This window comes from Mauremys mutica, chromosome 13 (assembly GCF_020497125.1).
Source record: "Mauremys mutica isolate MM-2020 ecotype Southern chromosome 13, ASM2049712v1, whole genome shotgun sequence".
NCBI lineage: Eukaryota > Metazoa > Chordata > Testudines > Geoemydidae > Mauremys > Mauremys mutica.
This window is the reverse complement of record NC_059084.1, coordinates 47,460,241-47,530,629: the sequence shown is the minus strand read 5'-3', so window position 1 is coordinate 47,530,629 and position 70,389 is coordinate 47,460,241. Positions and strand designations below refer to the sequence as shown.

The 70,389-nt window shown below is 52.2% G+C and overlaps 1 protein-coding gene, 1 pseudogene and 6 gene segments (V, D, J or C); all 8 read left to right on the top strand.

Annotated features, from left to right (window-relative positions):
- The first annotated feature begins 2,190 nt into the window (after positions 1-2,190).
- LOC123347488 lies at positions 2,191-4,456 on the top strand. The segment is given in 4 exon segments: positions 2,191-2,236; positions 2,323-2,619; positions 4,205-4,314; positions 4,415-4,456. Coding segments are annotated over 4 exon segments (495 nt in total).
- A 928-nt stretch (positions 4,457-5,384) lies between these two features.
- Positions 5,385-6,676, top strand: LOC123347487. The segment is given in 3 exon segments: positions 5,385-5,449; positions 5,540-5,832; positions 6,620-6,676. Coding segments are annotated over 3 exon segments (396 nt in total).
- A 1,938-nt stretch (positions 6,677-8,614) lies between these two features.
- Positions 8,615-12,573, top strand: LOC123347486. The segment is given in 3 exon segments: positions 8,615-8,721; positions 8,807-9,111; positions 12,376-12,573. Coding segments are annotated over 3 exon segments (549 nt in total).
- Positions 12,574-16,193: 3,620 nt separating this feature from the next.
- Positions 16,194-18,410, top strand: LOC123348674 (annotated as a pseudogene).
- Positions 18,411-41,540: 23,130 nt separating this feature from the next.
- LOC123347485 lies at positions 41,541-42,140 on the top strand. The segment is given in 2 exon segments: positions 41,541-41,625; positions 41,716-42,140. Coding segments are annotated over 2 exon segments (471 nt in total).
- Positions 42,141-44,130: 1,990 nt separating this feature from the next.
- LOC123347484 lies at positions 44,131-44,612 on the top strand. The segment is given in 2 exon segments: positions 44,131-44,191; positions 44,299-44,612. Coding segments are annotated over 2 exon segments (375 nt in total).
- A 5,687-nt stretch (positions 44,613-50,299) lies between these two features.
- On the top strand, positions 50,300-55,638 carry LOC123347483. The gene is made up of 3 exons (XM_044984887.1): positions 50,300-50,392; positions 52,284-52,647; positions 55,322-55,638. The coding sequence occupies exons 1-3, from the start codon at positions 50,300-50,302 to the stop codon at positions 55,636-55,638; spliced, it is 774 nt and encodes a 257-aa protein (XP_044840822.1).
- A 12,492-nt stretch (positions 55,639-68,130) lies between these two features.
- Positions 68,131-68,685, top strand: LOC123347482. The segment is given in 2 exon segments: positions 68,131-68,249; positions 68,345-68,685. Coding segments are annotated over 2 exon segments (387 nt in total).
- Positions 68,686-70,389: the final 1,704 nt, after the last annotated feature.

The window sequence follows — 70,389 nt, the reverse complement described above, 5'->3', positions numbered from 1 at the left end:
TTCATCTCCTCAACATGCGATGAGATCCAGTACCTCCCATTCGGACCATACTGGAGCTCATGTGTGAATCCGGGAATGCGTGATCTCCTGTGATGGTGGACTGTGCTGATGGTGACCAAACAGGAAATGAAATTCAAAAGTTCCTGGGGCTTTTCCTGCTCACCTGGCTAGTGCATCGGAGTTGAGAGTGTTGTCCAGAGCGGTCACAAGGGAGCACTCTGGGATAGCTCCCGGAGGCCAATGATGTTGAATTGCGTCCACAATACCTTTAACCCGGAATTGCAATCTTGATTTAAGTGCTACTCCACCTGACGAGGTGGAGTACAAAAATTGGATTAAAGAGCCCTATAAAATCGAAAAAAAATGGTTTGGTCATGTGGATGGAATCATTTTTTTCGAATAAACTTGGCTAATTCCGAAATAACCGACTAGTGTAGACCAGGCCTGAGTCGGCCTTGTGTTCCATTCCTTGATTCCTGCGACACTGTCCCTGGTTTGAGGTGCAGAGTGGCTGGTGTTTAATAAATGTATTTTTAACCGCTGTCATCCCAGCTCCCCCCCTTTAGTGCAGAGCCTCCCGGCAAGCTGAGGGTTGTTCTGTCCCGCGCTAACCCCAGGGCGCCATTACGCTCTATCCCTATGCAGTTTGACCCGCTCAGGCTGCGATATGCGAAGCTAGAAGCCACTTCCAGACCCAGCTACTCACCATGACTCCGCGGGCACCCAACTCTCAGATCCGGCTGAGTCCCTGCCTCCCAACTCTTCCCAACCAACTACTCCCCTCGCCCTGCTGCTGCCACGGGGTCTCTAGCCCAGATCGACGCCCTCCTTGTCGAACTGTCTTCTGCCTGCAGTTTGTACCTGGTCTCCTTTTAATGGACGGGGGATGTGTTTGTTGTGGCCGGTTCCCTCACTGTTCCCTCTTCTCACCACTCCCACAGGGGCCCAGCCGCAGGTTGTTCTGACCCAGCCGGGTCCCGATGGGCCGCAGCCCGGAGACTCCACCCCGCTGAAATGTGCCAGGACTGGGTTTAATCCCAAGGAACTCGGGAAGGGGTTTGGGGTTGCTGCTGAGCTACCACAAACCTTCAGTCACAGCCTGTTCCTCCCCCCCCCCGAACCCTCCAGGAGCAATTCACACCCTCCAAGGACAGCCCCAGCTTCTAACGACACATGGCTGGGGAGCGACCAGAGGCACCGCCCTGTATTACCGTGTGAGGACAGAGGCACAGCGGTGAGCCATAAACCCAAGCCATAAACCCAGCCCTTCTCCCATTCACGCGTGGGGGCAGCAGTGACACACACACGGGGCAGGGTGAAAACACATCTGACACCAGTTCCAAACTCCACAGTTCCAGGGAAACTTCCCCCGTAGATGTACAAAGCCCCGAGCTGCAGCACAATCCTGCTTTTCTCACACACACCACTGGTCTCACTGCGATGAATGGGGACACGGGAGGCAGCGAAAACATTGGCGTTTGGCCCCGAGCCACGTGTCTGAACCTGCCAGGGAACATTTCCCTCTGGCCCCTGCACATTTCAGTGGAGCTGGTCACTGGACGGGGAGTTCAGTGCCAGTGTCCGCGGATGTCGCAGCCCAATGGAGCCCTGTGAACCGACCTCTTCTCACTCGCTGACCCCACAGGCCACCTGTCACACAGCCCCACTGCGTGTGGGCAAGGGATTCCAAAGCTGAGATTCACTGCATCGAATTAATAGTTTTACTCCTTTATGAGCCAGCTCCATTTCGTTCTTTCTTTTAGAACAAACAAACAATTTCCTCATTGTGTGGCAACCTACTACCGGAATCTCTCAGTCTCCTACCACCGAGCAAAGTGATTGAAATCGGGCCCTAAGCTTCAGTCAGGGAATCGAGCCCTTTCCAGGCATCTGTTTGTTTTTTCCTCGTCTAAAGTGTACTGAGCATCCCAGTGCGCTGTGCCTGGCGCTGCACACACGCACAGTCTGCGATAATCTGACTGCCTCCCTCTGAGCCCTACTGCAAGGAACAAATCACATCAGAGTTTGTGTCCCTTATAAGGAGCGCGATATGCAAACGAGAATGAGTTTCTTGTTTAAATCTGTCCCTCTCCCTGCCCAGGCTGCACCCGGAGAGACAATCCGCAGCCCCTGGCTCTGTGCAGTTACCAACCAGTCCCCTGAAAACTTTCCCCTCCAGCACCAGGGACAATGAGGCTTTGGCTCCATTTAGTTCTCCTTGTAGCAGCTCTGGAAGGTATTTTCTAACCTAAATGCACTGAAGAGGCAGACAAATAGTATGTTCGATATTTTTATATATTTCTATCGTCTCTTTATTCCCAGGTGTCCGGTCCCAGGTCCAGCTGGTGGAGTCCGGAGGGGATGTGAAAAAGCCCGGAGACTCTCTCCGCCTCTCCTGCAAAGCCTCCGGCTTCACCTTCAGCAGCTACAGTATGGACTGGGTCCGACAGGCTCCCGGGAAGGGGCTGGAGTGGGTCGCCTGGATTTATTCTGATGGGAGCTCACAATATTACGCAGACTCAGTGAAAGGCCGATTCACCATCTCCAGGGACAATCCCAAGAGTGAGCTGTATCTGCAAATGACCGGCCTGAAGCCCGAGGACACCGCCCGCTATTACTGTGCGGGAGAAACACAGTGAAAAGAAACTACGAGTGGCTAATACAAAAACCCAATCTGCAGACTCCCCCTTCTCCCATGCGCCGCGAGGGAGCAGCAGTTCCACACAGGACACAGCGCTGGGGACAGGCGTGAGCACAGACTCCACCCCTCCCGCCTCCCTGGGGAGGAGGGGGAATAAGAATCTGCTATCCTATTCTAACCTCATTACTGCCTGGCAATGTCACCCATTGCAGCACGAAATCCCGAGGGGCCTGCGGTGCAGGGGTCACTCGGCTCCTGAATAAATCCCACTCAGCTCAACTGGAACTGCGATTTTCAAAGCAGTCTCCTCACTTTAGTCACCCAACTCCCATCTGAAAATCACAGTCCAGACTCTCAGATGGTGTCAACGGGCGGAGCCAGGGATCCAGCCCATAATATATTTCCATCATTAACCATAGTAACCATGGAGCTACCAGTGCTGGCACTGAGGTGAATGGGGCCAGTCACGTGACTGGGGGGTCTAGATCAGAGCCCAGCAGGGGTCGCTGAAGGCGCTCAGGTGGCAGCAGAGCCCCGTTGGCGGTGGGTCAGGGGCAGGCGATCAGAGACCGTAGGGCAGGGCACTGCCCGGCCTCTGCTGGTCTCCTTTCGGGCCGAGAACCCATAACCGCCGAGTGATGAGGGGATAGTCTACACACAGTACGTTTTAAACCCAGGCTTTCAAAACCAACGTAACAAATATCTAGGGCAGAATACCGGGAGCTCTCGATTTTTTTTTCTGGGACAAAGCAGATAACAACAAACACCTTGACATTTGGGGGCAGGACATTCCCTGCAGACAAACCATGGAGTAGCCCAGAGGCGCTCCCTCCTGGCAAGGGTGGCAGTCGTGTCATGTGGGAGGGGGGGGGGTAGACCGAGCCTGCGCTATTCACGGCTTTAGAAAGAAGTAGCGGGGGCAGACCCGTAGGGTGAGGATTCCTTTAACCCTGCCCGGACTAAAATCCCTTTTAATTCTTATTTTTCCAATAAAAAATCTTGATCCGTCTCTCTGATCTACCCCCCGCCCCCCGAACAAAGGTTCAGATGATTCAGGGAAGCAGTTTGTGTGTCTCTTATAAAGCGGGGCACATGCAAATGAGGGAGACCGTTTCCTGTTTAAATCTGTCTCCCTCCCTCCCTACCCAGGCTGCATCCGGAGAGACAATCCGCTGCCCCTTGGGTCTGTGCAGTTACCAGCCAGTCCCCCTGAGGCGACAGCAGGCAGTCACTGGGCTGCTCAATTGCCTGCCGCTGTTTTCCGCGGGCACGTCGGCAGAAGGTCCTTCTTCGGCGGCCCGGCGGGAGCGGAATCGGAAGCTCCCGTGGGGATCTCACAAAATCCCCCCCCCGCCAATCCTGGGGCCCTAGGCAACAGCCTAGGGTCGCCTAATGGAAGCGCCGGCCCTGCATCTATAACGCGTCTTTATTCGCAGGAGTCTGGTCCCAGGTGCAGCTGGTGGAGTCCGGAGGGGATGTGAAAAAGCCCGGAGACTCTCTCCGCCTCTCGTGCAAAGCCTCCGGGTTCACTTTCATAGACTATTATGTGCGCTGGATGCTCAGGCGCCTGGCAGGGGCGGCTCTGTGTTCTTTGCCACTCCAAGCACGGCAGTCGGGCGGCCTTCGGTGGCCTTTCTCCGGTTGATTTGCCATCCCGCGACTTCGGGGAAGCCGTGGGACCGGCAGACCTCCGGCAGGCACGCTGCCGAAGGCAGCCTGACTCTCGCCCTCAGGGCGACTGGCAGAGCGCTCCCCCGCGGCTTGCCACCCCAGGATCCTGCTTGCTCGCTGGCGCCTGGAGCCGACCCTGAGTAAGGGTACAGGGAAGAAGCCTGGTAGGGCTTATTGGGATCCTGCAGAGAGAAGCAGCAGCCCCACAGGGGAGGTGTCCGGGATCTTTGGGGTCAGAGAGCGCAGGGCTGGTGGCCTTGTCCGGTGGCTGCTCGTTTGGGGTCCTCATTCCCCTTTCAATACCTCTCCTCTCGCGCTGATGCGCCCCAGCCCTGGCGCGCAAGAACAGAACCTGGAGCACGCAGCAAAACTCTGAAACCCGGGCTTTTCAGAAACAGTATCAGAAACACAGACAGGGATGTCCAGGGATGTCGGGGGCAGGGAGCTGAGGGGTCTCACCTTTCTCTTCTGAGACCCGGACAGCAACACACACCTGTCAGATACCGGTTCTTGCCTGTCCCTGTAAATGTGGGGAGGTGAGAGCGCCGAAAGCCTGGCAGAGCGGGGCTCCTTCCAGTCCCCGCGGCAAACCCTGGCAGCAATTAAAGACACTTCCCTGACTGCGAAGAGGAGAGTCGTGTCCGCTCCAGGGGTGTCAGGGGTGGGTCTGTAGACAGAGCATAGGCCACTTAGCTGCTGGGGCAACACCAAAGGGTGAGAGTCTGTTAAACCCTTGAGGAGTTCAAAGTTTTTTTCTCTAGGAACGAGTCTTGGGTCCCCAGACCAGGATGTGAGATCATAAGAACAGAAGAACCGCCAGACTGGGTCAGACCAAAGGTCCATCCAGCCCAGTGTCCTGTCTGACAGTGGCCAGTGCCAGGTGCCCCAGAGGGAATGAACAGACCAGTGAGTCCCTGGGAAGGAGTTTTAGCTGTTATAAGGAGGGGGATATGCAAATAAGGGTGAGAGTTTCCTGTTTAAATCTCTCTCTGCCGAGTCTGCACCCCGAGACAATCTGCAGCCCACTGGGTCTGTGCAGTTACCAACCGACCCAGCAGAGACCTTTCCGCTCCCCTCCCACGCCAGGGAAAATGCCTCTTTGGCTCCATTTCGTGTTCGTTGCAGCAGCTTTGGGAGGTATTTTCTCCCCTTGTATGGGTAGGGGAGTCAGCGGGATGGATTGTTGGCAATTCACACTGACATGATTATAACATGTGTTTATTCCAGGTGTCCGGTCACAAGTCCAGCTGCTGGAGTCCGGCGGGGATGTGAAAAAGCCCGGAGACTCCCTCAGACTGACCTGTACCACCTCGGGGTTCAGCATAGACAGCTACTGGATGAGCTGGGTCCGCCAGGCTCCCGGGCAGGGGCTGCAGTGGGTATCAGCAATTCTGGGATCAACCACCCATTACGGAGATTCCGTGAAAGGGCGATTCACCACCTCTACAGACAGCTCCAAGAAGCTGATCTACCTGCAACTGACCGGCCTGAAGCCCGAGGACACCGCCCGCTATTACTGTGCGAGAGACACAGTGAGGCGAAGCCGGGCTGAGCTCAGACACAAACCTCCCGTTGCGTTGCCGTCAGTAGGGGAAGTCCCGGCTGGTTTGTGACACTGACAGTCCGGGCGCTGGGCTCTCGCGGTTCCCTTCCCTGAAATGGTTAAAATGTTCTCGGCTCTGCAGCCACGTCCAGTGCCACAGACAGCAGCGATCCCGAGGCCGGCACCTCGGGACTGGGATGGGGGGACTGACACGCTGGGTCCCATAAACTGTTCTACGCCTCACAACACATTCTATAGAGCCCAGAAAATGCCAAACACTCCCCATGTGACCCCCCCCCATGTTCTGTGTGCAGGGAAAAACCGGGATAAGGAAAAACACGGACCAGGACAACTATCAACGAGCAGAGGCTACTCCCCCCAGACAGCCTGACCAGTGCCCTAGAGCTGTGTGGTGTTTGCTTAGAAGCCTGTTAAACAGCTTCCGTTCTTATCTGACTCCCTGCCTGATCCGCTGTCTCACCTCCCCTGGCCTCAGGCTGCACCGGTGCCAAAGCGCAGGGGCTGGAGGGAACGACCCCTCCCTTCCAGCCCTGCAGTTCTGTGATTCTGTGATCGATCCATGGATACTCCACCCCTCCCCCCTCTCTCAGCCTTTGCTCACAGAGCTGGGATCACACACTGCGGGGAGAGGCTCTTATGTTTACAGGTGCCCAGGGAAATTAATAACCCAACGCCCTCTTTAAATCCCGCCACGCCTCTGTCCCTGCATCTCCCCCGGTACAGAGACTCCGGCTTCTCCACAGTTCCTCATTGACTCCCCATCCTTGGACACGCTCATTTCTCCACCTCCAGGAAGATGAGATTCTGTTTCTACTAACTTGCTGTTTTATCAATTTTCCAAGGTAAACGTTTGCCTCCCTAAAGGTCACAGGATGTCACCTGTCTTACCACAGCCTCCAAAATAGTACTTCTTTGCTTTATTTCCCTCGGGTCTTTTAACAGAAACACCAGATAATGGTGAGCAGTTTATACAAAGATAAAACTTCTATAAAGCGCCCCCGCCCTCCCCTCTCCCACCCATCACACTCTCATAAGAACATAAGAACAGCTAGACCGGGTCAGACCAAAGGTCCATCTAGCCCAGTATCTGTCTACCGACAGTGGCCAATGCCAGGTGCCCCAGAGGGAGTGAACCTAACAGGCAATGATCAAGTGATCTCTCTCCTGCAATCCATCTCCATCCTCTGACGAACAGAGGCTAGGGACACCATTCTTTACCCATCCTGGCTAATAGCCATGTATGGACTTAGCCACCATGAATTTATCCAGTCCCCTTTTAAACATTGTTATAGTCCTAGCCTTCACAACCTCCTCAGGTAAGGAATTCCACAAGTTGACTGTGCGCTGCGTGAAGAAGAACTTCCTTTTATTTGTTTTCAACCTGCTGCCTATTAATTTCATTTGGTGACCCCTAGTTCTTGTATTATGAGAATAAGTAAATAACTTTTCCTTATCCACTTTCTCAACATCACTCATGATTTTATATACCTCTATCATAGCCCCCCTTAGTCTTCTCTTTTCCAAGCTGAAGAGTCCTAGCCTCTTTACTCTCTCCTCATATGGGACCCTCTCCAAACCCCTAATCATTTTAGTTGCCCTTTTCTGAACCTTTTCTAGTGCTAGAATATCTTTTTTGAGGTGAGGAGACCACATCTGTACACAGTATTCGAGATGGGGGTGTACCATGGATTTATATAAGGGCAATAATATATTCTCAGTCTTATTCTCTATCCCCTTTTTAATGATTCCTAACATTCTGTTTGGTTTTTTGACTGCTGCTGCACACTGCGTGGACATCTTCAGAGAACTGTCCACGATGACTCCAAGATCTTTTTCCTGACTCGTTGTAGCTAAATTAGCCCCCATCATATTGTATGTACAGTTGGGGTTATTTTTTCCAATGTGCATTACTTTACATTTATCCACATTAAATTTCATTTGCCATTTTGTTGCCCAATCACTTAGTTTTGTGAGATCTTTTTGAAGTTCTTCACAATCTGCTTTGGTCTTAACTATCTTGAGCAGTTTAGTATCTCTCGCTGCCCCTTGAGGGGTGGTAGAAGAATTCCTGAGATATTTAGCTGGTTTTTTATCATTTCATTGCAGCTCAGGCCAAACCCTTTACTTAAACCACCATGAAACAGGGAATGTAGGTAGAAGAGGTGAGAATCTATAGCAGGCCAACCCCCCCCCCCCGCCTAACAATCCCACGTTATTACAGCTCAACTACTCTCTGCATTTACCATTGAGCAGCCCCAGATCCGAGTGCACCGCTCTGCATTACGGTGCCAGATATGGACACCACGGGGCTCCAACCTGTGATAAATAGACAGAAAGAGATTTCTGCTTGTAACCGTGCTTAGTGGGTCACAACACAACCCAGAATTGGGGGTTATTCTTTGATCAGATATAGCAAACCAGCCACAAAATTAAACTCCTGTTTCACCGCAGGGGCTAACAAGAAAACATAAAGGCAGTTTCCTCAGGCATCTCAGTTCTGATGTCACCACCAAAAACAGGAGATTCAGAGATGAGTGGTTCTTTACAACCTGTCTCATCAAATCATAGGTTCTCCTGATCCCAAAGGACCTCCCAGGGTGGGGGAGTGTCTGGGGACATGTCCCCTTTTAGCCCGAGCCGCCCTCTGTCACCCCTTTTATCCTCGCTGAGTGAAACCCGCATGCAAATCCCGGTTCCTGTTTAAATACAACCCCCCGGTTCTAGGAGCCGCAGTCCCGCTCCGGCACTGAACTGCCCATTCCTGCCGGCTGGGCGCATTTTTGTCCTTGATTGCAAATAATGGCGTTTCTGGTGCTTTTCCTTTCCCTGCTGGCTGCCCCGGGATGTAAGTCACTGCGGCAGGGGAAGGTCAATCCACAGCGATGGGGGATGATTCGGGTAATTGATGCGATGTTTTCCTTTCCGCTCAGGTGTCCTGTCCCAAGTGCAGCTGGTCCAGTCTGGCCCAGGCGTGGTGAAGCCCGGAGAGACCCTCGCATTGACCTGCTCTATCACCGGTGACTCGGTCACTAGTAATTACTGGGAATGGGTCCGACAGGCTCCCGGGAAAGGGCTGGAGTGGGTGGGACAGATCGACTGGGCCAGCTCCAACTGGCGCATATACTACGGCCCGTCTTTCCAGAGCCGCGCAACCCTCAGTGCAGATTCCTCCAAGAACCAGTTCTCCCTGCAGCTCCGCTCGCTGACAGCTGCAGACACCAGCACCTATTACTGCGCCAGGAGAGACACAGTGACACAGAGCAGAGTGGGACTGGCACAAAAAGGGGAAGCGGATTCTGAAAAGCGAAACCAAGTGCACTAGTGTCCCCCGAACGAGTCAATAGAAAAACAAAGACTGGGCTGCGGAGAACATGGGCAGGTGAAGGGAAACAACTTTTACAGATAAAATGAAGCGGCAGCGTTGCCTGGTGGACAGGGCAGTGCACTGGGCCTCAGGACACCTGGGTTCCCTTCTGCCACTGACCTTCTGGGTGAGTTTTGACAAGTCATTTTCCTGCTCTGTGCCTCTGTTTCCCCTCCTACTATGTGTCTGTTTAGACTGAGATCTTTAGAGTGGGGAGTCTCCCTAACTGTATGTTTGGGACTTCTAGATACTACTAGAGAACCAGTCATTAGTACTAACAACAATTACAACATTTATTTTAAAGGCTCGGGCTCATTCATATCTTCTTTTCTTGCTGACAAAATATCTAGAAGATGAGATAATATCGTCTTACGTCACTGTCCCCTTTCTGCCTACCTAGCTCACACTGTTGTATCTTGTCCTAGGCTGAGATTGGGGCTCTTTGGGGGAGGGACCATCTTTGTAACCTGTTTTCTTACAGCCCCTAGTGTTGACTGGTTTTAGGATGGTTGGAGACCAGTCGAGCAATTCGTCTCCCTACCTGCCTCTATCATCGGGGTTTAAGATTGCCCAGAATAAAAAACCCAACAAGAGAGTGCAGGAGTAAAATGTTTATTAGACTAACAACAGTTCAACGAGGTAAGTAAACTGGGTATGCTATAGAGGACTCCCAAACACTGGTAAGTAAAGTAAAGTAAATAGGCAAAAGTGACACTATAACTATACTGCCTGTGACCCTAACGGTTTACTCCACCCCAAGACGGGTCCCAGGTAAGGGGTATGGTCTCTACCATATCTTGCAGTCACGGGTCGCTCTAGGTATTTTACCACCCCAAGCATGGCAGGCAGGCTGCCTTCGGCGGCTTGCCTGTGGGAGGTCCCCAGTTCTGCGGATTTGGCGGCCCACCTGTAGGAGGTCAACCGAAGCCAGGGGACCAGCAGACCCTCCGCAGGCTGTTGCCAAAGGCAAACCTGCCTGCTGCCCCGTGGCGACTGGCAGAGAGCCCCCCACAGCTTGCTGCCCCAAGCACGCGCTTGGCGTGCTGGTGCTTGGAGCCGTCCCTGATTGGAAAATGTCACTTTTCAACTCCGTACTTCCCCCAACTGCTCGTACGTGCATAGAAACTGCAGGTGCCCTTTGACTCACCAGTTCTCCCTGGAACTTTTGGAGGAAAAAACTGGTGAATATTTTCAAAACAAAAGCAGCCACAAAATTGCCAGGGGGTACATATGTACTGGCTAGCTGCACCTTAGCAGCACCTTGGACTTCATTTGCCCGGGAGCTGGAGAGTGTATTTCTCTTTGACAATAAACCTGGCCGACGTGCCTTCGTACCTTACTAGAGTCTGTGGTCAAGGGGATTCTCTCGGGGTCTGCTGTGTCAGCGATCTGCACAGAGCTGGGGCAGCGCACAGAGCTGGGGCAGCACACAGAGGGAACACACGCACGCAGCCGAGTGATATCAACATTGAACAGAGCAGAGCACCACACCTGTTTAAATCTGTCTCTGTCCCAGCAGCACCCGGAAAGACAAACTGCAGCCCCCTGGGTCTGTGCAGTTACCAGCCACTCCACTGAGGACTTTCCCCTCCAACACCAGGGAACATGAGACTTTGGCTCCATTTCCTTTTCCTTGGGGCGGCTCTGGAAGGTATTTTCTCCCTATACATGCACTGGGGAAGGGGGCAACAATTCCTGGTTTTCTGCAATGAGCTAAAAAGGTATTTTGTAACCTGCTTTTATTGATATTCGTCTCCTGTTAACTGAAGGGGAATAACGAGGAGTCCTTGTGGCACCTTAGAGACTAACACATTTATTTGGGCATAAGCTTTTGTGGGCTAGAACCTAGTTCATCAGATACATGGAGTAAAAAAGACAGGAGCAGGTATAAATACATGAAAGGATGTTGTGGAGTTGTGCAGTCTAAATGGTTTTATAAAAATTTAATAAGTGAATATAATGTAACTGGAATATGCTTCATGCAAAAGGTCTCTTGTAAGGTATCTTACAAAGCTTATAATCTACTGAGTGTGATCATCCTGTTTGTATAAATGTACCACTCTTGTATCTAAAACTAGAAATATGAAATATAATTCTGAGGCCCTATTGTAATTCTGTAAAGTGTGGGACATTAATGGTGGTTTGATATCTTGATGACTCCCATTAACTAGGACCATTGTCTGCAGATGGGTGTGTTTTACCTGTGAGTCTTCTTGTATATGTGTGTGCTGGAAGGTGGGTAATGAAGTCTTGCAATAACATGTGATCATGTCGCCTGAACTGGAATCCATCTTTAACCTGGTGCTTTTCCAGTGAGGGAGGGTGGAAACCCAGAGGGACAAAGGCTTCTCACCTTATGCAAAAGATATATAAAGGGGTGGAACAGAAGAGAGGGGAGGAGAGGCGCCATCATGAAGAATCCCCTAGCTACAACCTGAGCTGGAACAAGTGCTGTACCAGGGGAAAGAATCGTGCCCAGGCCTGGAAGGTGTCTAGTCTGAGAGAAAAAATAATGAAGCATCTCTGAGGGTGAGATTATCTGTGTTCAGTTTGATTAGACATAGATTTGCGCATTTTATTTTATTTTCCTTGGTGACTTACTTTGTTCTGTCTGTTACTACTTGGAAGCACTTAAATCCGACTTTCTGTATTTAATAAAATCGCTTTTTACTTACTAATTAATTCAGAGTGTGTATTAATACCTGGGGGAGCAAACACCTGTGCATATCTCTCTATCAGTGTTATAGAGGGAGAACAATTGATGAGTTTACCTTGTATAAGCTTTATACAGGGTAAAATGAATTTATTTGGGTTTAGACCCCATTGGGAGTTGGGCATCTGAGTGCTAAAGACAGGAACACTTCTGTGAGCTGCTTTCAGGTAAACCAGCAGCTTTGGGACAAGTAATTCAGACCCTGGGTCTGTGTTGGAGCAGACGGGAGTGTCTGGTTCAGCAAGACAGGGTGCTGGAGTCCTGAGCTGGCAGGGAAAACAGGGATAGAAGTAGCCTTGGGACATCAGGGGGCAGCTCCCCAGGGGGTTTCTGTGATCCAACCTGCCACAGATTTTTCATGTGACTGGTTCCCTCACTGTTCCCTTTTCTCCCTCCCCTTTCCCACAGGGGCCCGGTCACAGGTTGCTCTGACCCAGTCAGGTCCAGAACTGAAGAAGCCCGGAGAATCCAATCAGCTGAAATGCACCGTGAGCGGGTTCACTATCTCCGGCGATTATATGGACTGGGTCAGACAGGAGCCAGGAAAGGGGCTGGAGTGGCTGGTCCGCTACTGGAAACCAGGGCAGAGCGAGTATTATTCTCCCACCATCCAGGGGTGATTCACAGCCCCCAAGGACAGCGCCAACTTCTACCTGCAAATGACCGGCCTGAAGCCCGAGGACACCGCTGTGTATTACTGTGTGATAGACATAGTGTGGGGAAGCCGACCTGGGCTCAGACAAAAACTTCATCCTGCAGAGACCGGGGAAGGGATTTCCTGGGGGTGGTGCTTTTGCTCCATAGCAATGAGAAGAGAGAGAGACAAAGTATTTCCCCTTAAGGAGATCTCACACAACTGCCAGGGGAGGGAGAGGTTCTGCTGACTCCATCTGCCCCTGGGGAGCGCAGGGAGCAGATGCCCAGTGGCTATTTTAGAGAAAGAGCAGGTGCATCCGCCCTCACTCTGCGATGCTCCCACTGACTCACCAGGGCTTTCTGGTCAGCCAGTCTCCAGTGCAAGGCTGCCTCCTTTTCCCATTGAAGGGAGAAGCTGAGTCCTGAGGGAAGGTCAGTGGCAAAGCTGAGCCCTGATGAAGATGATTGACTGGAAGGGGGGTCACTGATCTAGAGATGACCTCCCCCCTCAGCCCGTGGATAATTCTCTGTGGGTGAAATTCATCCCGTGTGGAGGCCTTACACACAGGGGCGTCTCCAGGCACCAGCGCAGCAAGTGTGTGCCTGGGGCAGCAAGCCACAGGGGGCAGCGTGCTGGTCGCTGTCAGGGCGGGAGTCAGGTGGCCTTCGGTGGCCTGCCTGCGAGAGATCCACTGGTCCCACGGTTTTGGCGGCAATTCGGTGCGGGGTAAGCCAAAACCTCGGGATGGGCAGATCACCCCCAGAAACGCCGCCAAATCTGCATGACCCCAGACTGCCCGCAGGCGTGCCGCTGAAGGCCGCCTGACTGCCGTGTTTGGGGTCACAAAAAACATAGTCGCCCCTGCTTACACAAGGGCCTCTGCCTGTACGGTGTCCCGCCTAGCCAGAGGAATCTCTTCACCCCACGCAGCAGTTTAGAAGGGCACAATCCTGATTCCCCTGCCTTCCCCCTTCTGTTGACACTGAAGCCTGTGCCAGGTGGGTGGGATATGGGTAGGGCTGGTGCAACCTATTAGGCGACCTAGGTGGTTGCCTAGAGCTCTACAATTTGGGGGCAGTGACCGTGGCAGTATTTCGGAGGCAGGACCTTCTGCCGCCTCTGTGAGGGGGCAGCATTTTGGGGTGGGACCTTCCGCCGGCTAGGGCGGCAGAAAAGCTGGCAACACTCCTGGGTATTGGCCTTGTAACAGGGCCCCCTGCCCACCCCTCTTCCTGGGGCCCTCTGCGGCCCCAGTACAGCACAGGGAGGTTCTCTTTGTGCAGCACCCCTGGCTTTATTTACACAAGTTCTCCCACCACCAGTGAGACTATTTACAGAGCTGGCAGGCCTGACAATCTCCTCTCCTACCCGGAGTCTGCCCTCAGCCTGGAGACTGACCTTCCCCTGGCCACTCCCCTTCCTCTGGCTGCCAGCCCAGGGCCGCCCAGAGGATTCCAGGGGCCTTTGGCAGCGGGGAGCCCCTGCTTCGGTGGTAATTCGGCAGTGGGGGGTCCTTCCTCTCCGGGACCCGCCACCGAAGGGCCCCGAAGACCTGCAGCGGGGACCCCCCACCGCCGAATTACCGCCAAAGCGGGACCCGCCACCGAAGTGCAGCCTGGTCTTTGGCAGTAATTCAGCGGTGGGGGGGGTCCCCGCCGTTGGTCTTCGGGGCCCTTTGGCGGTGGGTCCCAGAACAGAAGGACCCCCCCACCACCGAATTACCACCGAAGACCAGGCTGCACTTCGGCGGCGGGTCCCACTTCGGCAGTAATTCGGAGGCAGAGGGTCCTTCCGCCCGGCGCTGTAGATGCGGAGAAGAAGAAGCTCTGGGGACCCAGGCCCCATGAGAGTTTTCCAGGACCTCTGGAGCGAGTGAAGGACCCTGCTCCAGGGCCCACGAAAAACTCCCAAGCGGCTCCTGGATTCTTTTCACTCCACTGACATGTGGAAATCACTGCCCAGCAGGGCCGCCCAGAGACGGGGGCAAGTGGGGCAATTTGCCCCGGGCCCAGCAGGGTCCCCCAAGAGATTTTTTTGGGGGCCCTGGAGCAGGGTCCTTCACTCGCTCTGGAGGCCCCGGAAAACTCTCGCAGTGCCCAGGCCCCCGGAGCTTCTTTGCTCCCGGTCTTCGCTGGCGGGGGGTCCTTCCTCTCCGGGACAGAAGGACCCATGCCGCCGCTGAATTACCGCCAAAGAGGGACCCACCGCCGGAGTGCAGCGGGATCTTCGGCGATAATTGGGCATCAGGGACCCGCCACTGAAGTGCCCCGAAGACCCATGCTGGGGGCTGCACTTCGGCGGCGGGTCCCATTTCGGTGGTAATTCGGTGGTGGGGTCTTCCCGCCGTGGGTCTTTGGGGCACATTGGGGAGGGTCCCGGAACGGAAGGACCCTCCCCCGCCAACTTATCGCCCCCCACTGCCCAAGACCCCAGGCCCTGGAATCCTCTGTGCGGCCCTGGCTGTAGTTTGCCCACCCCTGTCCTAGCGCCTGTTCTGTTCACTCCCCCTGGGGCACCTGGCACTGGCCACTGTCGGAGACAGGACACTGGGCTGGATGGACCCTTGGTCTGACCCAGTCTGGCCCTTCTGATGTTCCCAGTTACAGTCTGGGCTCCCATAGTCCTAGGCACAGCACAAACATAGACCATAATACCTCTTTCAGTCCCACTGAGTTTACAAGAGTGTAAATGGGAAGTGGCCTGTGACTGGGAACAGGAAAAGAAACACGAATATAAATATCAGCCGCGCAGAATCATCTTCCTTCACTGTAGCCTGGATCTTCCCACGACTCCCCGCTACAGAAAATCTCCCAGACTCGCCGCTCCCGGCCCACTAATGTCAGGGAGGCTCCACTGCAAAACCTTAACTCTGTCCTCAGACTCCGCCTCGCGCCCCCCCCCCCCCCCGCGCAGCTTCTCCCACCTGCACCCACAGGCGGGCCCCTGACCCGGCCCAAAGCACGAGCCAGGCTTGCTCCGATCACGTTCCTAGTGTCACGGATCATTTCAATGCAGCCGGTCACTGCCGGGAAGGGAAAGGGGCTTCCGTCCCCAATCCCCCCCGCGCCATGGGGAATCTTCCCTCTCCAGCGGGTGGCCCAGCCCAGTGGATCCCTGGGACACGACCCCTCCCCAGATACTGACCCCCCTGACCAGACATTGCATGGCCCTTGTGCCCCTCGATGCGTGGAACGGGGCTCCAGAGCTGAGTCCCCCCTGAATCACAAATAACACCTCACAATAACCAGGCCCTCGGTTCCTGTGTGGGGAAATACAGTCATTTGATGAACCTGTTCATTCCTCCCAGGGCAGGGGTCCGAAAGTGTCAGCAGGACCCCAGAGCCCTCTGACCGGCGCTGCACAGACACAGGACGGGACAGTCTGACTCCTGCACCCGGAGCTCTAGGGCGAGTCACTCAGATCACTGGCAGCAGGAGTGTGTGTCTTTTATAAAGCGGGGGCATGCAAATGAGAGAGACAGTTTCCTGTTTAAATCTGTGCCTCTCTCTGCCCAGGCTGCACCCGGAGACACAATCCGCAGCCCCTGGGTCTGTGCAGTGACCAGCCAGTCCCTGAGAACTTTCCCCTCCAACACCCGGGAAAATGGGATTTTTGCTCCTTGTAATTTTCGCTGTAGCAGCTTTGGAAGGTATTTTCCTCCTCTGAGTAACTGCCAGAGTGAGAAGAATATTGTTACCGCTGTTTTTATACCGATATTAATGGCCTGTCTTTATTCCCAGGTGTCCGGTCCCAGGTGCAGCTGGTGGAGTCCGGAGGGGACGTGAAAAAGCCCGGAGACTCTCTCCGCCTCTCCTGCAAAGCCTCCGGGTTCACCTTCAGCAGCTACGGGATGAACTGGGTCCGACAGGCTCCCGGGAAGGGGCTAGAATGGGTCGCTTATATAGGCACTTATGGGAGTCCTATATACTACCTTGATTCAGTGAAAGGCCGATTCACCATCTCCAGGGATGATCCTAAGAGTGAGCTGTATCTGCAAATGACCGGCCTGAAGCCCGAGGACACCGCCCGCTATTACTGTGCGGGAGACACAGTGACACGAAACCGGTTTGTGATCATACAAAAACCCAGGCTGCGGAATCGCGCTTCTCCCGGCAGCCGCGCGGGGGCAGCAGTGACACACACCGCTCCGGGCTGGGACAGGAGACCCGGCACCCGGGTGAATGTAACACAAACCTCCCGGCAGTTTAACCCTTCCGTTCCTGGGCAACGTGTGTCCCCTTCCTGCCCTGAGCCCCGCTGGGTGCAGAGATCCCTCGCTTCATCTGTGAACCCCAATCCGGAGTGAGTCCTGTTCTCAGTCTCTCTCCCGTCGCTGACCCGGCACGTTGGCTCTCCCGGGGCCCGTCTCGGTGTCAGACTCACAGGACAGCGTCTGTCAGTGTAAACGGGACAAGCGCATTGGGGTTCGCATCAGACCCAACGGATGGAGCGAATTTCTCATGGGGCCAAATCCTCCCCTGGTGTAAAGTCACCGCAGCTGCTTCCGCTAGACTCGAGTTACTCCGGATTTACACCAGGGAGGCTCTGGCCCTTTCAGCAAACTGGGACGTTTAGCGGATTAACGGAGCGGAAGGTGATTAGTTCATTATAACCCGTGTGGGGCCCATCACCGGGGCGTCTCGGCCCTTCACACGCGGTTATCGCCTTTCTCCCCACAGCGCCGCCGGGAGGCCGGGAACTATCCCAGCCCCTGGGTCAGAGCGGGGAGACTGAGGCACGCAGAGCTGGAGGCTGGATATGGAAATGGGCCATTCAGAGTCCGGGCGGGGCTTTGGGCAGAGATCACCCAGCGCCTGAACAAACTCCACTCCGCTGAGCCTGGGGATGTGGCACCGCCGGGACTTTCCCAAGCGGCTGGTGGATTGTTTTCACCCCACGGACACTGGGAAATCACCGCCCAGACTCTCCGCGGGTGTCAGTGGGTGGAGCTGAATGAGCCCCACTCTAGCGACCAGGTAAATGTGGGCACTGCTGGGACTTTCAAAAGAGACTCGCGTTTTGTTTTTTTCATCCATGTGACATTTGGAAATCACAGTCTTAGCGTGAACGGTGCAGCTAAGGATCCAGCCCACAGTAAAGTTCTACAATTTCATAGAGTCACCATGGAAATAAAAGAGCCCTGCCCCTCAGCCCTTAATGACATTGTCATAAACAGTTAGTTAAGGGTTAAGGTTTTTGTCTACCTGTAAAGGGTTAACAAGCAGTACCTGTGGACACCTGACCAGAGGACCAATCAGGGACAAGATATTTTCAAATCCCTGTGGAGGTTTTTTTTTTCCTGTTCTTTGTTTCTTAGAGAGTCTCTCTTGGGAATTAAGAGAGTCCAGACATCTTAATCAAGTTCTCCCAGGTTTCTGCAACAAATTCTTCTATTCAAGCTAGTGAGTATTAGCAAGGAACTAGTATTCTTATACTTTTATTTCTGTATTTGCAATTCTGTGTTTTGCTATAGAATTTCTTTAAGTCTGTACTGTGATTGCTTTTACTGAGAAAGAAAGGAGGGGGACTTCTCTCCAGAGATTGATAAGTTTAGACCCTGTATATTGTTCCAATTTGGTTATAGAGACAGTGACTTTTCTTTTTATTCTTTAATAAATTCTTTTCTATTAAGGACTTGGTTGATCTTTCTTTGGGTGGATTCTCAGGGAAAGGGGAGGGGGAGGCATCCCTCTGTAGTTAAATCCCGGTGTCTCACCTAGGAAAAGGGAGGGGGGGAGGAAGCAGGGGGGAATGGTTTATTTCTCCTGGGTGTAAGAACTCCATGGATTTGGGGCTCTTGGAATCCCCTAGGATTTTGGGGAAGGACCGTGTCTCAATCCACATACCTGATTGAGTGGTGGCAGCTTTTACTAGATCTAAACTAGGATTTTAGTTTAGAGGGAAACCAGTGCAGGTCCCCACATTGGAACCCAACAGCTCTACGTGGGGGTGAGACCTATGACATGGTGGCAGCGGTCTTCCGGACCCAGAGAGAGAGGCACGGCTTTTCTACCAGAGGCACTCTGAGGCAGTTTCAGGGTTAGAAGGATTTTCAGTTTTTTGCAGGGCTTCCTGTTACAAAGCCCTCCTGCTGAGCGGTGCTTTCGTCCATTGTGATACGAGGTACCACTCAGGATTCCCTAGGTGGGGGGAAGTGCTCGTCAGAGCTGATTCCCGTCCAGCGGGAAAAACAGGTTTGGGGGGGGGAGAGAGGAAACCTCAAGCCAGATTTTTTTTTCCTGGGTCTTTTCAAATGCTCAGGAGGCAGGAGAACACAGATCCCTGAGGGAAATAGACCAGACTTTTCTCGCAGGTATTGTTAGCAGCAGCCTTTCAGCTGGGCTACTGAGTACAGCAGCTCAGGGAGAGAGGGGGACAGAGAATTTTTTTTTTCCTCCTCTTTCTCAGTACAAAGCAGTACATTCGCAGACCACAGTTTGCAATACAAGGGATTGATTTCTCTTCCTTTAGTCAGTGATAGGCAGGGTTAGGGACTGTCAAGCAACACAGACAGTTTCCTGACTGCAGAGAGGTGCAGCCAGCACCAGAAGCCACAGACATGACTGACAACTGTGACCAACTGGAGCTTGCTCGAGTGAAATTACTAATCCTGGAGGCAGAGAAAGAGAGGGAAGAAGCGGCCCAAAAGAGGGAAGAAGCAGCCCAAAAGAGGGAGGAGGCTAACCACAAAAGAGAGATGGAAGCCAAACAGGCGGACCTCAAAGCCAAAGAGGCGGACCACAGAGCCAAGGAGGCAGACCACAGAAGACAATTGGAGTTACAAGAGAAACAAATGGAGAGCCAGAGGGAGGCCCACCGGCAGGCTCTGGAATTAGCAAAGACTAAGCAGCAGGAGCCAACCAATCCAACCCCTCTCCCACCTACTGATCAACCTTCTCGGAAAAAATTTCCCGCCTACAGGACAGGTGATGACGTTGAGGCCTTCTTAGAAAACTTTGAAAGGACCTGTATGGGATACCATATTCCTGAAGCAGAATACATGGTAGAGCTGAGGTCACAGCTCTGCGGAGAATTATTACTAGTGGCAGCTGAAATGCCTAGGGAGAAAATGAACGACTATAAACTGTTCCTAACCAAGGCCAAGTACAGAATGGGCATAACCCCTGATCACGCCCGTCAGCATTTCAGAGCCCAGAAATGGAAACCAGAGGTGTCATTTCCAAAGCACGCCTCCTACCTGGAAAAACACTATTTTTCCTTGATATCAGGATCCAATGTTCAGGAGATAGGCGAACTACACCTCCTGATATTGATGGAGCAGTTCCTAGATGGTGTTCCTGAGAACATTAGACGCTACATACAAGATGGAAAACCAAAAACTCTCACTGAGGCAGGGGAGATTGGAGCCAGATGGATGGCATCGGCAGACACCAAGACAGCTACTGTCAAGGGAAGCGAAACTCACACGGTACACACCGACACTAAACCCTACCATAGAGGGCCAATCAAGCCCACACCTATAACCCAAGGAAAGCCGCAAACTACCTATTCTTCTCCCTCACCAGTCTCCAGTAACCCAGCACAACCCCGTGACCCGTCCTCAGGGCGATGTTTTAAATGTAATGAACTGGGGCATATCAAAGCCAAATGCCCAAAGAACCTAAACCGAGTGGAACTCCTTGCACCTTCACACCAGAGAAACCCAGACCTAGATGTCTCTCAAATACCCTCACACCGTAGGGAAACTTTGAGAGTGGATGGAAAGGAGGTTACCGCATGGAGAGACACTGGAGCACATGTGTCAGCTATCCACCGAGCCTTCGTGGACCCCAAATTCATCAACCCAGAGGTCAAAATCAAAATTTCTCCATTCCTGTCAAAATCGGTAAGCTTACCTACAGCTGAATTGCCTGTCCAGTACAAGGGCTGGTCAGGAAAGTGGACTTTTGCTGTCTATGACAATTATTCTATCCCCATGCTACTAGGGGAAGACTTGGCCACCCACGTTGAGCACCCCAACACAGTGGGAGTGGTTACATGCAGCCAAGCCAGACGAGGTGCCGAACCCATCCCTGTTCCTGAGCCATCCACCAAGACCCTGTCTGTGTTACCAGAGACCCAGACAGAGGTGGTGGAACCGGATCCCATGCCAACAACTACAACAGCCATAGTACATCCAGTCCCAAGACCGGAACTGGAAGAGCAACCAGCGGCAGAATCAGCGCCAGCACTGACGCCAGCGCTTGCAACTCCACCGCCAGGGGGCGCCAATGGGCCTGAACTGGCAGAAGCAGCAAACAACTCTACCCAAGAGGCTCAGCCAGAGCCTGAAATATCACCTTGTGCACCAGCGGAGAGTGGTCCACAGTCAACAGAAACAACCTCTTCACCTACATCGCTTCCAGAGGGATCAAGCCCAAGTCCACAGTCTATGGAGGAACTGGTGTCTCCAGCCTCAAGGGAACAGTTCCAGACTGAGCAGGAAGCAGATGACAGCCTTAAGAAAGCTTGGGCGGTGGCACAGAGCAACCCACCGCCTCTCAGCTCTTCTAACCGATCCCGGTTTGTTGTAGAACAAGGACTTTTATATAAAGAGCTTCTTTTCTGGTGGACACCAGGAAGGCTGGCATCCTCAAAAACGGTTGGTGGTTCCAACTAAGTACCGGGAAAAGCTCTTAAGCTTAGCCCATGATCATCCCAGTGGCCATTCTGGGGTGAACCGAAGCAAAGACAGGTTGGGAAGGTCCTTCGACTGGGAGGGGATGGGCAAGGACGTTGCCAAGTATGTCCGGTCTTGTGAGGTATGCCAAAAGGTAGGAAAGCCTCAAGACCAGATCAAGGCCCCTCTCCAGCCACTTCCCATAATTGAGGTCCCATTTCAGCGAGTAGCTGTGGATATTATGGGTCCTTTCCCAAAGAAGACCCCCAGAGGAAAGCAGTACATACTGACTTTTGTGGACTTTGCTACCAGATGGCCGGAAGCAGTAGCTCTAGGCAACACCAGGCCTAAAACTGTGTGCCAGGCCTTAACTGACATTTTTGCCAGGGTAGGTTGGCCCTCCGACATTCTTACAGATTTGGGAACAAATTTCCTGTCAGGGACCATGAAAGACCTGTGGGAAGCTCATGGGGTGCATCACTTGGTTGCCACCCCGTACCACCACCAAACCAATGGCCTGGTGGAGAGGTTTAATGGGACTTTGGGGGCCATGATCCGTAAATTCGTAAATGAACATTCCAATAATTGGGATCTAGTGTTGCAGCACTTGCTGTTTGCCTACAGGGCTGTACCACATCCCAGTTTAGGATTCTCACCATTCGAGCTTGTGTATGGCCATGAGGTTAAGGGGCCATTACAGTTGGTGAAGCAACAATGGGAGGGGTTTACGCCTTCTCCCGGAACTAACATTCTAGACTTTGTAAGCAACCTACAAAACACCCTCCGACACTCTTTGACCCTTGCTAAAGAAAACCTAAAGGATGCTCAAGCAGAGCAAAAGGTCTGGTATGATAGACATACCAGAGAGCGTTCCTTCAGGATAGGAGACCAGGTCATGGTTTTGAAGGCGCTACAGACCCATAAGATGGAAGCGTCATGGGAAGGACCATTCATGGTCCAGGAGTGCCTGGGAGCTGTTAACTACCTCATTGCATTTCCTAATTCCTCCTTAAAACCTAAAGTGTACCATGTTAACTCTTTAAAGCCCTTTTACCCCAGAGAATTCCAGGTCTGTCAGTTTACAGCCCAGAGAGGAGATGACGCTGAGTGGCCTGAAGGTGTCTACTACGAAGGAAAACGAAATGGTGGTGTGGAAGAGGTGACCCTCTCCACAACCCTGGGACGTCTACAGCGGCAACAGATCAAGGAGCTGTGCACTCACTTCGGTCCTTTGTTCTCAGCCAACCCAGGACGGACTGAGCAAACGTACCACACCATTGACACAGGTAATGCTCACCCGATTAGAACACCACCCTACCGGGTGTCACCTAATGCCCAAGTTGCTATAAAACGGGAGATTGAAAACATGCTGGAGATGGGTATCATCCGCCCTTCTACCAGTGCATGGGCATCTCCAGAGGTTCTAGTTCCCAAACCAGATGGGGAAATACGCTTTTGCGTGGACTACCGAAAGCTTAATGCTGTTACTCGCCCAGACAACTACCCAATGCCACGCACCGATGAGCTCTTGGAGAAATTGGGACGTGCCCAGTTCATCTCCACAATAGATTTAACCAAGGGGTACTGGAAAGTACCACTAGATGAACCCGCCAAAGAAAAATCTGCGTTCATCACCCATGCAGGGGTGTATGAATTTAATGTGCTTCCGTTCGGACTGCGGAATGCACCCGCCACCTTCCAAAGGCTGGTAGATGGTCTACTAGCAGGGTTGGGAGAATGTGCAGTTGCCTACCTCGATGATGTGGCCATTTTTTCTGACTCATGGCCCGAACACCTAGAACACCTGGAAACGGTCTTTAAGCGCATCAGGCAGGCAGGACTAACTGTTAAGGCCAAAAAGTGTCAAATAGGCCAAAACAGAGTGATCTACCTAGGGCACCAGGTGGGTCGAGGAACCATTAACCCTCTACAGGCCAAGGTGAAGGCTATCCAAAACTGGCCTGTCCCACGGTCAAAGAAACAGGTCCAATCCTTCTTAGGCTTGGCCGGATATTACAGGCGATTTGTACCACACTACAGCCAAATCGCTGCCCCACTAACTGATCTAACCAGAAAAATGCAGCCAAATGCTGTGAAGTGGACTGATGAGTGTCAGAAAGCCTTTACCCAGCTTAAGGCGACGCTCATGTCTGACCCTGTGTTAAGGGCCCCAGACTTTGACAAACCCTTCCTAGTTACCACCGATGCATCTGAACGTGGGGTAGGAGCAGTTCTAATGCAGGAAGGACCGGATCACAACTTCCATCCTGTCATGTTTCTCAGCAAGAAACTGTCTGAGAGGGAAAGCCACTGGTCCATCAGTGAGAAAGAATGTTACGCCATTGTGTATGCCCTGCAAAAGCTACGACCATACGTTTGGGGACGGCGGTTCCAGCTACAAACTGACCATGCTGCACTAAAGTGGCTTCATACTAACAAGGGAAACAACAAGAAACTTCTCCGCTGGAGCTTAGCTCTCCAAGACTTTGATTTTGAAATTCAACACATTTCAGGAGCTTCCAACAAAGTTGCTGATGCACTCTCTCGTGAAAGTTTCCCAGAATCAAGTGGTTAAAAAGTGTTCTTCACATGTTTACAGGCTTAGTAGAATATGTAATACTGCATGTGTTTCAGTAATCTGTTTATTTTACAGTTCTAGGAGGAAATCACCGCCAGTGGTTCCCACTGTTGGCGATTTGGGGGGGGTGTCATAAACAGTTAGTTAAGGGTTAAGGTTTTTGTCTACCTGTAAAGGGTTAACAAGCAGTACCTGTGGACACCTGACCAGAGGACCAATCAGGGACAAGATATTTTCAAATCCCTGTGGAGGTTTTTTTTTTTTCCTGTTCTTTGTTTCTTAGAGAGTCTCTCTTGGGAATTAAGAGAGTCCAGACATCTTAATCAAGTCCTCCCAGGTTTCTGCAACAAATTCTTCTATTCAAGCTAGTGAGTATTAGCAAGGAACTAGTATTCTTATACTTTTATTTCTGTATTTGCAATTCTGTGTTTTGCTATAGAATTTCTTTTAAGTCTGTACTCTGATTGCTTTTACTGAGAAAGAAAGGAGGGGGAATTCTCTCCAGAGATTGATAAGTTTAGACCCTGTATATTGTTCCAATTTGGTTACAGAGACAGTGACTTTTCTTTTTATTCTTTAATAAATTCTTTTCTATTAAGGACTTGGTTGATCTTTCTTTGGGTGGATTCTCAGGGAAAGGGGAGGGGGAGGTATCCCTCTGTAGTTAAATCCCGGTGTCTCTCCTAGGAAAAGGGAGGGGGGAGGAAGCAGGGGGGAATGGTTTATTTCTCCCGGGTGTAAGAACTCCATGGATTTGGGGCTCTTGGAATCCCCTAGGATTTTGGGGAAGGACTGTGTCTCAATCCACATACCTGATTGAGTGGTGGCAGCTTTTACTAGATCTAAACTAGGATTTTAGTTTAGAGGGAAACCAGTGCAGGTCCCCACATTGAAACCCAACAGCTCTAAGTGGGGGTAAGACCTATGACAGACATCATCAGTGTTTCCCCAGTAATTGAAATTTGGGAGGGAGGGTTTGAATTTACAGGGAGGGTCAGAGCCAATGGGGGGTGGGACCTTGAGGGTGAAGTTGGGCTGAATGACACCATAGTAAGAACTGAAAATGTTTCATGACCATTTTATTAGATTTAACTCATGTTTTAAAATCATCACACAAAGTAAAGTTGGCTACTCAAGCCTTCTATGAAGTGCTAAGTCTACATCCTTCTTGGTTTCTTGTTATAGTTTTGCACAACTCTGTTAATGAACTTCTTGACTGGAATGCATTCATCTATTGTGGCTTCTCATGTGTCCGGTACTTCCATTCCTTCAACTGATATGCTCATTAGTTCATTCACATCATCAGACAGAAGGCGACCTCTTTCTGAACACAAAATTCTATTCAATGATGAAAAACAACCCTCACCTGTAGCTGTTGTGACTGGGAGTAGCAAGAGATGAGTTCCTACTTCTTTCATCCCAGGAAACATGGCATAAAGATTGTCTCAAGCCACTAGTGATGATAAAAAAGAAGTTGAAGTCAAAGCTTCATTCATTCGTCCTATGATATTCCACTCTGTGTTCAAATTCTCTATTCTGTCCTGAGCACATGGCAGCCCTATTGCTGGTAGTGCCTCACTCCACTCAACTGTTAGTGTTTTATAGGACAGGGGTCTGTAAAAGTTACATAGAGGTTGAATAGAATCTAGAAGTCGTTGTTGTAGATTTTTAATAATCAAGTCTGTGTAATGTTTCAGTAGCCTTAACAAACACTTCTTGCCCTCTTCCTTTAAGAATTCAATATAAATGACTTCATTAGTCAACTTCTGGACTGAAGTCTTTGCTTCTTCCAGTACTTTTTCAATGGCTAGCTCTCTGATTGATCCAAATGTAGCTTCTATGGCTGGACAAAGATCTGCTACTGTTGTAGCAGATGCCTGGATGACATTGTTTAATGATCCAAGTGGTTTCAACAGTAGACTTATGAGAGAGAGAATGGCAATAGTCTTCTCTGAACATAGTAGCAAAAATGATCCACCAGCCTCACTCCTTAGATCCATCCCATCTTGGTAGATACTTTCCAAAGCCAGTAATAACGGCTGGAATAATTTTAAGACAACAGCCAAGGATCGCTCATGAGAAAGCCAGAGGGTTTTCCCAGGTTGGACTAATTTGAACTTCGGTAACAGTGTATCTTCTATATTTTCTAAGATATTCAGTCTTTTTGGACTCTTGCTGAAAAAAGAATATAATGAAGACAATAAATTTATAGCTTTTTAATGTCTTTTGAAGAGTCTGCAGCTTGTACTCCTGCTGTTTAGAATAGATGGCTTCTGTGTTGTGTATAGGAGAGATTAGGGTTACACTTTTCTCTGACAGGTTTCAGAGTAGCAGCCGTGTTAGTCTGTATCCGCAGAAAGAACAGGAGTACTTGTGGCACCTTAAAGACTAACAAATTTATTTTAGCATGAGCTTTTGTGAGTTATAGCTCACTTCTTCGGATGCATAGAATGGAACACACAGACAGGAGATATTTATACATACAGAGAACATGAAAAGGTGGAAGTATGCATACCAACAGGAAGAGTCTAATCAATTGAGATGAGCTATCGTGAGCAGGAGGAAAAAAAAACTTTTTGAAGTGATAATTAAGATGGCCCATAGAAGGTTTGAGGAGAACTTAACATAGGGAAATAGATTCAATTAGTGTAATGACCCAACCATTCCCAGTCTCTGTTTAGGCCACAGTTAATTGTGTCTAGTTTGCATATTAATTCAAGTTCAGCAGTTTCTCTTTGGAGTCTGTTTTTGAAGTTTTTTTGTTGCAAAATTGCCACCTTCAAGTCTGTCACTGAGTGGTTAGAGAGGTTGAAGTGTTCTCCCACTGGTTTTTGAATGTTATGATTCCTGATGTCAGATTTGTGTCCATTTATTCTTTTGCATAGAGACTGTCCGGTTTGGCCAATGTACATGGCAGAGGGGCATTGCTGGTACATGATGGCATATATCACGTTGGTAGATGTGCAGGTGTACGAGCCCCTGATTTCATGTCTGATGTGATTAGGTCCTATGATGGTGTCACTTGAATGGATATGTGGACAGAGCGGGCATCGGGCTTTGTTGCAAGGATAGGTTCCTGGGTTAGTGTTTATGTTGTATGGTGTGCGGTTGCTGGTGAGTATTTGCTTCAGGTTGGGAGGCTGTCTATAAGCGAGGACTGGCCTGTCTCCCAAGATCTGTGAGAGTGAGGGATCATCTTTAAGGATAGGTTGTAAATCTTTGATGATGCGCTGGAGAGGTTTTAGTTGGGGGCTGTAGGTGATGGCTAGTGGTGTTCTGTTATTTTCTTTTTTAGGCCTGTCCTGTAGTAGGTGGCTTCTGGGTACTCTTCTGGCTCTGTCAATCTGTTTTTTCACTTCAGCAGGTGGGTATTGTAGTTTTAAGAATGCTTGATAGAGATCTTGTAGGTGTTTATCTCTGTCTGAGGGATTGGAGCAAATACGGTTGTATCTTAGAGCTTGGCTGTAAACAATGGATCGTGTGGTGTGTCCGGGATGGAAGCTGGAGGCATGTAAGTAAGTATAGCGGTCAGTGGGTTTCCGGTATAGGGTGGTATTTATGTGACCATCATTTAGTAGCACAGTAGTGTCTAGGAAATGTACTGCTGGTGTGGATTGGTCTTGGCTGAGGTTGATGGTGGGATGGAAATTGTTAAAATCACGGTGGAATTCCTCAAGGGCTTCTTTTCCATGAGTCCAGATGATGAAGATGTCATCAATGTAGCGCAAGTAGAGTAGGGGCGTTAGGGAACGAGAGCTAAGGAAGCGTTGTTCTAAGTCAGCCATAAAGATGTTGGCATACTGAGGGGCCATGCGGGTACCCATAGCAGTGCCACTGACTTGAAGATATATATTGTCCCCAAATGTGAAATAGTTGTGGGTGAGGACAAAGTCACAAAGTTCAGCCACCAGGTTAGCCGTGATATTATCTCTGAGCAAAGCTTGTACTCAGGGGCGGCTCCAGGCACCAGCGCTCCAAGCACGTGCCTGGGGCAGCAAGCCACTGGGAGCGTTCTGCTGGTCGCCGCGAGGGCGGCAGGCAGGCTGCCTTCCACGGCTTGCTTGCGGAGGGTCCCTGGTCCCGTGGCTTCGGTGGACCTCCTGCAGGAGGGTCTGCTGAAGTCACGGGACAGAGGGTCCACTGAAGCCACGGGACCAGCGGACCCTCAGTGCTTGGGGCGGAAAAATTTCTAGAGCCGCCCCTGCATTTATTCACTCTAATTTAAGGTTTGACATGCCGGTAATACATTTTAATGTTTTTAGAAGGTCTCTCTATATAAGTCTATATATTATATAAGTAAACTAGTGTTGTATTGTAAAATAAACAGGGTTTTCAAAATGTTTAAGGAGCTTCATTTAAAATGAAATTAAAATGTTGATCTTACGCCGCCGGCCTGCTCAGCCCCCTGCTGGTCTGGGGTTCTGTTCACCTAGGCCGGCAGCAGGCTGAGCGAGGCCTGCGGCCAGGACCCCGGCTGGCAAGGATCCATCAGCCAGAACCCCAGACCAGCAGCGGATTGTGCAGGGCCAGCAGCCAGGACCCAGAGGGCTGGGGGTGGGCTGGAGTCAGCGCTGGGGGCTGGAGGCATCAGGGCAGAGGGGGGGCTAGGTATGGGTGGGGGCAGGGGTGGCTCTAGGAATTGCGCCGCCCCAAGCAGGGCGGCACGCTGCGGGGGGTGCTCTGGCGGTCGCCGGTCCCGTGGCTCCGGTGGACCTCCCGCAGACGTGCCTGGATGCTCCACCGAAGCCGCGGGACCAGCTGACCCTCCACAGGCACGCCTGCGGGAGGTCCACTGGAGCCGCCTGCCGCCCTCCCGTGGGACGCCGCCCCAAGCACGCCCTTGGCGCGCTGGGATCTGGAGCCGGCCCTGGTTACATGCCTAACTCCCACTGACTGTCAATAGCAGTTTGGCGTCTAACCTCTAGGCACCTGCTTGCACCTTTAGGTGCCCAAACATGCTTGAAAATCTAGCCCATTGTGCTTTACCCAAATGTTTTCAGTTAAATATGTGTTTTGATGCGTGTTCAACTTAAACCCAGGCTTCTCATCTCATTGGGAATGTTGGAAACCACTTATCCATTAGTATTAGCAATCCGGCTGGAGCAGTGGGGAACAGAGCAGGTGAAGCCCACAGAGCCTGCCAAACGTACTTATTCTGTTTATGGTACCTCTGTTGATTATAACAACTGGAGCTGGATCCGGCAGCCTCCTGGAAAGGGAGCTGGAGTCATTGGGATTGATCTGGATAAGTGGAGAAATTGGATACAGATCGAAACAGCATCACCAGAGAAAGTGCTAAAGGCCAGCTCTATTTGCAATTGAACAACATGGAAGCTGCAGACACCACCACTTGTTACTGTTAGACAGCACAGAGCACTCACGCAAAATCCGTCCTGCCCACAGTCAGCTCAGACCCTGCCACCCGTGCCCGACGCACTGAGCAAGCCTGCACAGGAGTGTGACGGGAGATAACATCTGCTGCAGGCAGCCAGGAACAGAGAGAGAGAGAAGTGGGTAGATGAAAGCCTGACTTTTCACTTTCTCCTACCGGATTCTGAGTTAGTCAGTGTAACCACACAAATGTATCCCTGCATGACAGATAGAACTAATCTCTGTGGAACATTTCATAACAAAACACATGGCTATTATTCATGGTTTTATATAGACAAATCCCACTTGTTTCACTGTACCATTGTTCTGGGTGCTACACATCATGTTTACCTTCTGCTTTCACCATGAGTGATAAATTCAGACATAATCAGTAAATCGGAAAAGTATAGAATAATGTGAACATAGCGCTATGGATTTGCATCTCCTCTAGGGTCTGGGGTTCTCCATAGAGCTTAGGCACCAAAATCAAATGAATTTCAATATATGTACTTATATGTTCCCCCTATCACAATAGCACCCGAGTAGCTCACAATACTTTAATTCCTTTACCCTTATAACACCTGTCAGGGACGGAAATAGAATAACTCCCTTGTACTGATGGAGGCCCCCAATGAGATTAAGTGCCTTTCCCAAAGACACACCAGTCTGGGAATTAGACCCAGATCTCATGATTTCCAGACCAGTCACTTAGTTGGGGCATAGCTGGAATAACTCAGTGCAGCCATTTTAGTTCCCCTCATTGTAGTATGGGGGAGATTCATAAAGATTAATAACTGTAACATTATAAAGCCCTTCAGAGTAGAGAGCTATCTTGATCTCCATTTTAAAGATGGAGAACTGAGGTATAATAAAAAGATGAAAGGCCAGATTTGTAAAGGGAGTAAGGCATCTAGTGAGATTGCAAAAACTACCGAGGTCCCCAAATCTCCATCATTTCAACAAGTGTTAAGTACCTAGATACCTTTAAGAAAATCTTAGGTGCTTAAAGACACAGACACCCAGGGATATTTCCAAAAGAGACTGAGGGAGTGAAAGTGCCCCTTAGCAGGGGAGGGAGAGCTCAGTGGTTTGAGCATTGGCCTACTTAAACCCAGGGTTGTGAATTCAATCCTTGAGGGGGCCATTTAGGAATCTGGGGAAAAAATGTGTCTGGGAAGGGGCCCTGCTTTAAGCAGAAGTTTGACTAGATGACTTCCTGATGTCCTTTCCAACCCTGATATTCTATAACTGAGAATGCCAAATTCATGATGAACTGCTGAGAAATAGGCTAAACACAACCCAGAACTGCTGGTTACTCTTTGATAAGATATACCAAACCAGCCACAAAATTAAACTCCTGTTTCACCACACTGGCTAACAAGAAAACATAAAGGCAGTTTCCTCAGGCATTCCAGTTCTGATATCACCACCAAAACCACTGGATTCAGAGATGAGTGGTTCTTTACAACTAATTTAATCAAATAATAGGTTTTTCTGATCCCAAAGGACCAGCCACACACCCAGGTCAACATATAACTTAGATCCTACCCAAAAATCACACTAGTGCTAATCTTTTAGTATCTAAAATCTAAAGGTTTATGCATAAAAAGAAAGAAAGGTGAGAGTTAAATTTGGTTAAAGGAATCAATTCCATACAGTGATGGTAAAGTTCTTGGTTCAGGCTTGTAGCAGTGTTGGAATAAACTGCTGGCTTAAGTCAAGTCTCTGGAGTACATCCACAGCTGCGACGGGTCATTCAGTCCTTTGTTCAGAGCTTCAGTTTGTACCAAGGTTCCTCCAGAGGTAAGAAGCAGGATTGAAGACAAAATGGAGGGGTTTCCAGGGCCTTTCATAGCTTTTGCCATGTGGAGGGCATCCCATTTTTCTTACTGTGGAAAATCACAGCAACAAGATGGCGTTTGGAGTCACATGGTGGGCAAATCCCATGTCCATGCATTTCGCCTAGTCAGAGCAGGACATTTCATTAAGTGTAGATGGGCGTCTCCCATGGTCCATTGTTAGTTAAATGTTCTTTGCATGGATCAGTCAATTTGAATAGTCCCTCCAAGGCAGAGGTGGGCAAACTATGTCCCTCGGGCCACACCCAGCCAGCGAGACCCCCTTGCCCAGCCGCTGAGCTCCTGGCCCAGGAGGCTACCCCCGGCCCCTCCCCTGCTGTTCCTCTTCCCCTGCAGCCTCAGCTCGCTGTGCCACCGGCGCAATGCTCTGGGCGGCTGGCCAGCACAGCTGCCATGCTGCCACCTGACCCGGTGCTCTGGGTGGTGCAGTAAGAGGGCAGGGGAGTTCAGGGTGGTGGTCAGGGGGTGGAGGTGTAGACAGGGGTCGGGGAAATCAGAAGGTGGGGAACAGGGGTGGTTGAATGGGGGAAGGGGTCCCAGGAGGGCAGTCAGGAAGGAGGTGGGGTTGGTTGGGGTGGGGAGGGGCAGTCAGGGGCAGAGGGTCCGGGAGTGGTCAGGGGATAGGGAGCAGGGGGGTGGTGGATGGGGTAGGAGTCCTGGGAGGGCTGTCAGGGGGCAAGACGTAGCGGGGGGTCAGATAGGGGCCGGGGTCCAGGCCACGCCTCGCTGTTGGGGGAGGCACAGCCTCCCCTAACCAGCTCTCCATTCAATTTTGGAAACCTGATGTGGCCCTCAGGCCAAAAAGTTTGCCCTCCCCTGCTCCAAGGTGTTCTGGGTAATAACTTGGTGGGCATTGCCCCAGGAGCAAACATTTGAAATCCAAGTATAGAGCCCCCCAATACTTATAATGTCACATACAAAAATGATACTTGCATACAGATAGCATAATCATAATCAACAAATCAAACCTTTTCATATACACACCACTCGACAACCTTTGTACAAGATTTGCTGCAAATATGTAACAGTGGTTGCAACAATGAACTATATAGTCATATTTTAATCAGATAATGTCACAGGGTCATTAGGAAAGTCAGGGGAAGTTGGGTTTCTGGCCTGATTAGACACATTAGTAAATCTTTATCTGCATCTTTGGGTGCCTAAATTCTTTTGAAAAACTGCCCCCAAGGGGCTTGCCGAAAGTGACACAGGAAATCTATGGAGACTGCTACCCCTTCCCTTCTCTGTTATGCCCCTTATTAATATACACTAGGCTGTTCATTAATTGCAGATAACTCAGTGTTATGAGAATGCCTGGTCTCACTTTCAGGTGACATTGTAAACAAGAAGTGGGCAGCAGTATCTCCCATAAAGGTAAACAAACATGTTTGTCTTAGTGATTGGCTGAACAAGAAGTAGGACTGAGTAGACTTGTAGGTTCTAAAACATTATATTGTTTTATTTTTGAATGCAGCTTTTAGTACATAATTCTACATTTGTAAGTTCAATTTCCACGATAAAGAGATTGCACTCCCATACTTCTATTAGGTGAATTGAAAAAATACTATTTCATTTAAAAAGAATGAGGAGTACTTGTGGCACCTTAGGGGGGAAATTAGCATGGGGAAATAGTTTTTAGTTTGTGTAATGACCCACCCACTCCCAGTCTTTATTCAGGCCTAATTTGATGGTGTCAGGCTTGCAAATTAATTCCAGTTCTGCAGTCTCTTGTTGGAGTCTGGTTTTGAAGTTTTTTTGTTGAAGAATTGCATCTTTTAGGTCTGTAATTGAGTGATCAGGGAGGTTGAAGTGTTCTCCGACTGGTTTTTTAATGTTATAATTCTTGACAACTGATTTGTGTCCGTTTATTCTTTTGCACAGAGACTGTCCATATTGGCCAATGTACATGGCACAGGGGCATTGCTGGCACGTGGCATATATCACATTGGTAGATGTGCAAGTGAATGAGCCCCTGATGGTGTGGGTGATGTGATTAGGTCTTATGATGGTGTCCCTTGAATAGATATGTGGACAGAGTTGGCAACGGGGTTTGTTGCAAGGATAGGTTCCTGGGTTACTGGTTTTGTTGTGTGGTTGCTGGTGATTATTTGCTTCAGGTTGGGGGGTTGTCTGTAAGTGAGGACGGGCTTGTCTCCCAAGGTCTGTGAGAGTGAGGGATTGTCCTTCAGGATAGGTTGTAGAACCTTGATGATGCGCTGGAGAGGTTTTAGTTGGGGGCTGAAGGTGACAGCTAGTTGCGTTCTGTTATTTTCTTTGTTGGGCCTGTCCTGTAGTAGGTGACTTCTGGGTACACTTCTGGCTCTGTCAAGCTGTTTCTTCACTTGAGCAGGTGGGTATTGTCATTTTAAGAACACTTGATAGAGATATTATAGGTGCTTGTCTCTGTCTGAGGGATTGGAGGAAATGCGGTTGTATCTTAGAGCTTGGCTGTAGACAATGAATCATGTGATGTGGTCTGGATGGAAGCTGGAGGCATGTAGGTAGGTTTAGCGGTCAGTAGGTTTCTGGTATAGGGTGGTGTTTATGTGACTATTGCGTATTTGCACTGTAGTGTCAAGGAAGTGAATCTCTTGTGTGGACTAGTCCAGGTTAAGGTTGATGGTCAGATGGAAATTGTGGGAATCCTGGTAGAATTCCTCCAGACCTTCTTTTCCATGGGTCCAGAAGATGAAGATGTCATCAATGTAGCACAAGTAGAGTAGGAGTGTTAGGGGACGAGAGCTGAGGAAGCGTTGTTTTAAGTCAGCCATTAAAATGTTGGCATACTGTGGGGTCATGTGGGTACCCATAGCCGTGCCGCTGACTTGAAGGTATACATTGAAGTTATCCTGTTGATAATAGCCCACTGTAATTGATTTGTCTCATTAGAATTGGTAAGGCAATCCCCATCTTTTCATGTTCTCATATATATATCTTCCTACTGTATTTTCCACTCCATGCATCTGATGAACTAGGTTTTAACTCAGGAAATCTTATGCTCAGATAAATTTGTTAGTCTCTAAGGTGCCACAAGTACTCCTCGTTCTTTTTGCTGATACAGACTAACATGGCGACCACTCTGAAAACTATTTATTTTGTTTTTACAGTGCAAATATTTATAATAAAAATAATAATATAAAGTGAGCATTGTACACTTTGTATTCTATCTTGTAATTTAAATCAATTTATATGAAAAAGTGGAAAACATACACAAATATTTAAATAAATTGTATTCTATTATTGTTTAACAATCGGATTAACGGCAAACTGAGGCAAAGGTTACTTTAAGTGGCATCCCAAGGTCACACCAGGGGTTTGTAGATCGGTGACGAATGTAATAACCAGGACTCCAGTCTCCCAGGCTGAGAAGCTACACACGGGACCCTCCTTCCTACTCTCAGGAAGCCCCATCCCGCTGTCAGGATCTGGGTGCTGAGCTGAGCCCCCTGTCTCTGTGTGGTATAAATGGGATACTTGTCTCCGAGGGGATATTGCCATGTGCTGAGACACCGCCCACTGTCATCTCTTATACCCACCCTGGGAAACCCGCATGCAAATCCCTGCCCCGGGGTGTTCCTGTTTAAATACCCATCCCTGGTTCTAGGAGCCTCAGTCTCTCCCCAGACACAGAACTGCCCGGTCCTGCCCGCTGGGGAGTTTCCCTCATTTCATGAAAACGAGAATGAAATCTCTGTGGCTTTTCCTTTCCCTGCTCTCAACCCTCACCTGTGAGTGTCTCTGGGGCAGTGGGGGGAAAAGGACAGAGCCATGGATTTGTTCGATGGCTAATATTGTCTTTGCTTTTTTTCTCCTTTTCCCAGGTGTTCTGTGTGAGGTGCAGCTGGTTCAGTCCGGCCTGGGGGCGGTGAAGCCCGGAGAGACCCTCACCCTTAGCTGCGCTGTCTCCGGTGAAACTGTCGATAGTGGCTATGGTTGGAGCTGGATCAGGCAGCCTGCAGGGAAAGGGCTGTAGTGGATGGGACATATTTTCCAAAATGTTGGCGGAGAGTGGGAAACAGCTTATACCCCGTCTCTCCAAAGCCGAGTAACCATCTCTGCAGACACCGCCAAGAACCAGGTCTCCCTGCAGCTCCGCTCGCTGACAGCTGCAGACACCGGCACCTATTACTGCGCAGGAGACACAGTGACGCAGAGCAGAGCGGGACTGGTACAAAAAGGGGAAACGGATTGTGAGCAGCACAGGGAGACAATATGAGCTCCGATTCCCCCAATAAAACCGAAAGAAAACGCAAAGGGGAGGCGGGTAAGGAATGCAAGGGAATTTATTTTATATATTTAGACCATGGTCGGCCTGACCATCATTTCTCCATTAGGTAAATGTATATTCAGGAGCCCAGTGCAGGTTGTTAGTTGCAGAAACACAGAGAAAGTCTGACTCATCTCAGAGTCCTACTCAGAGTAATTCACATAGTTAATGGAAGGAGTCTGTCATTAATAAGGAATAGGATATGCAAATAAGGGAGACAGTTTCCTGTTTAAATCTGTCCCTTTCTCACCCCAGGCTGCACCCGGAGACACAATCCGCAGCCCCTGGGTCTGTGCAGTGACCAGCCAGTCCCTGAGAACTTTCCCCTCCAGCACCAGGGAACTAGGGGCCAAGAGCTGAGGAAGCGTTATTCTAAATCAGCCATAAAAACGTTGGCACACTGTGGGGCCATGCGGGTACCCATAGCAGTGCCGCTGACTTGAAGGTCTACAACTATTTCACATTGTGGCACAGTGTGTACCTTCAAGTCAGATCAGTGGAGAAGCCGAGCCCTTAGTGCAGGTCAGGGGGCCTGCGGAGCCCAGAGTGAGGGTTGTTTGACAGCCAGGGCGGGGTCAGTGATCGCTGAGTGATCTCCCCCCTGGATAAAAATCCACCCTTTTGTAGAGGGGGCAGCACAAGAGTCTATGCACCTCCTGAGTGGCACCGAAGCATTTGAGGGTCTGATGCCCAGATCCACATTCCCACCACAATCCAAAGGAAACACGTCTGTGAGTTTCATGCTCCGTGGTGGGAAGAGGAAGGCCAAAGTGGGTGTGGATGCAACATAAATATGAATGGGAAGGGGAATCGAAACGGAAGTGTCCAGGGGGTATTAATCTGAACCTGAATCTGAATGGGGATATGAAGTGGAGTATAAATGGGACTACAGGGGGAAATAGGAACAGTTATATGACTATGAACTCCTACGGATGGGACTGGCAATATGAATGGGAGGGTGAACTGGAATGTGAATAACAACGTAAATGGAAATACGAATCCAAATAGAAATACCTCAAAGAAAAGCACTACGAATGCTTACCTCCAATACTGACCTGCGGTCCTGCCTCCTCCTGTTCCCCAGTTCATCCTCTCTCTGCTCAGATTCATATTTTTCATTTCCAGTCAGTTAAAAGTGTCATGAGGAGAGTATGATACTGACACGCCCCCTCACACTAGAACTCTCCCCTCCCCTCCACACCTCCCCCACTACCCCCCACGGCCACGCTCACCTCATACAGACCCTACGTTACTGCCCATTTTCCCCCTCCCTGCACCTACCCACCACGGCTACCCACAGCCTCCCTCACGCCAAGAGACCGAAAAGGCTGGGTGCACCCTCTGCCTTCTATACCCGACACCACAGTTACTGTCATCACCCCATAGAGACCCGCTCATCCTGGCCTGGTCCCCTCCCTTCTACCGCTAATCCAGGCTCCCTCTTCATTCGAAGAGCGGTGACCTCTGGACATCTCTCCCTCCCCGGGGGTGGGATCCCAGATATGAATGTGCTACAGCCCCTCCTGACAGCAATATGCAAAGCCCAGGAATCTTGGTTTCTCCCCCGCAAAATACCCCACAGCCCCCCCCCAAAACTCCAGGATCCGGTTTAGGAATTGCACTTCAGCTCAACCCACCCGAGACCCACTCCTGAACCGGCCCATCACTGTTATCCCCATCATACCCAGGCACTGCACCGGCCGGCCTCTAAGCTGCAAATTCCCACCATCAACCAGGGCCACCCAGAGGATTCAGGGGGCCTGGGGCAAAGCGATTTTAGGGGCCCCTTCCATAAAAATAAGTTGCAATTCTATAGAACCCTGTATTCTAGTGGAGGCTCAGGGCAAATTGTCCCACTTGCCCCCCGGGTGGCCCTGCAGTCAACTGAACCCCGAGAAGCCGGGCAATGAGGAGTCACGGGTGAAGAATCCCCCCAGGCTTTTCTAACCCCCCCTGACATTCTCCGCTGTCAGTGACACTCGGTGCTCACCCCGGAGACATTCTGCCCTCAGCACATTCACCGCCCTGGCGCTGCGCATCCAGCTCTGAACTCTGGCCTGAGACTTTCCTCCGAGCACTTCTCCCATCTCCAGCGACCATCTGCAGCACCGGCCCTGCTCCATGCACTAGGCGCTCCTGCTGCGGCCCCGGCCCCCGGTCACTGCGCATGTCCGTGGAGTGGGCCCCTGCTGGGAAAGGGAACGCGACACTTTGCCCCAGCGCTGCGGGGAATCTTCGCCCTCCAGCGGGTGTCCCCCAAACCAGTAAAAACCTCGGACCTGACTCGGTCACTGACCCCACAGAGCCACCGCCCCAGGGTGCACGGGGAGTGGGGGCTTCCGAGCGGAATCTCCCACCAGCTCTTAGTTCACTAGAATAGATTTCAGAGGGGGTCCCAAATCCCCGGGTAAACAATTCCGGCTATTCAAGGGAGCTGTTTGCAGGGGCGGCTCTAGAAATTAGGCTGCCCCAAGCAGCGCGGTGCGCTGCGCCGCCCTTCCCCGGTCCCGCGGCGGGTCCCTTCTTCCCGCGGCTCCGGTTGACCTGCCGCAGGCATGCCTGCGGGAGCTCAACCGGAGCCAAATGCCGCCCCCACGGGGAAAGGGCCGCCCAACGCGCCTGCTTGGCGCGCTGGGGTCTAGAGCCGCCCCTGGCTGTTTGTTTCTGCCATGTACAACAGCGTAAGGAGCGTCTGACCCCGCTCTGAGCCAGCGCGCTAGCAGTTTGCATCTCCGAGGAGAGGAGTTTGTGTCCCTTATAAGGAGCGGGACAGGGCAGTGGTTCTCAGACGGGGTAAGCGGAGGTCTTCCTGGGGATGCATCAGCTCATCCAGACATTTGTCCAGTTTTACAACAGGCTACATAAAGAGCACTAGCCAATTCAGTACAAACTCAAACGTCATACGGACAATGACTTGTTTATACTGCTCTATAGGCTGAAATTTAGTACAATATTTATATTCTAATCAATTTATTTTCTAATTATTTGACAAAAACGAGACTCAGCAATTTCTCAATAAGGTGCTGTGACACTTTTGTATTTTGATGTCTGATACAGTTTTTATCTGAGGTGAAACTTGGAGTATGCGAGACAAATCAGACTCCTGATTCAGTACAGTCTGGAAAGGCTGACAGGACAGCCACTGAACTAGGCCATTTTCCTGCCTCTATTAGTGGCCAGAACCAATTGCAAGAAACCCTGGTCCCTGGTCACACCGGTCTTGGTCCACTAATCCCAGGGAGGCTCCAATGCAAACTTAACTCTGTCCTCAGACTTCCCCCCCACCCTTCAGCTTCTCCCACCTGCACCCACAGACACACAGCACGGGACAGTCTGACTCCTGCACCCGGAGCCCTAGGGCGAGTCACTCAGATCACTGGCAGCAGGAGTGTGTGTCTCTTATAACGCGGGGACATGCAAATGAGGGAGACAGTTTCCTTTTTAAATTTGTGCCTCTCTCTGCCCAGGCTGCACCCGGAGACACAATCCGCAGCCTCTGGGTCTGTGCAGTAACCAGCCAGTCCCTGAGAACTTTCCCCTCCAGCACCCGGGAAAATGGGATTTTTGCTCCTTGTAATTTTCGCTGTAGCCGTTTTGGAAGGTATTTTCCTCCTCAGAATAACTGGCAGAGTTAGAAGAATATTGTGTTACCGCTGTTTTTATACCGATATTAATGGCCTGTCTTTGTTCTCAGTTGTCCGGTCCCAGGTGCAGCTGGTGGAATCCGGAGGGGATGTGAGAAAGCCCGGAGACTCTCTCCGCCTCTCCTGCAAAGCCTCCGGGTTCGACTTCAGTAGCTACAATATGAACTGGGTCCGACAGGCTCCCGGGAAGGGGATAGAATGGGTCGCATTTATTTACAATTATGGGTCGGATCCAAGCTACGCTGATGCAGTCAAAGGCCGATTCACCATCTCCAGGGATAATCCCAAGAGTGAGCTGTATCTGCAAATGACCGGCCTGAAGCCCGAGGACACCGCCCGCTATTACTGTGCGAGAGAGACGCACAGAGTAACACTGTGGATGCGCGTACAAAAACCAGAGCTGCGGAACTTCCCGCGGCTGCCGCATGGGGGCAGCAACGACACAAGCAAAACTCTCCTGCCTTGGGCGCAAGAGGGGGAGGGGCCTCAGGACTGAAAACTCTGACGTCGCGGATTAACTCTTTCATGTCCTGACTACGTTCCCCACCCCAGTGCAGAGCAGAGCGCTGCTCGCCTCACGCAAACGGCTCTTCCCATTGGAGTTAATGGGGCGGGATCTCCAGGGAGCGGAGCAATCGGCCCCTTCTCCGTATGGCTAAACCTGCCGGGGAACATTCCCTGTGGGCACCGCACAGTTCCGTGCAGCCGGTCACTGCTGGGCAGGGGATCCAGTCCCAACTCTCTCCCCGCGCCAGCGGGTGTCCCAGCCCCACGGGACCCCGTGAACCGACCCCCCCCCACCAGCCCCGCTGCTCGTGGGCCGGAGCTGCAGAGCTGAGATTCACCCTATCTCATGACTATTTATATTTCCATATAGTGAACGCATTTGTTCATTTCTCTTACCAAAAACAAGCAAGCAAAACTCGGCCAGGACCTGAGCATCTTCCATCCGCAAGTCACCCGAATACAAACAGGCCCTGAAGTCGAGTCTCTGGAATTGTGTGATTTCAGGGAAACTCCTTGTATTATTAATTATTATTATTATTTCCCGTATCCAAAATACACTCAGGATCCCACCACACTCAGAACGGCCCAGCACACACCCTCGGTAAGGGACAGTCTGACTCTGTCCCAGATTCCTAAGAGAAATAATAAAACACAACAGAATTTGTGTCTCCTATAATGAGGCGGATCGGCAGACAGGACCACCGCCACTCATTATTTAGATCTGTCCCTCTCTCTGCACGGGTTGCACCCGGAGAGACAACCCGCAGCCCCCTGGGTCTGTGCAGTTACCAGCCAATCCCCTGAGAACTTTCCCCTCCAACCCCAGGGGTGAATAAGAGCCTGCCCTCAGTTTGTAACCCTATAATTCACGGGCTTTGTCACCCATTTCTGTGGCAAGTCACGATGGGCCTGTGCTGCTGAGGCCGCTCAGTTCCTGAAGAAACCCCGCTCAGCTGGTACTGGAAATAGGGCGCAAGGTTGGGATTTTCAAAGGGGCCCCATGGATTAAGGAACCCACCTCACATTTGAGAATCACAGTCCAGAATTTCTGCAGCTGTCCGAGGGCGGAGCTAAAGATCCAGCCCACAATACAGTTCCAGCAATTTAACAGAGTGACCGCGGAGATAAAGGACTGAACCTGCAGCCCTTAATTACAGGGAACTCCCAACGGTTGGCGCTGAGGGCAGTGAGGAAGTAAGGGTACAGGGAAGAAGCCTGGTAGGACTTATTGGGATCCTGCAGAGAGAAGCAGCAGCCCCACAGGGGAGGTGTCCGGGATCTTTAGGGTCAGAGAGCGAAGGGCTGGTGGCCTTGTCCGGTGGCTGCTCGTTTGGGGTCCTCATTCCCCTTTCGATACATCTCCTCTGGCGCTGATGCGTCCCAGCCCTGGCGCGCAAGAACAGAACACGGAGCACGCAGCAAAACTCTGAAACCCGGGCTTTTCAGAAACAGTATCAGAAACACAGACAGGGATGTCCAGGGATGTCGGGGGCAGGGAGCTGAGGGGTCTCACCTTTCTCTTCTGAGACCCGGACAGCAACACACACCTGTCAGATACCGGTTCTTGCCTGTCCCTGTAAATGTGGGGAGGTGAGAGCGCCGAAAGCCTGGCAGAGCGGGGCTCCTTCCAGTCCCCGCGGCAAACCCTGGCAGCAATTAAAGACACTTCCCTGACTGCGAAGAGGAGAGTCGTGTCCGCTCCAGGGGTGTCAGGGCTGGGCCTGTAGACAGAGCATAGGCCACTTAGCTGCTGGGGCAACACCAAAGGGTGAGAGTCTGTTAAACCCTTGAGGAGTTCAAAGCTTTTCCCACTCCTTTTTTCCCCAGACCAGGATGTGAGCTCATAAGAGCCACCAGACTGGGTCAGACCAAAGGTCCATCCAGCCCAGTGTCCTGACTTCCCACACTGGCCAGTGCCAGGTGCCCCAGAGGGAATGACCAGACCAGGGCACTCATGCAGTGAGTCTCTGGGAAGGACTTTTAGCTGTTATAAGGAGGGGGATATGCAAATAAGGGTGAGAGTTTCCTGTTTAAATCTCTCTCTGCCGAGTCTGCCCCCCGAGACAAACTGCAGCCCACTGTGTCTGTGCAGTTACCAACCGACCCACCCGAGACCTTTCCGCTCCCCTCCCACGCCAGGGAAAATGCCTCTTTGGCTCCATTTCGTGTTCGTTGCAGCAGCTTTGGGAGGTATTTTCTCCCCTTGTACGGGCAGGGGAGTCAGCGGGATGGATTGTTGGCAATTCGCACTGACATGATTTTAACATGCGTTTATTCCAGGTGTCCGGTCACAAGTCCAGCTGCTGGAGTCCGGCGGGGATGTGAAAAAGCCCGGAGACTCCCTCAGACTGACCTGTACCACCTCGGGGTTCAACATAGACAGCTACTGGATGAGCTGGGTCCGCCAGGCTCCCGGGCAGGGGCTGCAGTGGGTATCAGCAATTAATGGAGCAACAACCCATTACGGAGATTCCGTGAAAGGGCGATTCACCACCTCTACAGACAGCTCCAAGAAGCTGATCTACCTGCAACTGACCGGCCTGAAGCCCGAGGACACCGCCCGCTATTACTGTGCGAGAGACACAGTGAGGCGAAGCCGGGCTGAGCTCAGACACAAACCTCCCGTTGCGGTCAGCAGGGGAAGTCCCAGCTGGTTTGTGACACTGACAGTCCGGGCGCTGGGCTCTCGCGGTTCCCTTCCTTGAAATGGTTAAAATGTTCTCGGCTCTGCAGCCACATCCAGTGCCACAGACAGCAGAGATCCCGAGGCCGGCACCCCGGGACTGGGATGGGGGGACTGACACGCTGGGTCCCATAAACTGTTCTACGCCTCACAACACATTCTATAGAGCCCAGAAAATGCCAAACACTCCCCATGTGACCCCCATGTTCTGTGTGCTGGGAAAAACCGGGATAAGGAAAAACACGGACCAGGACAGCGATCAACGAGCAGAGGCTACTGCCCTCAAACAGCCTGACCAGTGCCCTAGAGCTGTGTGATGCTTGCTTAGAAGCCTATTAAACAGCTTCCGTTCTTATCTGACTCCCTGCCTGATCCGCTGTCTCACCTCCCCTGGCCTCAGGCTGCACCGGTGCCAAAGCGCAGGGGCTGGAGGGAATGACCCCTCCCTTCCAGCCCTGCAGTTCTGTGATTCTGTGATCGATCCATGGATACTCCACCCCTCCCCCCTCTCTCAGCCTTTGCTCACAGAGCTGGGATCACACACTGCGGGGAGAGGCTCTTACGTTTACAGGTGACCAGGGAAATTAATAACCCAACGGCCTCTTTAAATCCCGCCACAACTCTGTCCCTGCATCTCCCCCGGTACAGAGACTCCGGCTTCTCCACGTTTCTCATTGACTCCCCATCCTTGGACACGCTCATTTCTCCACCTCCAGGAAGATGAGATTCTGTTTCCACTAACTTGCTGTTTTATCAGTTTTCCAAGGTAAACGTTTGCCTCCCTAAAGGTCCCAGGATGTCACCTGTGTTACCACAGCCTCCAAATTAATACCGGTACTTCTGTGCTTTATTTCCCTCGGGTCTTTTAACAGAAACGCCAGATAATGGTGAGCAGTTTATACAAAGATAAAACTTCTATGAAGCGCCCCCGCCCTCCCCTCTCCCACCCATCACACTCTCGCTGCCCCTCGAGGGTGGTAGAAGAATTCCTGAGATATTTAGTTGGTTTTTTATCATTTCATTGCAGCTCCAGGCCAAACCCTTTACTTAAAGCAGCATGAAACAGGGGATGTAGGTAGAAGAGGTGAGAATCTCCTGGCTAATACCCCCGCCCCCCTACACACACACACACACTAATAATCCCACGCTATTACAGCTCAGCTAACCTGCTGCATTTGCCATTGAGCAGCCCCAGATCCGAGCGCACCGCTCTGCATTCCTGTGCCAGATATAGACACCACGGGGATCCAACCTGTGATAAATAGACAGAAAGAGATTTCTGCTTGTAACCGTGCTTAGTGGGTCACAACACAACCCAGAATTGGGGGTTATTCTTTGATAAGATCTACCAAACCAGCCACAAAACTAAACTCCTGTTTCACCGCAGGGGCTAACAAGAAAACATAAAGGCAGTTTCCTCAGGCATTTCAGTTCTGATGTCACCACCGAAAACAGGAGGTTCAGAGATGAGTGGTTCTTTACAACCTGTCTCATCAAATCATAGGTTCTCCTGGTCCCAAAGGACCTCCTGGGGTGGGGGGGCAGGTTTGTAGAAATTTTGGTGGTGCCCAAAATGCCCAGAGCTCGCCATCCCCAACTCTGCTCCCCACCTGCCTAAGGCCCTGTGAGGGAGTGTGGGTGGCGGGAGGGGTGCTAGGGGCAGGCCCTGGGCTGGGGCACGGGATTGGGGTGCAGGGTGCAGGCTTTGGGATGAGTTTGGGTGCTGTGTGCAGGCTATGGGCTGGAGCAGAGGGGTGGGGGTACAGGAGGGGGTGAGGGGTGCAGGCTCTGGAAGGGAGTTTGGGGGCAGGAGAGGTGTGTGGGAAGGGGCAGGGGTGCAGGCTCTGGAAAGGGAGTGGAGGAGTGCAGTGCTTACCTGGGGCTCCTAGGCAGGGCAACAGGGCCGTCTCTAGCCACTCAGGTGCCCTATGCAGCCTCCCCGCCCCCGCCCCGTGAGGAGGCTGTGTGGGGCCCCAGGACTCTGCGGGGGCAAGGAGAAGAACCTGGGGGTCATGTCTGCCACAGACATGACCCCCAGCCTGGCCATCGTCTTCCTCCTGCTGCTCCCCGCGGGTACGGGTGGGATCTGCGCTGCCGCTGGGCGCCCGGTACCACGTTTTCCCTAATAACTGCACCTCCGGGAATCGCTGCAATATTTGCCCTTTATTTCCCCTCTGCAGGTGTCTATTCCCAGGTCAGCCTGGTGGAGTCTGGAGGGGGAGTCAAGAAACCCGGGGAGACCCTCACACTGACCTGCACCGTGTCCGGATTCTCCCTCGCTATCTACGGGGCGCACTGGGCCCGCCAGCCAGCGGGGAAAGGGTTGGACTGGCTGGGAGGTATCTGGGCTGATGGGGGCACTAACTATAACGATGCTTTCAAAAGTCGACTCCCCATCACCAGAGACACCTCCAAAGGCCACGTGTCCCTCCAACTGACCGGCCTGCAGCCCGGGGACACCTCCGTGTATTACTGTGCCAGATACACACTGTGAGGAAAATCCTATTAAAGCCTGCACTAAAACTAACCTTGCGGAGAACCAGTCTGGGTTTATGAGCCCCAGGGAGGAGCAGCTGCCAACACTGCTTCTGCCTTGTGTTACAAGCACTCCATGAATCCAACCCCTTAGCACTGAAAGGCAGAACTCCCAAGGCTGGGAGTGGAACCCAGGAGTCCTGGCTGCTGCATTTTGTCTATGGTGCCCCTAAGAAATGAAGGGAAAAACCCCAGAAATAAGAACATGAGAACAACCAGACTGGGTCAGACCAAAGGTCCATCTAGCCCAGTATCCTGTCTTCCGACAGTGACCAATACCAGGTACTTCTGAAGGAATGAACAGAACCGGTGATCATCAAGTGATCCAGCCTCTGTCACCCATTCCCAGCTTCTGGCAAACAGAGGCTAGAGACACCATCCCAGCCCATCCTGGCTAATAGCCATTGATGGACCTAACCTGGGACCCTAAGAATTGCCAGCCCCAACGCTCTCCCAAGGGCCCACCTAGCTCAACCTTCTGTCTCCCAGAGGGGTCAGCACCCACTATTTGATAGGAAGCAGCCCAATATTTGGCAATTATTAACTCACCTGCTCAAAAGGGGAAGATTTCTCATAATCCACCCTCCTTCTTAGATTCATCTCACTCTGACAGGAGGGGAGTTTATCTCCTTCACAGAATGGCTCAGTGCTGCAGCTTGAAGCTCTAACTCCTCCCTGTTTGAACCAGAACGATATCTCTGTGCCAAGGCCGCCCAGAGGATTCAGGGGGCCTGGGGTCTTCGGCGGCGGGAAGCCCCCTTCGGCGGTAATTCGGTGGCGGGGGGTCCTTCTGCTCTGGGACCCGCCACCGAAGTGCCCCAAAGACCCCCGTCGGGGACCCAAATCGCCGAGTTACCGCAGAAGATGCGGCACTTCGGCAGCGGGTCCCACTTTGAAGGTAATTCGGTGGTGGGGAGTCCTTCCACCCCGGAGCGGAAGGACCCCCACCGCCAAAGACCCCGAGCGGAAGAAGCTCCGGTTACGTGGGCCCAGTGAGAGTTTTCCGGGGTCCCCGAAGCCAGTGAAGGACCCCTCCAGGGGTCCCAAAAAACTCTGGTGGGGGCCCCTGCGGGGCCGGAGAAAATTGCCCCACTTGCCCCCCTGTGGGTGGCCCTGCGTGTGAATGTGCTACAGCCCCCACGCATCCCCAACCCCCGCAATATGTAAAGCAGAGGAATTTTGGCACCACCTAAAAAGAAAACTGGAAACAAACCAACAAAAACCCGCAGCCCCTCCCCACAGACAAACTCCAGGGTCCGGTTTAGGAATTATACTTCGGCTCAACCCACCCGAGACCCACTCCTGAACCGGCCGATCGCTGTTATCCCCATCATACCCAGGCACTGCACCGGCCGGCCTCTAAGCTGCAAATTCCCACCATCAACCCGAACCCCGAGAAGCCGGGCAATGAGGACTCACGGGTGAAGAATCCCCCCAGGCTTTTCTAACCCCCCCCCCTGACATTCTCCGCTGTCAGTGACACTCGGTGCTCACCCCGGAGACATTCCGCCCTCAGCACATTCACCGCCCTGGCGCTGCGCATCCAGCTCTGAACTCTGGCCTGAGACTTTCCTCCGAGCACTTCTCCCATCTCCAGCGACCATCTGCAGCACCGCCCTGCTCCGTGCACTAGGCGCTCCTGCTGGGGACCCGGCCCCCGGTCACTGCGCAGGTCCGTGGAGCGGGCCCCTGCTGGGAAAGGGAACGGGCAACTTTGCCCCAGCGCCGTGGGGAATCTTCACCCTCCAGCGGGTGTCCCCCAAATCAGTGAAAACCTCGGACCTGACCCCATCACTGACCCCACAGAGCCACCGCCCCACGGTGCACGGGGAGTGGGGGCTTCCGAGGGGAATCTCCCACCAGCTCTTAGTTGACTAGAATAGATTTCATAGGGGGCCCCAAATCCCCGGGTAAAGATTTCCGGCTATTCAAGGGAGCTGTTAGTTTCTCCCATATACAAAAGTGTTTCGCTCCATAGCAATGCGAAGAGAGAGAGACAAAGTATCTCCCCATAAGGAGATCTCACACAACTGCCAGGGGAGAGAGAGGTTCTGCTGACTCCATCTGCCCCGGGGAGCGCAGGGAGCCGACACCCAGTGGCTATTTTAGAGAAAGAGCAGGTGCATCCGTCCTCACTCTGCGATGGTCCCACTGACTCACCAGGGCTTTCTGCTCAGCCAGTCTCCAGTGCAAGGCTCCCTCCTTTTCCCATTGAAGGGAGAAGCTGAGCCCCGAGGGAAGGTCCGTGGCAGCGCAGAGCCCGGAATGAAGATGATTGACTGGAAGGGGGGTCACTAATCTAGAGATGACCTCCCCCCTCAGCCCATGGATAATTCTCTGTGGGTGAAATTCACCCCGTGTGGAGGCCTTAAACACAGGGGCGGCTCCAGGCACCAGCACAGCAAGTGTGTGCCTGGGGCGGCAAGCCACAGGGGGCAGCGTGCTGGTCGCTGTGAGGACGGGAGTCAGGTGGCCTTCGCTGGCCTGCCTGCGAGAGATCCACTGGTCCCACGGTTTTGGCGGCAATTTGGTGTGGGGGGTAAGCCAAAACCTCGGGATGGGCAGATCACCCCCAGAAACGCCGCCAAATCTGCGTGACCCCAGACCGCCCGCAGGTGTGCCGCTGAAGGCCGCCTGACTGCCGTGCTTGGGGTCACAAAAAACATAGAGCCGCCCCTGCTTACACAAGGGCCCCTGCCTGTACGGTGTCCCGCCTAGCCAGAGGAATCTCTTCACCCCACGCAGCAGTTTAGAAGTGCACAATCCTGATTCCCCTGCCTTCCCCCTTCTGTTGACACTGAAGCCTGTGCCAGTTGGGTGGGATATGGGCAGGGCCGGTGCAACCCATTAGGCGACCTAGGCGGTTGCCTAGAGCTCTTCAATTTGGGGGCAGTGACCGCGGCCATATTTTGGAGGCAGGACCTTCTGCCACCTCAGTGGGGGGGGCAGCATTTTGGGGTGGGACCTTCGACCGCCTAGGGCGGCAGAAAAGCTGGCAACGCTCCTGGATATGGGCCTTGTAACAGGGCCCCCTGCCCACCCCTCTTCCTGGGGCCCTCTGCGGCGCCAGTAAAGCACAGGGCGGCTTCTCTTTGTGCAGCACCCCTGGCTTTATTTACACAAGTTCTCCCACCACCAGTGAGACTATTTACAGAGCTGGCAGGCCTGACAATCTCCTCTCCTACCCGGAGTCTGCCCTCAGCCTGGAGACTGACCTTCCCCTGGCCACTCCCCTTCTTCTGGCTGCCAGCCCAGGGCCGCCCAGAGGATTCCAGGGGCCTTTGGCAGCAGGGGGCCCCCGCTTCGGTGGTAATTCGGCAGCGGGGGGTCCTTCCGCTCCGGGACCCGCCACCGAAGGGCCCAGAAGACCTGTGGCAGGGACCCACCACCGCCGAATTACCGCCAAAGCAGGACCTGCCACTGAAGTGCAACCCGGTCTTCGGCAGTAATTCGGCGGTGGGGGGATCCCTGCCGTGGGTCTTCGGGGCCCTTCGGCGGTGGGTCCCAGGATGGAAGGACCCCCCGCAGCCGAATTACCGCCGAAGACCGGACTGCACTTTGGCACCGGGTCCCGCTTCAGCAGTAATTCGGAGGAAGAGGGTCCTTCCGCCCCAGATCGGAAGGACCCCCCAGAACTGAAGACGCGGAGCGGAAGAAGCTCTGGGGACCCAGGCCACATGAGAGTTTTCCAGAGCCTCTGGAGCGAGAGAAGGACCCTGCTCCAGGGCCCACAAAAAACTCTCGTGAGGGCCTGGGGCAAATTGGCCCACTTGCCCCTCTCTCTGGGCGGCCCTGTGCCAGCCAGTTCTAATGGCCAGGCACCAGACTTCTCCCCAGCCCCAATCAATTTCCCCTGATTGGGGCTGTTTGAGCAGGTGCTAATTAGGTGCCTTTGCACCAGCACCCTGCTACAGTCCTGTTCTTATGCACAGTCCTACAGTGCCTCATGCACCCTAAGTACGGGGGCATTTTAGTGTCCCTCTCCTAGCTCTGACTTCAGCCAATGTGCAGAGCGGGGGGAGAATTCCATGTGCGCCAGGTGAGCAGAGACACGGCAAGAATCACGCGATTGATGAGTGTTCTCAGGGCACAAACAACCAACATCTTCAACCTGAGCCATCGGGACCAACCCTAGAGAGACAGAAAAGCAGCACCATTGCGTAAAAAATTCCTCTAATTCAGAAGAAGGGGCTCAAATGGACACCAGTCTTATTTACCACATCTCTGCTTCTCAGCAAAAGGGGGACATTTTGATGACATACAGACACTTCTTAAGAGCCCAAAGGCCTTTTGTTTTCAATGGGCACAGAGTGCTTAACTGCCCTGGGTGCTTTCAAATATGCCATAGAAAATTAAATTATTTCAATATCATAAAAGCAAATGAATCATCCTTTGTTCTCTCACCTAAAAAATGTAACATCTGTGTCCAATATTTTCATAAATGATCATCAGGCCCCGTGTTGGGGACCCACATTGCTGCACCTCTCTGGAGGTGCTGACCACCCAACTTCTCAACATCAAGCCCCTCTAAGTTGCCTCAAAGTGGCAAAGAAAAACCCAGGGACACTAAATAACTAGTCCTTGGTAAACAGTTTATCCTGTGTTCACGGTAGGAAAACTGTTGTTGAAATGACACAGGCCCCAGTATTCTAAGGATGATCTATGAATTGACCAGGGCTTTGATTAAGTATCAGGCACTGTGTGAAAGATACATCACACAGTCCTTGCTAGACGCCTTAGTGCGTCACTCTCCTCCATGAACTCGCGGCTGGGAACTGGAGCCCATTCACAGAGGGATTGATCAGACCCTTAGGAAAAGGGGACCATGATGCAGCTGGGGCTACTCACTGCCCCTGCTTTAAAGCCCTCGTTCCCCAGCCCTTGCAGGTCTTGAACAGAGAAGCTGCAGCCTTGTGGGTTCAAGCAGTGAAGTGCAGTAGTTAGAATCACAGAATCATAGAACCGGAAGGGACGATGAGAGGGCATCTAGTCCCACCCCCTGCACTCATGGCAGGACTAAGGATTATCTAGACCAGGGGTTGCCAAACTTTTTGGCCCGAGACCCACATTGGGGTTGCAAAATTGTATGGAGTGTCAGGTAGCGAAGGCCGTGCCTCCCCAAACAGTCTGGCCCCTGACCCCTCCCATTTCCTGCCCCCTGACTGCCCCCCTCAGAATCCCTGACCCATCTAAGCCCCCCTTCTCCTTGTCCCCTAACTGCCCCCTCCCAGGACCCCCTGCCCCTAACTGCCCCCGGGACCCCACCACCTATCCAACCCCCCTGCTCCCAGTCCCCTGACTGCTCTGACCCCATCCACACCCCTGCCCCCTGACTGGCCCCCCAGAACTCTCACGCTTATCCAACCCCCTGTCTCCCCTCTCCTGACTGCCCCCTAGAACCTCTGCCCTATCCAACTGCCCCTTGCTCCCTGTCCCGTCACTGCCCCCTGGGACGCCCCACCCCTTATCCAACCCCCCGGCCCTGGCCTCCTCACCATGCTGCTCAGATAGGCTGATCAGACAGCAAGTATGAAAAATTGGGACAGGGGGTGGGGGGGTAGTAGGTGCCTATATAAGGAAAAGCCCCAAATATCAGGACTGTCCCTATAAAATCAGAACATCTGGTCACCCTACGCTCAGAGCAGCATGTCTGACAGCCGCATCACCCGGCTGGAGTCAGACACGATGCTGCTCTGCTCGGCAGGAGCACAGAGCCCCACCACCCAGAGCGCTGCACAGGTGGCGGCGTGGCTGTCGGGGCAGGGGGAACTGTGGGGGAGGGGCCGGGGGCCAGGCTCCCTGGCCAGGAGCTCAGGGGTCAGGCAGAACTGTCCCATGGCCCGGATGCAGCCCTCGGGCTGTAGTTTGCCCACCTCTGATCTAGACCATCCCTGACAGGTGTTTGTCCAACCTGCTCTTAGAAAGAGATTCCATAACCTCCCTAGGCAATTTATTCCAGTGCTTAACCACCCTGACAGTTAGAGAGTTTTTTCTAATGTTCACCCTAATTCTCCCTTGCTGCAATTTAGCCCATTGCTTCTTGTCCTATCCTCAGAGGTTAAGAAGAACAATTTTTTCTCTCTTCTCCTTGTAACAACCTTTTATGTACTTGAAAACTGTTATCATGTCCCCTCTCATTCTTCTCTTCTCCAGACTAAACAAACCCAATTTTTTCAGTCTTCCCTCGTAGGCCACGTTTTCTAGACCTTTAACTATTTTTGTTGCTCTTCTCTGGACTTTCTCCAATTTGTCCACATCTTTCCTGAAATGTGGTGCCCAGAACAGGACACAATACTCCAGCTGAGGTCTAATCAGTGCAGAGGAGAGCAGAAGAATTACTGCTCGTGTCTTGCTTACAACATTCCTGCTAGTACATCCCAGAATGATGTTTGCTTTTTTTGCAACAGTGTTACAGTGTGACTCATATTTAGCTTGTGATCCTCTAGATTCCCTAGATCCCTTTCTTCAGTGCTCTTTCCTAGGCAGTCATTTCCCATTCTGTATGTTTGCAACTGATCGTTCCTTCCTAAGTGGAGCACTTTGCATTTGCCCTTATTGAATTTCATCCTATTTCTTCAGACTATTTCTCCAGTTTGTCCAGATCATTTTGAATTTTATTCCTATCCTCTAAAGCACTTGCGACCCCTCCCAGCTTGGTATGGTCCACAAACTTTATAAGTGTCCTCTCTATGCCGTTATCTAAATCATTGATGAAGATATTGAGCAGAACCAGACTCAGAACCAATCCCTGCTCTGTGCCCTTCCAGCATGACTGTGAACCACTCCCTGGGAATGGTTTTCCAACTGTTATTCACCCACTTTATAGTAGCTCCATCCAGGTTGTATTTCCTAGTTTGTTTATGAGAAGGTCATGTGATGTCAAACCCTTTCCCCAGATACACAAACCAGGGCTCATCAGATTAAACCGATAGGCTGCAGCATTAATACAAACAAGAGAAAATTATTTTTCACACAACACACAATTCACCAGGGAAACTCATTGCCACGAAATGTTGTTTTGGCCCAAAGTATAACTGGCTTCAAAGAAGAACGAGATAAATTCCTAGAGAATCAATGACTATGAGCCAAGAGGGTCAGGGCCCAACCCCGAGCCCAAGGGACCCTAAATCTCTCAATGCCGGAAGCGGGGATTGGAAAATTCCAAATGTCGCTGTTCTGTACATTCTCCCTGAAGTTCTGGTGGGGCCACTGACAGAGACAGGATACGGGACGAGATAGGGCATGGGTTTGAACCAGTAGGGCAGATCTCTCTCTCTCTCTCTCTCTCTCTCTCTCTCTCTCTCCTTATTTCTCTAACAACGCGTCTTGCCCCTTGTTGTGGGTCCCCAGGCAGGGAGTGTGATCGCTGGGGAAGGAGTTGCTGTCCCTTATAAGCAGAGGGATATGCAAATGAGAGTGACAGTGTCCGGTTTAAATCCGTCTCTCTCTGTCCCCAGGCTGCACAAGCCTCTCTCTGTCCCCAGGCTGCACAGCCCCCTGTCTCTGTGCAGTGACCAGCCAGTCCCCTGAGAACTTTCCCCTCCAACATCAGGGAAAATGAGACTTTGGCTCCACCTAATTTTCATTGTAGCGGCTTTCGAAGGTATTTTTTCCCGTAATTTCTTTATAGATAGAGGGGAATATTGTGTTCTTCCCAAACAATATTGATACGATTCTTAACGTTACTTTATTCTCAGGTGTCCGGTCCCAGGTGCAGCTGGTGGAGTCCGGAGGGGATGTGAAAAAGCCCGGAGACTCTCTCCGCCTCTCCTGCAAAGCCTCCGGGTTTACCTTCAGCAGCTACGATATGCACTGGGTCCGCCAGGCTCCCGGGAAGGGGCTGGAGTGGGTCTCGGTTATCAGCAGCAGCGGGGGTACTATCTACTACTCCGACGCAGTGAAGGGCCGATTCACCACCTCCAGGGACAACTCCAACAACCTGCTGTATCTGCAACTGACCGGCCTGAAGCCCGAGGACACCGCCCGCTATTACTGTGCCAGAGACACAGTGAGGGGAAGCCGGGCTGAGCTCAGACAAAAACCTCCCGTGGCGGTTACCAGAGAAAGTCCCAGCTGGTTTGATGCTGACAGGCCGCGCTGGGAGCTCACAGGAGACAGTAATTCCCTCCCCTTTGAAATGGGGGAAATGAACCCGGCTGGTCAGTCAGCTCTAGATCCACAGGAGGCGGAGATGCCGGGAACGGCGTGTTCTGCACTGGGCGCGGTGGGGATTCACTCGGTCCCAGATATTCTATTACAGACACTGATACGGATGAAAAGAAAGTTTTATCTGCCAAAAAAGTCTTAAATTCCCCACGTTCACCTCTCAGTACCAGTGTGAGCATAGAAAGCAGGAGAGGTGAAAACACAAACCCTGGGAGCTATAAAAGGACCTAAGGGAGCTGCCCAAATCCCTATTGGCAGGGCCGGCTCTAGACACCAGCCCTCCAAGCAGGTGCTTGGGGCAGCAATTTCTAAGGGGCAGCACTCCACCCCCATTTTTATTTGTTATTTTTTGCTTGGGACGGCATTGCCGGGAGCCGGTCCTGGCGCAGCCTCTCGCCGGAGCCGGGATCCGCGCCCTCTGCCCAGCCCAGCGGCGCCCTGCACAGCCCACTCTGGAAGGGAAACCCTGCGCCGCCCTGGGGAGACTCGGAGAGGCATTGGCAGCAGGACCCCTCCTCCCTCCCTGCATCCAGGGCCCGCGTCCCTCCCTCCCAGGCTCCTCACACATTCCAGAGGGGCTCCCACAGTGTGCGAGGAGCTGGGGAGGGAGGGAGGGAATTTGGGTCCCCTGAAGCCGAGCCCGGGCAGCGGCGGCAGCGAGAACGTCTCCCAGAGTCAGGGCCGCCCAAGGGGGAGCAAGTGGGGCAATTTTCCCCAGGCCCCGGGCCCCACAGGGGCCCCCAGGAGTGTGTCGGAGGCTCCTTCTGCCTCCCTCTTCTCCCATCCCCCCGTGTCTCAGCTGATAAGGGGACGGGGCTGCGAGCTGCAGCCGAGCGCTGGGAACTCAGGCCCCAGTTGGAGACACCAGGCCGCTGCAGGGGGTAAGCGGCATGGTAAGGGGCTGGGGCAGCACCCCCCCGACCCCAACCCCCAAAGCCCTGACCCCCAGCTCCGAGCCCAGCCCCTGTGAGCCAGACACCCCCCGACCCCATCTCCGCACAGCCCCTGATTCCCAGCCCCTCTGAGCCGGGCACCCCCCGACCCCATCCCCCACAGTCCTGAGCCCAGCTCCTGTGAGCCGGCACCCCCCAACCCAGAGCCCAGCTCCCCACCCAGCCCTGGGCAACAGCAGCACCACCCCCAGGCGACAGCCCATTGGCACCAACCATCACCCAGCAACAGCCCATTATGTAATTGCAAATGTAGGCAGACCAGTAAAGCAGTTCATGTATTTCCTGTCTTTTCAAATTATTACAAATTAATTGTTGAATGTATTTCACTGGTTATTTTTTACTTTTCCAAATACACGTTACTATAGTATATTATGGAAGGCCCCCCTCCCAAATTGCTTTGCCCCAGACCCCCTGAATGCTCTGGGTGGCCCTGCCCAGATTGTGTGAGGAGCCGGGGAGGGAGGGAAGCGGGGTCCCTGGAGCCGAGCCCCGGCTGCGGTGGCAGCGAGAGGGGCTCCCCGAGCGTGTGAGGAGGTGAGCGGCCGGCTGGGTTCGTCGGTGCTGAGCCCGTAGCCCCGCAGCCGGAGATCCTCGCCTTCCCCCCTGCCAGGGCTGGCCCAGGGCTCGGCTGCTGTGTGCTGGTAGCGAATCCCAAGTTTCGGGGGGAGCCCAGTGCTGGAGCAGCAGGGGGTGTGGGTGGGTGGGGCACTGGTGGGCGTGGGGGAGCTCAGGGCTGCTGGGGGCAGCCAAAATTTTTTTTGCTTGGGGCAGCCAAAAACCTAGAGCCGGCCCTGCTCCGATCACGTTCCTAGTGTCACGGATCATTTCAATGGAGCCGGTCACTGCCGGGAAGGGAAAGGGGCTTCCGTCCCCAATCCCTCCCAGCGCCATGGGGAATCTTCCCTCTCCAGCGGGTGGCCCAGCCCAATGGATCCCTGGGACACGACCCCTCCCCGGACACTGAACTCCTCTGACCGGACGTTCCATGGCCCTTGTGCGCATGGAACAGGGCTCCAGAGCTGAGTCACCCCCAGCCACAGTATCACCTCACAATAGCCAGGCCCTCAGTTCCCGGGTGGGGAAATACAGTCACTGCAGGGAGCTGGTCATTCCTCCCAGGGGTCCGAAAGTGTCAGGAGAACCCCAGCGCCCTGTGCCCGGCACTCCACAGACACAGGACGGGACAGTCTGACTCCTGCACCCGGAGCCCTAGGGCGGGTCACTCAGATCACTGGCAGCAGGAGTGTGTGTCTCTTATAAAGCGGGGATATGCAAATGAAGGAGCCAGTTTCCTGTTTAAATCTGTGCCTCCCTCTGCCCAGGCTGCACCCGGAGACACAATCCGCAGCCCCTGGGTCTGTGCAGTGACCAGCCAGTCCCTGAGAACGTTCCCCTCCAGCACCTGAGAAAATGGGATTTTTGCTCCTCGTAATTTTCGCTGTAGCAGCTTTGGAAGGTATTTTCCTCCTCTGAATAACTGGCAGAGTGAGAAGAATATTGTGTTACCGTTGTTTTTATACCGATATTAACGGCCTGTTTTTGTTCTCAGGTGTCCGGTCCCAGGTGCAGCTGGTGGAGTCTGGAGGGGATGTGAAAAAGCCCGGAGACTCTCTCCGCCTCTCCTGCAAAGCCTCCGGGTTCACCTTCAGCAGCTACTGGATGACCTGGGTCCGGCAGGCTCCTGGCAAGGGACTAGAATGGGTCGCTCAAATACACCCCGGTGGGAGTCCTATATACTACCTTGATTCAGTGAAAGGCCGGTTCACCATCTCCAGGGATGATTCCAAGAGTGAGCTGTATCTGCAAATGTCCGGCCTGAAGCCCGAGGACACCGCCCGCTATTACTGTGCGGGAAACACACACTGACACGAAACCGGTTTGTGATCATACAAAAACCCAGGCTGCGGAATCGCGCTTCTCCCGGCAGCCGCGCGGGGGCAGCAGTGACACACACACCGCTCCGGGCTGGGACAGGAGACCCGGCACCCGGGTGAATGTAACACAAACCTCCCGGCAGTTTTAACCCTTCCGTTCCCGGGCAACGTGTCTCCCCTTCCTGCCCAGAGCCCCACTGGGTGCAGAGATCCCCGCTTCATCTGTGAACCCCAATCCGGAGTGAGTCCTGTTCTCAGTCGCTCTCCCCTCGCTGAGCCTGCACGTTGGCTCCCCCGGGGCCCGTCTCGGTGTCAGACTCACAGGACAGCGACTGTCAGTTGTAAACGGGACAAGCGCATTGGGGTTCGCATCAGACCCCACGGAGGGAGTGAATTGCCCCCTGGGGCCAAATCCTCCGTTGGTGTAAAGTCACCGCAGCTGCTTCTGCTAGACTCGAGTTACTCCAGATTTACACCAGGGAGGCTCTGGCCCGTTCAGCAAACTGGGACGTTTAGCGCAGTAATGCAGCAGAAGGTGATTAGTTCATTATAACCCGTGTGGGGCCCCTCACCGGGGCGTCTCAGCCCTTCACACGCGGTTATCACCTTTCTCCCCACAGCGCCGCTCGGAGGCCGGGAACTATCCCAGCCCCTGGGTCAGAGCGGGGAGACTGAGGCACGGAGAGCTGGAGGCTGGATATGGAAATGGGCCATTCAGAGTCCGGGCGGGGCGGTGGGCAGAGATCACCCAGCGCCTGAACAAACCCCACTCCGCTGGGCCTGGGGATGTGGCACCGCCGGGACTTTCCCAAGCGGCTCATGGATTGTTTTCACCCCACTGACCAGGGCCGGCTCCAGACCCCAGCGCGCCAAGCATTGTCCTGGCAGGGCGGCATTTGGCATTTGGCTCCGGCGGACCTTCCGCAGTCATGCCTGTGGATGCTCCACCGGAGCTGCGGGACCACGGGACGGTCCGCAAGCACTTCTGCCCCAGCCGCGGGACCGGGGAAGGGCGGCGTGAGCGGCGCAGCGCGCCACACTGCTTGGGGCGGCGGAATTTCTAGAGCCGCCCCTGCCACTGACATTGGGAAATCACCGCCCATTTTACTTCATTTTAGTTCTCCCTTAGGTAAAGGCACAGACACGATGCCCCAGCCCAGGCACTTCACAACACAGAGTGAGGGGTCCTCTGAGTTCTCTTTTTCAAGACTGAGACTAAAGCAAAGGGCAGAAGCTTGTATCTTATAAGGAAGGGAATATGCAAATAGGTTGAGAATTTCCTTGTTCAAATCTGTCCCTCTCTGTGCCCAGGCTGCACCCGGAGACACAGTCCGCAGCCCCTGGGTCTGTCCAGTGACTGGCCAATCCCCCTGAGAAACCTCCTCTCCAGCAGCAGGGAAACAGAGACTTTGGCTCCATTTGGTTTTCATTCTATAATGATTCAACCTGTAATTGCTCCACTTCACGCACTGCCATGCTAAGAGCTATTCTCACCCCTTTTTCTACTCCAAACACACAAACAAACAAAAAACCCACAAACACAGAGGAACATCTAAACACGTACATGAGTCTTAGAATCAAAGAACTGGAAGGCACCTCAAGAGGCCATCATGTCCAGTTCCCTGCACTCATGGCAAGACCAGCACCATCTAGACCAGGGGGTCCCCATCGCAGTGCCCGCGGCGGCTTCTAAATGTGCCCGCGTCCTGGCCAGCGGTCGAGCATCTGACTAAATGCTGCCGAATTTCTGCGGCATTTCAGCGGTGATGCCTCTCGATGCTGCTGCTTGCTGCCGACAAGCAACGTCATTGAGAGGCATCACCACCGAAATGCCGCAGAAATTCAGCAGCATTTTTGCACATGCTCAACCACCGCCATGGCCCTTCATCTGGCGTGTGACAGACAAAAAGGTTGGGGACCACTGATCTAGACCAAGCGGTGTCATCCAGAGGTGTCACCACCAAAATGCTGCCGAATTTCAGCGGCATTTCAGCGGCTGCTCGACCGCCGTCTAGGATGCAGGCACATTTAGATGCCCCCATGGGCACCATGGTGCTCGCGGGCACCGTGTTGGGGACCCCTGTAATAAATCAATCCCTGATAGATCAATCCCTACCTGCCAATCCAGCAGGTAGTGAAGACCTGCCCTGAGAGGGAAAGCCACTGGTCTGTCTCAGGAATGTTATGCCATTGTGTACGCTCGGGAGAAGTTAAGCCCATACATCTGGGGACACAGATTCCACCTGTAGACTGACCATGCTGAGCTAAAGTGGTTTCACACAGTCAAAGGGACTATACAACCCGTCTATACAACTCGCCAGATCGGCGGATAGTGTTCGATGTATCAGAGATCAATTTATCGCATCTCATCTGGACACAATAAATGGATCCAGTAATTGATGCCAGGGCTGCCTAGAGAATTCTGGGGGCCTCGGGAAAAGCAATTTCAGGGGCCCCTTCCATAAAAAAAAGTTGCAATACTATAGACTAGTATATACTCATGGGAGCCCCTGTGGGGTCTCGGGCAAATTGCCCCACTTGCCCCCCCCCAGGAAAAATAAACATTTAAAAAGGTATCACTGGTTCTCAGCATCAGCTAGTGCTAAAAGGCACCAAAGCTCATTAAAAGGGTTGGACAAATATTTTCCATCTAAACTTTTTTTGGATTGAAAACTCAAGGTTTTTAAAAAGCAGAAAAAAATCATGGACAATGTCTGCTTTCCTTCAAAATGTGTTGTGGGATTTTTAATTGAAAAGCTGAAATTAGTCTGTCAAAACCTGAACATGGTTTGGGGTTTCAGAAGTGTGTGGCCAAATATTTGCTGTTGTCAGAGTGGTACCGGTGTGGTGCTCTGCTCTCTCCAATGTTGATATCACTCGGCTGCGTTCGTGTGTTCCCTCTGTGTGCTGCCCCAGCTCTGCGCAGATAGCTGACACAGCAGACAGGATGAGAACCCCCAATAACCACAGAGTCCATTAAGATGCAAAGCCACGTCTGCTAGGTTTATTGCGACCTCAGACACCCTTGCAGGGTCCCCGTAGATTACTTAGTCTACCGGGCGTACTGCGAGAGAGTGCCTCTTGGCAATGGACCCGGCTCAGTCAGTGGCGGGACTTTCCACTGCCCCCTCGGCCGGACAAAGACACCGCCCCAGCGATGCATTCTTATACAGAGGTACAAACAAGTTACACATCACACCTGACGTATTGAGGTGCAACCCCTCTACGTAGCAAGGTACAACCCCTCTACGTAGTACATGTTAGTTCGAACAAAACAACTCTATCCATCATATTACCCTTTTGCCCCTGTCATTGGGATAGGCCAGCCTGTTCCTTGTTATCTGTGTGGAATGTGCAAGTATGTGAATGTTCTGATATCTAGTGTTCAGTACCTTTTAGGTATGTATCTTCTTGCAGCATCAGCTCTTTCCTTGCCAGCTTCTGTGAGCAGGGCTTGCCTCTGGCTCACAGCTTAACTTTGCTTTATGTTAGCAAAGTCTTGACCATTACTTTAGTTCAGACCTTAGGCCTCATACTGGGCCTCTGATACTAAGGTTTATATCCCAGGGCCTCCTCTTACTACATTTGTTACTTGCTCTGTTTGTTTGTTTAAAGAAACAATAAAAAAATTCTGCTTAAAAAAAATCCAAACTTTTGAACCAACTCAGCTTGTGACCAAACGCCTAAGCCCATCCAGTCAGAGATTTTCCCAGGTTTCTGATACTCTGCTGGCTTCCTTGACTCATACCTGTCTCCATAACTTTGGGTTCATTTAGCTTAGAACATAAGAACATAAGAATGGCCATACTGGGTCAGACCAAAGGTCCATCCAGCTCAGTATCCTGTCTACCAACAGTGGCCAATGACAAGTGCCCCAGAGGGAGTGAACCTAACAGGTAATGATCAAGTGATCTCTCTCCTGCCATCCATCTCCACTCTCTGAGAAACAGAGCCTAGGGACACCATTCCTTACCCATCCTGGCTAATAGCCATTAATGGACTTAATCTCCATGCATTTACCTGTTTCCTAGAGACTGGCTCCATGGGGTCCCTCACAAACTGGAGACGGTTACTGTGGGTTTGTCTTTCATATAACTTATGTACATACTCCACAAACTGAGCATTTGAGCTTGTTCCAGAATCTGGGATGAGCCTATGTTGTGAAAACTGAAATGCTCAAAATATCACAAGCATGTGAATGGACACAGGGTGCTAAAAATTAAATTAACCCAGGGGTTCTCAAACTGGCAGTTGGGACCCCTCAGGGGGTCACGAGGTTATTACTGGGGGTCGCGAGCTGTCAGCCTCCACCTCAAACCCTGTTTTGTCTCCAGCATTTATAATAATGTTAAATATATTAAAAAGTATTTTAATTTATAAAGGGGGGAGGGTCACACTCAGAGGTTTACTATGTGAAAGGGGTCACCAGTACAAAAGTTTGAGAACCACTGAATTAACCTCCTGGAGCCTCGGGGAAAGCAGGGGAGGGGGGTCTCCCTTGGTAGGGTTGGGAAGGAGGTAGGTGGTGTAGGATATTGCTCTTCTTGTGTGATCCCTCCTCCATGGCTCTCTTGGCTCTATCACTGTTAATCTAAAGTGGCTAATTTTCAAGGAAGCTACCCTCCTGGCAATCTCTCTATGGCACTGAAATTAAATGTAGACTATAATTTGGCATTTGAGAAGTGAAAGGGATGGTAGCCCTAAGGGAAAATCTAACAGCTTGGTGCTTTGTGTTAAATAGCTGTCTGAAAGCCTCAAACTGCTCAATGAGTCTTATGGTAGGGAAGGCTGTGCCTCCCAAACAGCCTGGCCCAGCCCCCTATCTGCCCCCCACCCACTTCCTGCCCCCCGACTGCCCCCCCTCAGAATCCCTGACCCATCCTGCTCCTTGTCCTCTGACCGCCCACCCAAGACCCTCCCCAAACACCCCCCCAGGACCCCACCCCTCATGTACCCCCCCTGCTCCCTGTCCCCTGACTGCCCCGACCCCATCCACCCCCCGCTCCTGCTGAGTCCTGACAGACCCCCTGAATGCCCACAATCCAACCCCCCATTCCTCATCCCCTGATCGCCCCCCTGAACCTCTGCCCCCTCCCTGTTCCTTGACTGTCCCCGGGACTCCCTACCCCTTATCCAACCCCCCCAGCTCTGGCCCCCTTATCATGCCATTTACCCCCACCTCCCCGCTCTTCTGGAGCCTCAGCCGGCGGCGTCCAGGAGCGACCCTGGACAGCGCTGCAGCAGCGTGGCTCCAGCGGGACCTGAGCTTCGGCAGCAGCTCACAGGCCCAGCCCCTTACCACGTGGCTCTGAGCCGGAGGAGCTCAGGCCCCACCCAAGCCTCGCTGCTTTAGCTCTGTCCAGGGCCGCTCCTGGTGCGCTGAGGCGCCGGGGAATGGGTGGAGGCGGGGGGGAGGATCCTCCGACATTCTCCTGGGGGCCGCTGCGGGGCCTGCGGAAAATTCCCCCCCCCCCCCCCACCGTGGCCCTGTCACCGTCACCACTTCCTCTTAGATCTCAAAGCGCTTTGCAGGGAGGTCAGCACCATTATCCAGGCAACTGGTTGCTCATTGATTCATGGATTCCAAGGCCAGAATAGACCATTTGAACATCTAATCGCACCTCCACAGGCCAGAGAACTTCCCCAAAAATAATCTCTCAGGCAGATCTCCCAGGGAAAAAACGTGCATTCTTGGTTAAAAAATGGTCAGCGATGGAGAGCACACCAGGATCATTGGTGAGTTGGTCCAATGGCCAATTATTCTCACTTAGATATTTGCACCCTATTTCCAATCTGAATGTGTCAAGCTTCAACCTCCAGCCTTTGATTCCTGTTATACCTTTTGTCTGTCAGATTAAAGAGCCGAGGATTAAATAGCAAAGAATCCTGTGGCACCTTATAGACTAACAGACGTTTTGCAGCATGAGCTTTCGTGGGTGAATGCCCACTTCGTCCGATGCAAGAGTGGAAATTTCCAGGGGCATGTAAATATAAGCAAGCAAGAAGCAAGCTAGAGATAACGAGGTTAGATCAATCAGGGAGGATGAGGCCCTGTTCTAGCATATATTTACCTGCCCCTGGAAATTTCCACTCTTGCATCCAACGAAGTGGGCATTCACCCAAGAAAGCTCATGCTGCAAAACGTCTGTTAGTCTATAGAAGCAGCAAAGAATCCTGTGGCACCTTATAGACTAACAGACGTTTTGCAGCATGAGCTTTCGTGGGTGAATACCCACTTCTTCAGATGCAAGAAGTGGGTATTCACCCACGAAAGCTCATGCTGCAAAACGTCTGTTAGTCTATAAGGTGCCACAGGATTCTTTGCTGCTTCTACAGAACCAGACTAACACGGCTACCCCTCTGATACTTGTTAGTCTATAAGGTGCCACAGGACTCTTTGCTGCTTTTACAGAACCAGACTAACACGGCTACCTCTCTGATACAGGATTAAATATTTGCTCTCCATGTAGGAGCTGATCCGATGTCAATGGCGGTCAAAGCCACGTCCCTTCTCAGTTCAGGAAGGTTTGGGTCCGAAAGTTATACAAATTCTTCGCCCACCCCTCGGAATCGGAGGATAAGAAATTTGATCATTCAGGGAAGGAGTTTGTGTGTCTTATAAGGAGCGGGATATGCAAATAGGGGTGACACTTCCTGTTTAAATCTCTCTCTCTCTGCCCAGGCTGCACCCAGAGAGACAGTCCGCAGCCCCCTGTGTCTGTGCAGTTATCAGCTAATCCCCTCAGAGCCCTTCCCTCCAACTCCAGGGAAAATGAGACTTCAGCACCATGTACTGTTCATTGTAGCAGCTCTGGAAGGGATCTTCTCCCCTGGAAAGCACTGGCGGGGCAAGGGAGCAGTCTATTATCGTTATTACTATTGATATGATTTATAATATCTTTCTATTCCCAGGTGCCCGGTCGCAGATCCAGCCCCTGGACCCCCAAGTTTATGTGAAAAAGCCCGGAGACTCCCTCCGCCTCTGCTGCAAACCCACCGGGTTCACCCTCAGCAGCTACTGGATGAGCTGGGTTCTCCAGGCCCCTGGGACGGGACTGGAGTGGATCGGGAAATACACCCAACTTCAACTACACCCAGCCCTTCAAGGGACGCTTCAGCATCTCCAGGGACAACCCCAACAACCTGCTGTATCTGCAAATGACCGGCCTGAAGCCCGAGGACACCGCCCGGTATCACTGGGCTAGGCACACAGTGAGCAGATTAAAGCTATTAAACACGGAACAAAAACCGAGCTGAAATGGTACAACTTTACCAACATGCTGCAGAGGGCAGCAGTGAACTACAATTAAATGCCGATTTATTAAATCATTTAAGGCATTAGTATTAAAGAGCGTGTTTGTGTTCATATCAGCAGGTAAATATTTAGGGATTTCTATGTGTTTTAGTGATATGAGACAAACATTCTTTCAGATCTTGAATAGCCACTGGCATTACCGAGAATTAAGTGTGAAGTTAAATCCATGGCACTACGAATTGTACCATGGTACCACTACAACTGGAAGTGGTGTCCTGCACAGAGATGGAGTTACGCAAATGCCAAGTGCTTTCCTGAATCAAGGCTTAAGAAATTATTCTAGGGTCTAGATGAAATCACGAATTAACTTGCATCCTTGAAAATCATTCCCCGACCTTCTATCTCCTTAAACTGTTTGGAATATCCCAGCCCCAGACTGCTGTGGGATTTTACACAGCAATCTTTGTAAGAGATTGCTCACTCTGAAATGTTGCTGAGCTGTGCCTCTGAGCGCACTGGATCTCTCCTGAGAAACAACAGGTCCTCCACCCATTAGAGAGTTTGCTCCCGATTTTCAAAGGAACCCAACGTTGTGAGGTTTCAAACTCCCATGGGATTTGAGAAGTTACATTGTTTAAGCTAAAATCCTTTAAAAACTCCCCCCCCCCTGTATCAGAATGCATCAACACAGGGGCAGGGCTCAGCTTCTAAGGTCTATGTATTACTGTTAATTTTTATTATTTTATCCAGTGTTCCCATGGAGACTTTCATTTACCTTATTGACATTTTTATCTGTATTATTGCCTATATACAGTGGGTGTTGAAAATAATATTGACACTAATACTAAGAAGGAGAAGAGTGAAATAACTTCTGTGCAAGAGATTTTTTTACAATTAACCCCACTGAAAGCAACGGGAGTTCTCTGTCACTTACAGTTACACACACATACAAATACCTGCTGGGTTATAATCCTAGGCTGGAGATTTTTTCAGGTACCGACTGTCCATTTTCTCTCTCTCTATATATATATAAGAGCAGAGTTTAGCTCTTTAGGACTTCTGGGCTACAACATTCAAAGCAGGCTAGGGGGTACCCACACGCAACTCCCATTCATTTTAAGGTGCTAATCTAATAATAATTCTGTCTGGTCATCCAACATTGCAAGGAAGAGTTTCAAACATAGGTGGTGGAACTAGGGGTGCTGCTCCAACCCTGGCTTGAAGTGGTTTCCATCATATACAAGGTTTCCAATTTGGTTCAGTGTCTCTCAGCATCCGCACTATAGATATTGTTCCAGCACCCCTGCTTTCCAATGCCTGCCTCCTTCTCATAGAAGAAGAAAAATATGTTTTCAGACATTAGTAATAGCACCAACCCCTAGCATTTATATAGCGATTTCCAGCAGGAGATCTCAGCGCACTTCACAAAGGAGGGTCAGGGTCTCTATCCCCATTTTACAGAGAGAAGTGACTTATCCAAGGCAACCCTGCAGACCAAGGAATAAACAGCCGGTGTCCCATGGCCCGGCCCAGCGCTCTCTGCACTGGACACACGGTGGGAAGGACTCACAGACGAAGAACAGACAGAGCTCAGCGGCAGGTGAACAATCGATGGTGCAGTTTGCCTGTCAGAGGCAGCGAGCATCCCTAGAGGTCACTGCAGCAATGAGCCTGTCAGAGAGACTCCAACCCTCCTTCTCCCGCCGAATATCTTCTTCCGCCGAACCCGTCTCCGGGAGGCCCGAGTTTAACGAGGGCTGCGGTCTGGGGTGTGGTTTTTAAAGAGGGGAGATGCAAATTCAGTGTCTCGGGGCCCCGCATAAATCCAGTGTTCTCCTGGAGGGCAGAGTGTGAACGGGGAGCAGGCCAAGGTCTTGCAGTTCCCATCGGAAACCCCCCCAGCCTCAGCAGCGTGAGATTGTGGCTGAATCTTCTCTTGGCTCTAGCGGCCCTTCCAGGTACTTCCCGCCTGCCCCGCCCCCAGCATCGGTGGGAGACTCCGGGGCAGTTTGTACATTCCTGCCCCAGCCCAAAGCGCAGTGAAATGAACGAGCCGCTTCCCAGCGGCTTCTGTGAGCTTTGGCTCAGGTCGTGTGTTAACACGATTCTTAATGGCTTTTTCCCTTCTTCCCCCCCCCCCCCCCGCCAGATGTCCGGTCCCAGGTTCTTCTGGTGGAGTCCGGAGGTGGAATTCAGAAGCCCGGGGGATCTCTCCGCCTCTCCTGCAAAGCCTCCGGGTTCACCTTCACCAGCTACCATATGAGCTGGGTCCGTCAGGCGCCCGGGAAGGACCTGGAGTGGGTCTCACTGATATACAACCCTGCTAATAGCCACAGCGCGTTTTACAGTGATGCGGTTAAAGGGCGATTCATCATCTCCAGAGACGACTCCAACAGCCTGGTGTATCTGCAAATGACCGGCCTGAAAGCGGAAGACACCGCCCGGTATTACTGTGCGAGAGACACAACGATCAGAAATCAACTGCAGTGAATACAAAAACCTCCTCCTCGGACGCAAACAGCTCTCAGGGCCAGCAGAGAGCAGCAGGCACTGACACGGCAGAGCAGCGGAGACACCGGGAAATGGAATAAGAAACCGCCAATAATGTATCTGGGCTTCAGTCATCTCAACATGCAGATTGGCAGTTTAAGACTCGCTATGTTGAGAGAATAGCGAGGACTTTACTTAATGGGTAGCAATGGAGACATTGAATCCGCCTCAGTAGCTATTGATCATTAGCTTTCTGCCCTTCAACCCGCCTTGTGAACATGAACGAAGAGGAAGAAATGCCAGAGACATTATTTAAAGAGTCTGTTTGCTAGAAGCTGGGAATGGGTGACAGTGGATGGATCACTGGATGATTCCCTGTTGTGTTCATTCCCTCTGGGGCACCTGGCATTGGCCACTCTCAGAAAACAGGATACTGGGCTAGATGGACCTTTGGTGTGACCCAGTGTGGCTGTTTTTATGTTCTTAAGATGAGCAATCAAGAAGGAATTTTGTCTCTAAAAATTGTAGAGAACCCTGCAGAAATGATTCTTTGAGTGAAGTTCTGCTCTTCTCCTTCACTCAGGTAATACTTTCCCACGACACCCACCTCCGGGAGGCTGAGTTTGCTGAGGGCTGAGGTCCAAGATGTGTCTTATAAAGAGTAGGAGATGCAAATTCAGTGGTTAATGCGACTCATTTTCCCCCTTTGATTAAAATTCCCTGCTTCAATGTACCGCTGCCTTGTTTTGTCCCTTGTGCCCCAGGGGCCCGCTCCCAGGTGGTTCTGACCCAGTCGGGGCCAGCGCTGAAGCAGGCCGGAGAGTCCCATACGCTGCAATGTGCCACCAGCGGGTTCGCTCTGAGCGGCGCCTGGATGTGTTGGTTCAGACAGGAGCCGGGAAAGGGCTGGGGTGGGGGACCAGGTACTATGATCCCTCCATCCACAGTTACGCCTCCTCCATCCAGGGGAGATCTGCAGCCTCCAAGGACAGCACCACCTTCCGCTTGCACATGAACAGCCTGAAAGCCAAGGACACCGCTGTGTAGAGACACTGACACACACAGTGAGGGGAAGCCAGTCTGGGCTCAGACAGAAACCTTCCTGGCAGCTGCAGCAGAAGCCTAAAATAGTCCCATGTTCACCTCTCAGTTCCCGTGTGCGGATAGAAAGCAGGAGAGGTGAAAACACAAACCCTGGCAGCTATAAAAGGGAACGAGGCTGTTCCCCAGATCCCTGTTGGTCAATGCCAGAGAGCTGGGTCGTGTCTGTTTATAGATTTATTTCACTCCCTGCCCTGTACATTGTCTCCCTCCGATTAGCCTCATCAATGAACTGGTCTCCAGCCAGTCTGAGAGCCTAGTACCATGGCGCATTATGGAGCCACCCACCCTCTTCATCTGAGCATCGTTCAGTGTAACTGTCTATGGAACATTCCCTGAGAACTCCCCCCTCCAGTGTATGTGAATGAGGGTGGGGATATGAAAGGGAACACGAGTGGTCATGGGAATGGAGATCTGTGTGTCAGCGTGAATGCTGCTACTTGTCTGAAAGTCAGTGGGAATGGGAATATTCCTTTGGTTTGACCCAGTCTGTCCCTTCTTCTGTTCTTAATTACAGTCTAGGCTCCCATAGTCCTAGGCACGGTACAAACACAGACCATAAAACCTCTCCCAGTCCCACCACGTTTACAATCTGAGTGTAAATGGGAAGTGGAGTGGGACTGGGAACAGGAATAGAAACACGAATATAAATATCAGAGGGGGAGCCGTGTTAGTCTGGATCTGTAAAAGCAGCAAAGAGTCCTGTGGCACCGTATAGACTAACAGACGTTTTGGAGCATGAGCTTTCGTGGGTGAATATTCACTCCGTCAGACGCATGGGTATTCACCCAGGAAAGCTCATGCTCCAAAACGTCTGTTAGTCTATAAGGTGCCACAGCAGGACTCTTTGCTGCTTCTACGAATATAAATATCAGCCGCGCAGAATAATCTTCCTTCACTGTTTGAATCCTTTCTCGACTCCCCCCTAAAGAAAAGCTCCCAGAGACGCTGCTCTCGGCCCACTAATGTCAGGGAGGCTCCACTGCAAAACCTTAACTCTGCCCTCAGACTCCCCCACACCCCGCAGCTTCTCCCACCTGCACCCACAGGCGGGCCCCAGACCCGGCCCAAAGCACGAGCCAGGCTTGCTCCGATCACGTTCCTAGTGTCACGGATCATTTCAATGGAGCCGGTCACTGCCGGGAAGGGAAAGGGGCTTCCGTCCCCAATCCCCCCAGCGCCATGCGGAATCTTCCCTCTCCAGCGGGTGGCCCAGCCCAATGGATCCCTGGGACACGACCCCTCCCCAGACATCGCCTCCCCTGACCGGATGTTACATGGTCCTTGTGCGCCTGGAACGGGGCTCCAGAGCTGACTGGCCCCCGACCCCAGCCCCAGTATCACCTCACAATAGCCAGGCCCTCAGTTCCTAGGTGAGGAAATACAGTCACTGCAGGGAGCTGTTCATTCCTCCCAGGGGTCCGAAAGTGTCAGGAGGATCCCAGCGCCCTGTGCCCGGCGCTGCACAGACACACAGGACGGGACACTCTGACTCCTGCACCCGGAGCGCTGGGGCGAGTCACTCAGATCACTGGCAGCAGGAGTGTGTGTCTCTTATAAAGCGGGGACATGCAAATGAGGGAGACAGTTTCCTGTTTAAATCTGAGCCTCTCTCTGCCCAGGCTGCACCCGGAGACACAATCCGCAGCCTCTGGGTCTGTGCAGTGACCAGCCAGTCCCCTGAGAACTTTCCCCTCCAGCACCCGGGACAATGGGATTTTTGATTCTTGTAATTTTCGCTCTAGCAGCTTTGGAAGGTATTTTCCTCCTCTGAATAACGGGCAGAGCTAGAACAATAGATGCCATTATCGCTGTTTATATATCAATATTTATAACCTATCTTTATTCCCAGGTGTCCGGTCCCAGGCGCTGGTGGAGTCCGGAGGGGATGTGAAAAAGCCCGGAGACTCTCTCCGCCTCTCCTGCAAAGCCTCCGGGTTCACCTTCAGCAGCGCCTACATGAACTGGGTCCGGCAGGCTCCCGGGAAGGGACTGGAATGGGTCGCTCAAATATACCCCAGTGGGAGTAGTACATACTACCTTGATTCAGTGAAAGGCCGGTTCACCATCTCCAGGGATAATCCCAAGAGTGAGCTGTATCTGCAAATGACCGGCCTGAAGCCCGAGGACACCGCCCGCTATTACTGTGCGAGAGACACAGTGACACGAAACCGGTTTGTGATCATACAATAACCCAAGCTGCGGAATCGCGCTTCTCCCGGCAGCCGCGCGGGGGCAGCAGTGACACACACACCGCTCCGGGCTCGGACAGGAGACCCGGCACCCGGGTGAATGTAACACAAACCTCCCGGCAGCTTTAACCCTTTTAACCCCTTCCTGCCCGCAGCCCCGCTGAGTGCAGAGATCCCCCGCTCCATCTGTGAACCCCAATCCGGGAGAGGCGGCTGCTGAGGGAGAAGCAGAGGTCCGTTGGTGGGCGTGCGGGGCCCTGAGTGAGGGTTGTTTGACAGGCAGGGCGGGGTCAGTGATCTCTGAGTGATCTCCCCCCTCAGCCCATTGATCATCCTCTGGATAAAAATCCACCCTTTTGTAGAAGGGGCAGCACAAGCGTCTATGCACCTCCTGAGTGGCACCGAAGCATTTGAGGGTCTGATGCCCAGATCCACATTCCCACCACAATCCAAAGGAAACACGTCCGTGAGTTTCATGCTCCGTGGTGGGAAGAGGAAGGCCAAAGTGGGTATGGATCCAACATAAATGTGAATGGGAAGGGGAATCGAAACGGAAGTATCCAGGGGGTATTAATCTGAACCTGAATCTGAATGGGGATATGAAGTGGAGTATAAATGGGACTACAGGGGGAAATGGGAACAGTTATATGACTATGAACTCCTACGGATGGGACTGGCAATATGAATGGGAGGGTGAACTGGAATGTGAATAACAATGTAAATGGAAATACGAATCCAAATAGAAATACCTCAGAGAAAAGCACTACGAATGCTTACCTCCAATACTGACCTGCGGTCCTGCCTCCTCCTGTTCCCCAGTTCATCCTCTCTCTGGTCGGATTCACATTTTTCATTTCCAGTCAGTTAAAAGTGTCATTAGGAGAGTAAAAGCAGCAAAGAATCCTGTGGCACCTTATAGACTAACAGACGTTTTGCAGCATGAGCTTTCGTGGGTGAATACCCACTTCTTCAGATGCAAGAGAGTATTATATTGGCATGACCCCTCACACTAGAACTCTCCCCTCCCCTTTACACCTCCCCCCACGGCCACTCTCACCTCATAGAGACCCTACGTTACTGCCCATTTTCCCCCTCTCTGCACCTACCCACCACGGCTACCCACAGCCTCCCTCACGCCACAGAGACCGAAAAGGCTGGGTGCACCCTCTGCCTTCTATACCCGACACCACAGTTACTGTCATCGCCCCATAGAGACCCGCTCATCCTGGCCTGGTCCCCTCCCTTCTACCGCTAATCCAGGCTCCCTCTTCATTCGAAGAGCGGTGACCTCTGGACATCTCTCCCTCCCCGGGGGTGGGATCCCAGATATGAATGTGCTACAGCCCCTCCTGACAGCAATATGCAAAGCCCAGGAAACTTGGTTTCTCCCCCGCAAAATACCCCACAGCCTCCCCCCCCGACAAACTCCAGGATCCGGTTTAGGAATTGCACTTCAGCTCAACCCACCCGAGACCCACTCCTGAACTGGCCCATCGCTGTTATCCCCATCATACCCAGGCACTGCACCGGCGGCCTCTAAACTGCAAATTCCCACCATCAACCAGGGCCACCCAGAGGATTCAGGGGGCCTGGGGCAAAGCAATTTTAGGGGCCCCTTCCATAAAAATAAGTTGCAATTCTATAGAACATTGTATTCTAGTGGCGGCTCAGGGCAAATTGCCCCACTTGCCCCCCTGGGCGGCCC

Coding starts and splice junctions, on each gene's coding strand:
- LOC123347483 (XM_044984887.1), top strand. CDS start 50,300: ATGTCTGACAGCCGCATCACCCGGCTGGAGTCAGACACGATGCTGCTC. Junction 50,393..52,283: donor CCACCCAGAGCGCTGCACAG/GTGGCGGCGTGG, acceptor ATTTCTTTATAG/ATAGAGGGGAATATTGTGTT. Junction 52,648..55,321: donor GGACACCGCCCGCTATTACT/GTGCCAGAGACA, acceptor TTTTGTTCTCAG/GTGTCCGGTCCCAGGTGCAG.